Here is a 57,127-nt window from a genome sequence, read left to right on the forward strand (position 1 = left end):
AAAACACTGATTAACAATGAAAAGGCAAGTTCTCTTTAAAATTTCATAAACTGACCCAAAAATTCATAAATTGACCAATATCCTATGGGGTTATATTCTGGGGAAAAGGCATCTTTTCAAATCACTTGGTGAATTGGGAGCTTAAATCAACACACAGAAAGCATATATGTATTAGCACTGAATCAAGATTAGTCAGTGACAAAAATGTATTTCTAATATTCATAACATTTCTAAATGTTTATAACTCAAGTAATTCATTTACAAGTATTTTCCAAAAATTATTTTACATGTAACTTAGGAACTTCTAAATTACATATACTTAGATGTCAAAGTGGAAGAATATCCTTTTAAATAGTATCTTAAAAACAGGATTGATTTTCTAACTTTTTTCAATGTTTTCCTCAACATTTATAACACAATATTATAACACAATATTTATAACACAAAATTAAGCCAAGTCCTTTGCACAGACTTTATGACATGTTGGTACAAATAATAGAAGCTACTATAAATAAATAACAAGCCAAAATATTTAATGTCGAGGAAACAAAATGTTTATTTAAAAAAATGAGATCAATATCATTTTAATGTAGAAGATGCCATCTTTATTTACAAGCTAATAAAAAAATATTAAACTCAACTAGATATAATACATTATCATAAATGCAATAGATTTGAGGCCAACTATAAGTGTAAGACTGGATAGATGGAATAGGGATTACATAATTAGGATGTCAAATACTGTGCATCTTACACATGAATCACATGAAACCTTTTTGTTTCTAAACATGAAAACAGAATAAGTCCACTGTGGTGGGAAAAAAAAAAACAGCACCACAGACAAGTTGTGCTAACTTTCGATAGCTGTTGACTTGTAATTATCAAGACTCACAAAATTTTCATCTTTCTCAAATTTATTTTAACAATAGTCTCACTGCCAAAATGTTGCTTTTCCATTATATTCATAACTGAGGTACTGTAGAATTTTAGAGGTTAAGTGTAAATATATACACACATACATACAACCCTCACATTCTATTAAAACGTTTTCTCAACCATTCTGTTTGTGTATACATGTGTGTATTTCTCCTTCTGTCCCTTTCTCGATGAAATGGCTTTGCAACAGTTCCCTCCTTGTTTGGTTTTGTCTTAGAAGTTTCAGGGACATATGAATTTCTTTCCTATAAATGTGAAAATATTAAAATTGGTTCTCAGTCCTTTGGAACTAATAACTAATTCTTAGTTCATCCCCAAAAACCATATATTCTAAAATGATCTTTTAACTAGTTACTTTCTAACACCTGACAGGAAGCTCACAGCAGCATCTGAGCAATGGTGCTCTCCCGTAGGCTTACAAACCACAGTGAAGCAGGAATGAAAAGGAAACTGACCTGTGGAGTTTTAAACTACCTGGAAACTTTTCATTCTATTTATCAGTCCTTAAAAGGAATTTATATCATAACCATCTCATACAATCCTTCAAATTACACAGTGACCTCATAAAAATTCCAACTTGAGGTTTCAAAAAACAAACAACCTCTTCATACACTTATTCGGTAGTTCTTGAAAATCAAAGGGTTATTTCCTAAGGATTCAGTCATAGCAGATAAAGGATGTTCTCTGAAAAAAATGCCATGGTCATTCCATCCCAGGCTGTGTTTTTAGAAGATAAGAATAACATCGTTCCATGTCACAGCAAAAAGGTTTTCAGGTCTGCTACGATGGACAATTTTTTTGACTAAATAAATACAGTGGCTAAAATTCAGTTTGTAGATCTCATGTCATGCATGGAAGGTATGTGTTTGGCATAGGGGATAAGGAAAAAACAAGTTGTATTTTTTCCTTTTAAGAGGCCTACCCTTTCAAGAGCAAACAATAACATGTAACTTGCTTATTCATTTGTACAATTAAATACTAGCTCTTGCTCAGAGGCAAATGCTATAAAGTATTTTAATATCAGTAACAATATATACTATGAAGTGCACTTCTATTACAAATTAACATGGTGATATACAGATGAACACCACCACCCAAAACAAACCATAAAAGAGCAACAGTTAAAACATTAAATTTATAAATAGCAAAACCACAAAATAAAGTATATATATTTTATAGATTTACCCTTGAACAAATATATAGTGTATCTGGGAAAGACAAAACAAAATGTGTTTTATCACATAACATCTGAATACCAGAAATGAAGATACTGATAATATTCTAAAAGCCTTATAGGCTTTCTCCCACTTAATATTCCCTTAACTGTATATTCTTTAAAACAGTGATATTAGCAAAACTATCACCTCTTTAATGCAATGTTTTGACTTTGCCTAGCAGGTTACAATGACCTGCAAAATATTAAATCAGAGAGGACGCACTCCATGTTTAATCATAGGACAAGAGACCTAACCAATTTATAAACCTGCATGTGAAGAGAGTTTTAGTCAAACATAAACTGACATGAAAACCCAACCAAAACAATCACTGTATCAAAATGTCTTCATCTCTTCTTGCACACCTTTTAGATGACTGGAAATCATTTACTTAGAAAGAAAACTGCCATTTGATTTGAATATACTGTGTTTCATGACACAGTAATAAATCTGAACTTTCACTACCAGAAACATTTATCTTTAAGTGCCAGGACTATCACAAGACAAACTTTATGAACAACTCAAAATGTATAAAACTGTCTTTTGTGGATCCCAGAAAACAAGCATTTGAGCCTTAACATGAATGGGTAAACGCTCCAGTACCGTGCACACAGATCAACATAATTGAGAACAGATGTTTTACACTCATCTGCATTTCTTTTAAAAACCAAAAAAAGTAAAATGTTTAGTAACTTTTGAGAATCTATTTCTAGTGCAGCATTAATTGATAAAGGACTGCTTAAAGAAAACTATTTCGTACTGCATTGAATAAAGCTGAAATGCAAACTCATTACAATAAATGATCATTAATAATTGGTTTAGATTTCAGGATGCACAATCAATTTTTTTGAAGTCTAAAGCCTTTCTTTCAGTTTCAAAAATTAAGTCAAGCCTATATTTCTACAATTCATTGAGTCAAGCTCTGTCTTCTGAAACACCACGGTTAACATTCTAGAATATAAAATATGAATTCACTTACTCTCTGTAAGGGTATTTCTTATAAAATTGCAGTTAGCACTGTCCTCCTTCTAAAGGGAAAACAAACCAAATAAAACAGTAGGGTTTCATTTGGTACTTAACAGCCCAGTAATACCCCTTTGGGAACACATGCTTTGGTGCTTACATGTTCAAGAAAATCAAAATTGCTTTACATGCAATAGCTAATCATGGTCTACCACAGAAAACAGTGTGTTTTATGCATTTAGAATTGTTCACATGAAGCCCTGAGGTACCCGCCTTTCATTTAGGCAACAAACAGCCTCTTCTGATTTTGTAGTCGTTGTCACCATCTTCCCCAGTGCCCCAAATTCAGAACAGTCTGATTAACAATCTTGTCTGGAGATATGGTCAATTTAATAAGATTTTTTATGATACAGAGTGTGCAGATCGTCTAATTTTGAAGCACTGTCATCTAACGGAGTTTCACTTGCAGTGCCCAGGTCTCCATTTTCATGTGTGTCAGTTACTGCCTTCTTATTAAATCCTGAAAGAAAGGAGAAAAAAAAAGCAGATACTTTCTGGTTTAAAAAGTTAGTTTTGGCCAGGTGTGGTGGCTCATGCCTGTAATCCCAGCAATTTGAGAGGCCAAGGTGGGTGGATAACCTGAGGTTAGGGGTTGAGACCAGCCTGGCCAACGTGGTGAAACCCCGTCTCTACTAAAAATACAAAAATTAGCCGGGTATGGTGGCACATGCCTGTAATCCCAGCTATCTGGGAGACTGAGGCGGGAGAATCACTTGAAGCCAGGAAGTGGAGGTTGCAGTGAGCTGAGATCGCACCACTGCACTCCAGCCTGGGCGACAGAGTGAAATTTAAAAAATAAAAATAAAAAAATAATTCATTCTATTTACCAATCCTTAAAAGGAATTTATATCATAACCATTTCATACAATCCTTCAAATTACACAGTGACCTCATAAAAATTCCAACTTGAGGTTTTAAAAAACAAACCACCTCTTCATACAACTATTTGGTAGTTCTTGAAAATCAAAGGGTTATTCCTAAGGATTCAGTCTCAATTAAAAAAAAAAAAAAGTTAGTTGTATAATTTCATTGCATGAAAAACAAAGGAATGCCCACTGTAATTAACAGTAGTAATCTGAGGCAAAAATAATGCCTTATATTAATCAAATCAGCAATTCCTAACAGGAATTCTTCCTTCTTCTCCCTTATGGCAGGTATCAGATACTGTACAGATTTAAAAATACTATATTGGGCTTATCTAAAAATTGTATTAAGTTTCCTAATCAAGTTTTCTTTTCCTTTTTTTCTTTTTTGAGACAGGGTCTCACTCTATTGCCCAGGCTGGATTGCAGAGCTGCCTTGACCTCCTGGGCTCAAGCAATCCTCCCACCTCAGCTTCCTGAGTAGCTGGGGCTACAAGCATGTGCCACCATGTCCAGCTATATTTTAAAAAATGTTTTGAAGAGACAGGGTTCACTATGTTACCTAGGTTGGTAACTCCTGGCCTCAAGCGATCCTCCTGCCTTGGCCTCCCAAAGTACGAGGGTTACAGGCATGAGCCACCATTCCTGGCCCCTATCAAGTTGTCTATAAGACTTAGAAGTAATACATATAATTGTAAAATTCAGTCAATTCTACTTATATAAATATCTACTGAACTGTGAATTATATTGTTATTTTACATTGTTACTTTCATATTACATTAACTTCACTTAATTGAGGCATATACTAGTTAACTGCTTAAAATGTAATTTGTTGGCAAGATGATGTCTAGCTAAGATTTAAAATGAATTCTGATCATCTATAAAATAAATAATAGGCTTATAAATAAATAAGTGTTGACTATATCACCTATTTACTGAGCTATAAAGTATAGACATGTGTGAAACAATAACCAATAGATACAGTTTTTAAGTAAGTCAGTTAAACGTGATACATACACACAAATTTTTAGGTATCTGAGTCACATTTTAAGTTTCTGCAATTTGCATAAGTGACAGAGAAGCCTTTAGCCTCAGTTACAAAAAAAGGAAGAGACAAGCCTTCTAATCCTGACAGAAAACAACAAAAAGGGTAAAACACAATGAAACCATCTGGAGAGCAGCCCAACAGTATAAGTCTTTGACATATTGCCACAATAGTTTTGTTCAAGATGCACAGTGAAAACAGTAACTGCTACTGCTATCTTTGTGCAGACAGTTTACAACACACAACTTTATCAGAAGTGTAACAGTTTATCAGTTCACCATAAAACTCCATGCCAGGAGTTCAACATTTTTGTCTCAGGAGGTCTTTATACTAAGCATTGAGGACTCCAAGAAGCTTCTGTTTATGTGGATTATAGTCACTGATGTTTCCCATATTAGTAAGTAAAACTGAAAAATCTAAAAAAAATTCATGTATTTGTTAAAAATGACAATAATCCAGAATGTTAATATAAATAACCTTTGTCTAATGACAAATAACTCTATGTTCCAAACAAAAAAAAATCTAGTTAGAAGAGTAGCATTATTTTACAATTTTACAAATCTCTTCAATGGCTTTATAGATGACAGCTGTATTCTCATATATCCACTTCCATTCAATCTGTTACAAATATATGAAGAAAATTCAACCTCACACAGATATGTAGTTGCGAAATGGAAGAGTATTTTAATAGCCTTTTCAGATAACTGTCAGTAGTACTCTCTGATATTATACAAAATTTGACAATGTGGAATTTGAAACCTTATCAGTGAACTTTTTACACTGTTATATTAAAATCCATTTGCCTATCTTGCATTCTGAATTGATCTTTTGCCCATGCAGAATTTTATAATATCATTTACTGGTGATCTGAAAATATTGGACCATGAAGTTATGTAGCAATTCCAAAAGTTGACACACTTCACTTTACTGTACCAAAAAAATCACATTCATTAATATCATCATCAATCTCATCCGAAAAGCTCTTAAGTGTTAGGAAGCTGTCAAGCTCATGGTGATCAGTGCATGTTTCACAAAGTTCTAACTTTTACTTGAGAGCTCACATTTTATCATTGGCAATAAATATTATCAGTTGTCTTTCTTGAAATGGACTTTGTTCATTTTTAAGAAAATGGCTTCCAAATAGTCCGAAAAGTCATACTTTTCAAGTGATTCTTCCAAGTAAAAATTGTCTTCCATGAAGAATAATGGCTAGTTCAGTCACTTATGTACTTTCCCTTGAGAACAGCGTCTTTGTTCAGTATGCAGAATAAGTATTTATGCATACTTCCCATCTCATCACAAAGAATATTAAAAAGACATGTACTCAAAGGCCAATATTTAAAAATTAACTGTTATTGCCATTTCATCAAAGGTATTTTTAAGCAAAATTGGTATCTTCTTCTCCTTCTTTTACTATGAATGGATGCCAAGGAAGAAAACAAAGATTACTAGTACAGTTACTAGTATTAGCAACACTGCCTTGATTAGTGCTAAGGCAGTTTTACCCCAATTGCTTTTGCACCAACCCAATACCATCAATGCAAATATCAACACAGCAAAAAAAGACAAATGATGTCTTAGTATTATTACGAAATGCTCTGACCTCATGAACTCTGCTAAAATATCTCAGAGACCCTCAGAGATCCACAGATCACAATTTGAGGACCACTACTCTATGTAAAAGGAAGTGCTAGAGTTTTTCCTTATAATATGTGTAAATGATAGCAAAGGAACTAAACCAAACATCCCCAAGATAATATAAGTTGATTCTAATAGCAATCATAAGACGACAGTATACTTCATACTTATTCATAATTAGCTTAAAATTCATTGTATTATGAGAGATGAATTTGCATCAAGCCAGAGAGACAATGTAGTCTACAAGATAGATCTACTCAAAATAGTATATTGGTATTTGTTTCAGAGTCTAGAAAAAATTTTATTTATTTTTCAAGGATCACTTGCAGTAGAGTAACTGGTAATGTACTTGTCTTAACAGTCCAAGATGAATATAGAAGAACATATGTGGTAAATAAACTGTTCGCATAATGTACAATAAAACAATAAACAAGGGAAAGCGCTTCATTCCTTTGATTTCCTCACAGTTAAAATAGTTTTACTGAAGAAATTCTGAGGCCTTCACATTTTTCAACATTTAAACATTTAATAATAGTTTAATAATAATGAATACGTTAATAATAATTTTTAGAGTGATTTTTACCTTGTAATACTTTGATTTCCCCACTTGTGTCTTTGCAACTAGCACCAGGGTTACCACCTCCTTCTAACTCATCAAGGTACAAACGGTAACGATGTCCACTCTCATCTTCATACTCTACGTTTTCATCATCAGAATCTACTTCAGGAGCCACATAAACTACTTCAAATTCAATCTCTCCTCTCTAAAACAGGAAATGAAAATGAGAAAGTCAAGTTATTGTAATTGTAATTTAAAAAGGATTTCCAAATTCTTTGTGGGAAGGCTTAGTAAGGGTGGAGAGATCTAAGAGATAGCTCATTTCCAGAAAACAAATAATAAAGTTCTAGAATCTAAACAGGTAGTGAGGCCATCATGTCTAGATCAACCTCATGAATCCTCTCTATAGTTCCTTTAAACATTATAGTAGCTCTTTCTACTGACCATAATCTTTTTGCTAATAGATCTAAAATTTGAAAGGATGCTTAATTATTAAATTTATAGAATTTTGGAACAAGTATTCAAAATTATTTGCTATTTTGTACTGTACACAGCAATTCAGCAAATACATCTAAATAGTCAGATATTAAATAAGGATATCATACAAACCTTTCCTTAACTAATTCAAGAAACCCCTACAAAATGATTTTGTACACTGCCATAAGGACATCATACAAACCTTTCCTTAACTAATTCAAGAAACTCCTATAAAATGATTTTTTGTTTCTTATTCAATAGGTCTTGAGTAAGAACTTACACTGAGTACCAGACGCAGACATAGTGTTAATCAAAGTATTCTGTCTCATACTAATAGTAATTACTATATATGTTTACTATAAATTATAGCCTCCAATCCGCAGAATAATCCTATTATAGTGTCTTTTAACGTGAACGAGAAACCTGAATGAGTCCTGGAGAAAGGCGATAACTTTCCCTACATAATGAACAAGAATAAAGAAAAATAAAAGTTTGACTCTGAAGTCCTTGATCTTTATATTATGCTAGATTAACTGTGTAATAGTTGTAGTGCCATTCTTTAACAATGACACATTCAAGTAAAAAGTTACAGATCATGCCAGGCATGGTGACTTACACCTGTAATCCCAGCACTTTGGGAGGCTGAGGCAGGTGGATTGCTTGAGCTCAGGAATTCGAGACCAGCCTGGGCAACATGGCAAAACCCATCTCTACAAAAAAAAAAAAAAAAGAAGAAAAAAAAAAAATTAGCTGGCCATGGTGGTGTGCACCTGTAGTCTTAGCTACTTGGGGGGCTGAGGTTGGAGGATCTGTTTGAGCCTGGGAGATTGAGGCTGCAGTGATCTGTGATTGTGCCACTGCACTCCAGCCTGGGTGACAGAGTGAGACCCTGGCTCCAAAAAAAAACAAGAAAAAAAAATTCCAAGTTATAATTGTCATTTAATAAGAGACTCCAACCACTACATATAAGTGTGGTGTTGGCAACTCTGAAAATTATGGTTTGCCTTTGCGCAAAAGAAAACATGCCATTTTTGATTGCTACTCACTAAGTTAGACTCATTGGTGCTCTTCTTTCCAAGCAGTTTAAGGTTATACATCAGAATTTTAATATGTGCTTAGTTAGCATTTTCTTAAAACTTATGACTGCCCATTGGTAGCTCCTTCACCAGTTATCCCACTCTTTTACTACTGGATGACAGTCAAGATGGGTTGATAAAACACTAACTTAAGAGAATAGCATAGCATTCTTAGATCTCTCTTGTCAGATGCTTTAAAAATGCCATTTTGCAGAAAGAGACAGATGATGCAGTGGTCTTCAGCAAAGTTTTAAATGACAGAATTAGATCTGTGAGTAGCTGTCATGGAGACACAGATTTCAGGCTTAATATGAGAAAAAGCTTTCTAAAAATCAGTACTGTATAACAATGGAACGGACTGGTTGATATCAGCAAGTCTTCCCTTTAATATAATTATTGAAGTAGTGATGTTGCAAAGATTTATGCATCATATAGAATTGAACCAATGAACTATATATTCACTTTCGACTCTGAGATTCAATTCTACAGACGCATACCACACTTGAGATAATCCAAGAAACATCTCAATGTACTACCAATGCCTCTAATTCCCTCAACTCTATTCTTGAAAGAAATAAACAAAATAAAACAACATTTTAAGTACAACTGTATGACAAATATGACTCCTGAATATGAATCTCAATTCTCTAATTTATTTGCTCGGCAACTTTGAGTAAATCCTTTCATCTCTAAGAACTTTAGTTTACTCATTTTAAGAGTTTTGGGCTAGATAGTTTCTATGTGTGATTTCAATTTTAATATTCTATGACTAAAATCAATCTGCTTCTAGCACTGTCTTTTCTGTAATACCTTATATATAGTGTTTTAGGCATTAAGGATGTTGTTTTTTCAGTCTCAGGTCCTGTTCTGAGTACTTTATATGTATTAACATACTTAATCCTCACAGCTTTCTTTTAATCCCTTCCACACAGGTGAGGACACTGAGGGACAGAGGACTTAAGTAACTTGCTCAAAGTTATGAAGTAAACAAAATGGAATGGTCCATTTTCAGTACATTTGACTGAATGTCATCTACAAAAGCATTAAATCAAAGGAAACAAGATCTATGTATAAACACTTTACTACTTTAGAAACTCTGTAGGGAAGTATGCAGTGTTCAATAGATTCATAACCAATTGAAAGATGCAGTTCTAATTAAATGAAGGGAATTTACCTGCTGAGAAAGAATGGTTACAGCTTCTTTATGCTTTGTGTCCCTTAGGTTAACTCCATTGACTGCCAAAATAGCATCCCCAACGTGCAGCCCTCCACATCTATCAGCAGGTTGACCCGGATGGATCTCAGAGATGAGGATTGGAACACCATGTTCTTTCCCACCCTAACAACAACAACAAAGGGCAGTAAATTATTCTTTGTAAAGTACAGTTACCGATTAATCTAGAGATAAAATATTTTCTTAAAAATATCTTTCATTAAGCACCTATGCTGTCTCTATAAATGCTGGGTAAAATTTTATTTGCTACTTAAGTAATGGTAAAAATTATCAAAGAGTATTGAACAGTAAATTGGCTAAATTCTTAAATTTAAAAAAAAAAACTTATGTGTTAGTACTCCATAGCACCATTCCATTTTATCAAGTCTAAATCACTACAAATGACAAGACCAATTATTTTAGGTGCCACAATTTCAGAGAAGTTAAAATATGAAAATATATGCAATGTAGAATTGAAAAAAGTGCAGTATTTGGTACCTATCACTCTCTAGCTTGTATCGTTGTGTGTGTGGGTGTGTGGGGGTGTGTGTGTGTGTGTGTGTCTTATTTGTACTGCTAAAATGTATACTCTTTGAAGGCAGCACATTAAAAAAGGTAAGTATTCAAGAAATACAGATTAGATGAGCTTTTTATTATAAGAAACATTTCTACATCAAGCAATACTAAAAAAACAAATGAACTTGCTCAGTGCCTAAGTATTACCAAATGAAAATTAAAGTCACCTTGTTCATTAAAGCACTGAGACTACAACAAAGTGACTCCTAAAGGCACTGAATTTAAAAAAAGAATATATAATATATGGACCCCAGAGCCAGTGAAATCTGACAGCTAATAAATGAGATAAGAGAAAGATATACATACTTGGAGAGAGAACAATACAATCTGAAGCCATTTAACCTAGACAAAAACAACCATATCTATTCCCAAGGGCTCCGAGAGGCATCACACTATATGGCACAGAACTATTGAGTGAGTCATAATAAAGATGTTAAACTATGCTTACTAAAGGTATACTTAATAGCTGCTAGGAAGATTTATTTCTTAAAAAAATGTTTACACAAAAGCAAACATTTATCCCCATGGGGATACATTTTAGTTATTTAAAAAATATATCCAGAATATTCTGTTCCCCAGTGATGTCCAACAAAGGAATATGATTATACTAGATAACTGTAGAAAAGGAGACCGGAAGCACTACTTCTTACTGTAATTGAAATGCCAAGGCCTTCATGATCTTCCTTAAGGAGGAGAACTTTTCTAATTGGACCAACACCTTGGCTTTTCTTTAGGGAATCTTGATCCTAATTGGGAGGAAAAAAGAAGAAAAATTAGTATCATTTAAATAGCATACCAAATAGAGTAAACTCATACTATATAACTTGCTTTTACAAATCTGTATTAACGTCCTGGAATGGATAAACAGTATATGGTTAAGAAAGTAACATAAAATGGAAAAATGAAAATAGCTATTCTATTGATGCAAAATGTATAGATGACGTTCTCACATTTTTGCCAATAATATTTAAAATATTGATACATTTATTTTTAAATTGTAGGACATTATAAAAGAAATTATTTCCAGGAATTAATTGAGGAACAAATATCCTCAAAAAATAAAAGTGACTGTCTATCTTCACTGGATGTCTTTAAGGTATACATTGATTTTAGCTGAGTCGTAGAGCTGAAAAACAAATTTCCAATTGGACCAAATTACTTATACATTCCTTGGTGCTCTGGAGTCTACCTCTTAAATAAAGGGCCTTGATCCACTAATAATTCTTTCTCTGGTACCCTTACTCTTTCTGTCTCTACTAAGCTGTTTTCCTACTCAGCAGATAATGAATTACAAGCCTTTTCCAGTTTTAAAATACTGATCATGTGCAAACGCAAAACAAAACAAAAAAACCTTTCAAACCTTCACTATCTTCCTTAGCAACTATCATCCTCTCCCTTTCCTTAACCTCCACACGAAGTTCATCCTCATCATATCTACTTCCTTGTCACTCAGATTCAGTCCCCTGAGCTCCATAATTAGAGTTTTGCCCCTACAAGCACAACTGGAATTTTCTTTTCTGTGCTCACTAGTAATCAATATTGTTACACACAATGAACACTTTGTCACTACCCTACTTCAAACTTGCAGAAAGTTGATACTGTTCACCAACCCCTCCTTGAAACCCACTCTTTCCGTTGGTTTTTATTACACTACTTTCCTAGATGTCCTGTATCTGACAGCTCTATGCCAGGCTCCTTCCTTTAGTGATCCTTTTCCTTCTCCCACTCCGTAAGTTTCTATCCTTGGCCTCCTATTCTTTTTACTACCTATATACTTTATATATACATATATACTTGGAACTGACTTAATCAGTTCCAAGATTTCAAGTACAATAGATGGACAGTTTCCCTAACATTTCTTCAAATCAGATTTCTCTCCTGAAATCCAGAGTCATATATCCAATTGGATGTATCTTGGACATCCCATTGTCACCTCAAACACTACTTGTCTAAAACTGATCTCATCATCTTTTCCCCAAATCCTACCTTTTCTTCTATTTCCCTTATCATTGAAGGCCAGATCTCACTCAGTTGCTCAAACTAAAAGTCCAGATTCTTCTTTTTCACTATTTAACCAAAAGCAGTTAGTCACCAATCAAGCCCTTCTGATTATAATCCTATCAAATCTGTCCTTCTTCTCAAATGCCACTTCTCCTGTCCTCATCACTTTCTCCTTGGATGACCATAGTATCTTTCTATGTCCTTGACTCCAACTTGGTCCTCTTCACTATACCAAAATAACTATTAAAAAATGTAAATTTTATGAAGTCTGCCATTTTATTTAAAACTTCCATGATTATCAGGTTAAAGTTAAAATTCCTCTATTTAGTATAAAATAATTTCTATAATCCAGCCACTACCTAAAACCCAATCTCATATTTAGCTAATTTCACAAGCATGCTTTTATCACTCAGATACATCTGATACAAACTACTTTGTCTTCCTCCTAACCGTGTTACTCCATTTGCCAAATCTACTGGACCTAGTAGTTAATGCGGACCACCAGTGTCCTAGAGAAAACAATGGCATAAGTGCTTATCGTTATCCCCACTTCTCTTCCACCAACTCTATGTGCATATCGATTCTTCTTATAAAAATCTTTGCAGAAGCAACAAACTATTTTACTATTTAACGCCATACATTATCTGGTACTAAGCTATGTGAACCCTTGGGAGACACGCTTTCATATATTAAGGTCTATATTATCAAGCAGCTGTTATAATAAAATTCAATAAAGGTTTATCCAGATAGAAGCTTTTATACAATGGTGGCTATAGAAGCAGACAACTGGCTACAGATCTCAAATTCCATCTTAATCCAAGACCAAACAGGTGTAAATGTTAGTTCAGCATCTACATTTGGATTCAGTTACGAAAAGTTCCCTTAAAAAACTACCCCAAAATATTTGCTGAATTATCAAAATGACCACACACTCTAAGCTAAGATTAAAACAAATTTAAGCATGCCCAATCATGATCCAGGAAAAACTGGAAATATGATCCAACATACTAGCAATATGCATTTGCTAACAATGGCTCACTGTCTGCAAAAATATCACTCTCAGAGCATTAGTAAGTCTGTGAAGAACTACTAAAATTTCTATGGGTGTTGAAACATTATCTACTTTGAATAAGTTGAATCCCATTTTTACTTTTTAAATAAAGGTTTCAAACAGTACTAGAATAAAGGAAAGAATGGAAAGCAATTGTGATTAAAGAAAGAAAGAAGAGGCTGAGTGGGAAGCAGCAGCAAAGCAAACATACATGCCCTGGTGGTGCTTGCATTGGTCGTTTCAAGTCATTACGTCCTCTGCAGGCTCTGATCACAGTTTTGTGACGATGCAAATGTATTTCAGCTTCTAACTGGTTCCAAAGCTTATCATGAGCAGGTCCCTTCATATCTCGTCCTAGCAATTGTATTTGTTGGACCCTTCATATTGGGAAAAGAGTACATTGAGTTGATTTTTCATTATGTTCACTATAGTGAGAATTCAGAAAAATTACTGAACATAAGTAGCTTGTGCATGAATCTCAAATTAGTGATAAAACTAATACTCAGGAACTTCTTGATGTCTCTCAGGTATAAAAAATATGAACACTCTGAAAAGAACAGGTATCTTGAAGGGAAAAACCAGTAAAAAAAATTTTTTTTAAAGGAATTAATGTGAACTCTTTTAGTCATATACTTAATTCAAATAAATCTAAAAAACAATTGATGAGATTAATGTCAATCTGTTTTATGTCTTGCAGGCGAAGTCACTGAACTCAGATACCATTAAATGTTAGCTTTTAGATGAGATTAACTGTACAAAAATATTTCTTCTAATTAGAGTTTCTTTTCACAAAATGAATATTTTAAATGTGGTTAAAAGTTACTAGAACCAGCCAGGGCAACAAGGCAAAACCTTAAAAACAATTAACCAGGCCTGGTGGCATGTCTGTGGTCCCAGCTACTTGGGAGGCTGAGGTGGGAAGACCACTTGAGCCTGAAAGGTAGACGATGCAGTGAGCCAGCGTTGCACCACTGCACTCCAACCTGAGTGACAGAGTGAGACCCCATCTTACAAAATTAAAAAAAAAAAAAAAGTTACTAGAAAATGTGTACTTCAAGATGATATAGATTATTTTTTCTTTGTTTCATGTTTTTAATGTGACATTAAAAGAATATGCACAAAATGATTCAGTACTAATAAGTCACCAGAGTTAATAATTTACTTAATAAATACAAGTAGAATTCTGTATATGATTATGATAAAATCACTGTCATTAACTAAATACTAACATGTCTTTTTGAAGGGCAAGAAAGGCTGGGTTTCAGTGATCATAAAAAGAATTCCTTATGGAAGTTCTGCTATGCACGTAAATATCGGTTGTACTGGTCTCAAGGCACAAAATAGTTGGAAAGTGCTGCTCTATAGAGCTGTTAGCATTTCACAGTAAGATACTATCAGTGTTTATGTGTGTAAACTAAACATATTTAGTATGGATAAATAGATCTGCAATACATAATGCTGTCAGTATTAATTTAACAACAGTAAGTTAAAACCAACTGTAAAACGATTCTGAGGGAAAAGATTAATGCTGCATTTACTGTAAGAAAAAAGAGTCAGCCAGGTGCAGTGGCTCATGCTTGTGATCCCAGCACTTTGGGAGGCCAAGACAGACGGATCATGAGGTCAGGACTTTGAGACTAGCCTGGCCAACATGGTGAAACCCCATCTCTACTAAAAATACAAAAATTAGCTGGCTGTGGTGGCAGGCACCTGTAATCCCAGCTGCTCGGGAGGCTGAGGCAGGAGAATCACTTGAACCTAGGAGGCAGAGGTTGCAGTGAGCCGAGATCATGCCACTGCACTCCAGTCTGGGCAACAGAGCAAGACTCCATCTCAAAAAAATAAAAAAAGAAAAAGAAAGAGTCAACCTCATTAAATATCCAGTTTGTCACTTAAGAGTACAATAATACCCATTTTTTACACACCTTCCTGCCAGTTCCTTATCCAAGTACTTGGCAGCTAGTCTCGCCCCATATACTTCAGCCTGGAGAACAGCTATATGTCTACGAAGGGCTTCATTCTCTTTTCTCAACAATTTCACTTCAGCTTCAAGTTGCGCTTCTTTCATTTTTTCTTTTTTGTTTGCCTCAAGCTCTCTTTCCTATGTAATTTTTAAAAGTATATAATTTAATGAAAATAAAAACTCTTTAGCACTAGACCATGTTGTTGAAAATGCACAAAAGCCTACAGTTCAACAATGTATCATCTCTATAAAATGGAACACAAAGATCTGGATCTAGTTCTTTTGAACTAGTACCATAACATCTTGGAACTACTTCTAGATAAAATAATTGCATGCCATGGGTTACCCTGATATGGAGGATAGTAAGAAAAGTAGTCTACTCTAAGCTCATGTTATCACATATTAGTAAAAGTGACCTCAATGGGTAGTTAAATCTGCTATCTACTTCTAAAACTGACTTAGAAAACTAGACTAATATAAAAATAATCATTCTGATGGTTGTTCCCAAACATTTAATTAACTTTAATGCAACAAGTCTATAAAGTCGACTTGTCAGAAATTGCATGCAAAGTTATGCATGTCTGTCTTAAAGTCAGAATCATTCAGTTACACAGATACATTTTAGAGCTAATTTATCTTAGAGGACCACAAGAAACTTATAAGGAATAAACTAGAGGATATACTAGTTTTCTAATAAACATTTTATAGTCATGAAAAACTGCTGGTGATAACTGCATTAAAACATTTACACATTACAAAGTTTCTATAGATTAATCACATCTATGGAGTGGATTACCACTGAACTTTGTTATCCGGTTCATCTATTTGTCTGTATGTTAAGAGTGAATGCAGAACGTTTTTCTGAGGAAAACACGGGCCTCACTTGCCTCCTATGTTCCTCTTGGTAGACAGTCCATATATGTGAACATAAAGGTGTTAGCCAGAGACTTTAACCGCAAGATCTTCACCATCAAATTTTTATCAGAAGTTCATATGTGAGAAATAATAATTCAATTTACCTTAAAAGCATAAAGTATAATCTTTCCTACAGATCAAGGGTTGCAAATGTAAATGCCTTCAGGATCCAAGTGCAGAAACAGGCAGGTACAAGACAAAATAGAGTGCAAAATGGAAGGCACAAAAAATTCTGCCCATAGGCAGGCAAATTCAAACTCAAACACACACACAAAACTATATGGCCAAATAAAACCCTTTCGAGAGTTAAATAAGGGCCCCAACAGACATTTTAAGTGTTATTTGTAGGTCAAAAAAATCACCTAAACACTGAAAACTTGCATTTATCATGAGCAGAACTGCTTTTACAGAATCCACAAATCCTATGAAAACATGGTTACACTTGTTCATGATATGTGGAAGACATTATTCCCTATACCACCATGTCCCTTTTGTGAGGATGTAAATAAAAACCTACCTTAGCACCAGAGAAATTGTTTCTCTTGAGGAAATGATGAATAGTATTGTTTCTATTGTATGCACTGATTATTTTACATAATTATTTCCCTTTTTATTCTGGATATTGAGAAGCTAAGAAACAAATTTAAGCATATTTTCAGCAATTCATGGAATATATTTTGGTACTAATTTAACGTGTCTCCTTTGGTCTACTGTTTTGAACAACATCAAAATAGATATATTTGAATACTAGTCAATAAATACCATAATCCTAAAGAAAAAATTTACATACATATACACAAACACACACACACATACAAGCTAAAACTAACGACAACTACCAAATGCTAGATATATTTGTCACTTCTTTGATTAAAAATATTTGTTATATATATGACAAACATATGAAAGATTAGCGGACTCTTTCAATTTCTGGAAAAAAAAGATTAGAACATAATTTCTAGATACTAGTTTTAAAGGATTTGAAAAACTCAATCTAGAATCCTCCTTTTAACATAATTTTGGAATTATTAAAATCTTTATTTCAGAACCTATGTCCTAAAAGGGCAAGTATCTGTTTCAAAAGAAACCAGTTTGGAGATATGAACAAAAATCTTTCTTATGACATTTTAAAGTTGATGCAACTTTTAAAAAAGCATTCCTAGAAGATCAAGATTTCTTTGGCTTATGGGCTAAATAAACTTTATGTTGACGATTACCTACTTTCAATTACTTTAATGAGTTATTTATACTACATTAATGAAACGTAGGAGACGTACTAAGCTACCACCGACGGGGGTTTTAATGATTTAAATCCCTAATGAATCTGACAAACTCTCAGGCCTCAAATTAACAGAGGTAAGCAAGAATAAGACTAAGAAAACTGAAGTTAACCATTTCTAGATTTCCAGAAAAAAAATTTTTTTGATTCTTAGTTAACCTGTTAGTTACTAGGTAACACCCAAGATGTTCATTTTACATTTAGATACCAAAGATTGGATCTTCAAAAGGGGTAAAGCCATAAGACAAATTGGAACTTGATTAGGTTGGGGTAATGTGAAAAATATTAAAAATGTATTGTTATTTTCAAAAATAACTTCTGCTAAAGCATTTCAAAATTCGATTGTTTCAAAGGCCACATGATTATTCTCAAGACTCTTGAAAAGCCATAACGCATGCAGCAGATGAAGAAGAAACCAACATGCACATTCTTTTCTGGAAATCATTTCAAATAGAAACTTAAGGGGGTTAAAAACTAGGCCTGCTTGATATATCTTCAATACCCTGAAGTGGGAAAACCAATGGCTCTTTGAAGTAGAGGTGTGAGCAAGTTACAAGGCTCAAAAATTGTCAAAAATTGACAGGCTCTGCAAATAATGGCTATAAATCATTAATAAAAGAAAAATGTTTAACAACATGCAGTGAGAAAAGAGCAATGGGCCATCCACTGAACTTTTCAGGTACTGGAACATTTAAAAAATTGCCATCATTAATGCTATTTTCAAATACAATGAGTGACAACATATAATATGCAAATAAAACACTAAGAACACTTCAGCGTGACATATTAAAGCAAAACAGAAACAATATACTTACCAGCTCCTCCACAGAGGGGCCAGACTTCAGATATAAGAAAAAAGTTTTATAATTAGAAGAAGATCAAACAAATGATTTTATTTAGTGGTATAATCATTATAAGGAAAAACCCCACATGTTGAATATCATTTGGGTAAAGTTCATTAGAACAAATATATTTGCAATCTATAAACAACAGTAACTGTAATAGCATTAGATTAAAATTTTTTGTTTTATCAAAATTAGTCAGCATAACTAGTACAGTGTTCTTTTCACCATACTCTTTCAAATTCTAATGTTAAAACTTCACGTAAACTCTTTTCTAGAGAAAATTTAGATTGTTTTTGAATGTTAAAGTCAAATAGCTCAAAGAAGCAGTTATGAGCTTTTATTTCAGTTAAATAAAACCCTTTTAACACAGATTCACAGACTTTGAAAACTTAAGAGTTTAACTTAAAATTATTTTCATGAATTTTAACACATCAGTATTAGGAACTACTTAACCAAATGAAATTAACTGAAAACAAGTAAAGCTTATAAATGTATTACTCTCAGCATATCATCAATATCATCTCATGTCCTGCCTCTGCCAAGCAATAGCTGTCTTATTTATTGCTGTGTTCCATATACGAACAAAATATCTGATATCTCTTACACACTTAAAACATATGTGGTACACAGTGGCAGGAAAAATGCTTACAATATATTAAGAGCAAAAGAAAATAATGTGCTACTGGCTGGTACCCAATTCCATTTTTTATTTCTTCCTTATTAACAGACTCCAGTTTTACTGTAAGTGGCCATATGACCAATAGAAGACTGACATGCAGCTGGGGATGGTCAATGAAATGCTGGCAAAAATTACTGAGAAAGATTTCATAATAAGTTATTTAAAGAAGGCTAACACAACAGAGAAGCATCTTTTTGCCCTTTCCTTAGATTAACCCTTCTTCCTGCCTGAAATGCAGACATGAAGAAATCCTGAGGATGGAAACCATGAGCTAAAAATGGCAGAGCACAGTGATGGAAGGAATCTGGATCTCTAATATTTGTGGAGCTGCCATATCAACTCTACATTTCAGAGAAAAATAAGCACTATTCAAGAATAATCCCAATGTTACTTGGGATTTCTGTTATATGCAGCTGAATTTAATCCAACTGATACAGTAAGGCAAAAAAAAAAAAAAATCTTCTATGTTATAATTACAAATATCTTTTAAACATATTTATACATGTATTTTAAATAGGAAAAATTCTATCAGTTGATTGTTGATATCACTGATTATTTATAGGTGATGAGATTGTAGATTATCATAATGATCATAAACTTTATATTTCTTATATTTTCTAAATTTCCCACAATGAGCACATACATTTGATAATTTAAAAGTCTCATTCAAAACTGTCCTCTCCACCCTGTAAAATACATGCAAGGGCATGTCACTCTCTAAACTACTTACCAATTTTGCCTTAATGGTACCAGAGTCAACACTTTGACCAGTTTTAGCATGAAGCTGAAGCTGAATAGAGTGCAGCTGTAAAAGCTGATCATGTACTTCTTTCTCCAAAACAACTTTCTCTGCTTGGGTTTCTGTCAGTTCAGATTTCAGATCCACCAACTGTGCCTTATAAAGAAAACAGTAAAAGAAATTAAGGATGCTTAATTTTCTTTCTTTTGACTAATAATTGTTATTCAAGAATGACAACAGAGAGACTACCTTTGAAATAAATACATGAACATTAGAATACTATTATCTAAGATACAAGACATCCATCTAAACTGACAGAAAATCAATAAGTCAAGATATTTCAGTAGCAAGAGAAATCTATAAGCTGTATTTTCTAATAATACAGAATGCTACTTCCATTTTACTTTGCTTACTTTACTTTACTTTTACTGTTTCACCTTTATCTTCAAAGCTTATGAAAACACACAACCATGAGGTGGTTCGCCATGTAGTAGAGACAACGTGTGCTGTGGTGGATCACTAACATTAACAGTATTACAGAAGATGCCAGTAAGTGAGTTGTGTTGTCTTCAATCCAACGAATACTAGTCCAAATTATCCCAATCATTATCTAGTAAAGTTATTTTAGGTGCTAAGGTATCAACTTCTGAGACTACAGTAAGCCTGAAGATCAGAGTTAACTGTTAAGTCTTCAGCTTTAGCATAGCAGAGCAACTCATCAGGACCATCTACCCATTCAGTTTGAAGTTTTCATTTTTGCGCAATTGATATATTGTTTTACAGTTGTGCACAGGATGTGTCCCTTGTGTTTTTGGTTTTCCCAGCTAGCTAGCAGATTAAAGATCCAGACATGCCTTTGTTTCCTACTCAACTCAACATAATTTTGCTAAGCATCTAAGGGCCCAGAACTATGCCAGCACAATGAGAAAAAAAATTGTAGATAATATTTTTAAAAATCAGAGATCAGCCAGGCGTGGTGGCTCACGCTTGTAATCCCAGCACTTTGGGAGGCCAAGGCAGGTGGATCACCTGAGGTTGGGAGTTCAAGACCAGCCTGACCAACATGGAGAAACCCCGTCTCTACTAAAAATACAAAATTAGCCGGGGTGGTGGCACATGCCTGTAATCCCAGCTACTCGGGAGGCTGAGGCAGGAGAATCGCTTGAACCCGGGAGGCGGAGGTTGCGGTGAGCCGAGATCGCGCCATTGCATTCCAGCCTGGGCAAAAAGAGCGAAACTCTGTCTCAAAAAAAAAAAAAAAAAAATCAGAGATCATAATTTATGCCCTTGACAAGCTTTCATATCCACTGGGTTGATAAATACACATATGTGGACCAACTAAAAAATGTGGCAAGTTATATATAGAGAGAGAACTGACCCAGTCCCATGGAATTCAAACTGAAGGAAGGATGAAGGATCCAATTCATGGATGAAGGATGGTCAATGCAGAGAATTTTATTGAGTGAATGGAAGTGGCTCTCAGCATGAATTCACATTACCTCATTCTTCTTGGGCACCAGACAAGAATTTGGGACTCACCAAGTGCAGGTACCCAAAAAGGCTATCACACTGGCCCTCTGCCCTTACTGGCAGAGGGCAGTCGCCCCACAAAAGGCAAAAGGCCCAGTGAGCTGATAATACAGTTCTGTCCAGCAGAGCTAAGAGAACCTTGTAACACGCCCTCTGGGGCCTTGGGTCGCAGGCACCCCAACCTGGATGCTGCCACACGGCCTGCATGGAGTTTGTTCCTGCCGGTGCTAAAGCAGCTGGCCAGTTCCTACATCTGCTTGCCTACACACTCCCTCCCATGAGGGGTGGAGTGAAGTGGACCCAAGTGAACCAAGTTTGCTCCTGCCAGTGCCAAAGCTACCAGCCAGTTCTCACACTCGGTCGTTTGTGTGCTCCCTCCTGCCAGGGGTTGAGCGGGGTGGGCTGAGTAAACAGGGCACCCCTGTCGTGAGTACTGTGAAGGGGTCAAGAAAATATCCTGCATCAATATGAACTCCTTTATTGGGTATGAGTTACAAATACCTTCTCCCATCCTGTGGCTTCTTTTCACTTTATAAATGTGTATTTCAATGAACAGAGTGCTTAATTTTAATGCAGCTCATTATGTTAATAGTTTTCTCCCCAACAGTAAATGCTTTTTTGGCACGAGTTCTACCTTATCTGGTATCAAGTTTGCAACTCCTAGTTTCATTTTATTTGCATTTACTCAGTATAATTTTGTCTGATCTCTTATTTTTAACCTTTCATCCTATTTGCCATGTTATGTTTGTATATAACATAACACACATGTAAAGTCTTCATTGCTCTCTTTGGTGGTTTTAGAAATGTACTTTTTAATTAAATCTTCTGGAAGCTCTGTATCTTTGTTCTAATGATTACTGTGACATTATATCCTAATTTCCTCTTTTGACTGTAATTTAAGGTATTATCTTTAAGGTATTATCCCTTCTACGAGCAGTCATGAAATTAGCTAATTAACATCTCACTTCCCTCACTCTTCTCAAACATTTAACAAAATGTTACCCTTCGATTCCCAGCTAATAACTATGAGTGATCATCAAGCTTATTTCACATTTTCAGAATACTCTTCTCCCATTTTGAGAATTGAAAACAAAATCTATATTGCAATGCATATAGCATTCAATATTATTCCATCATCTTTAACTCCAATAGTCTTTGTTCTGCTATCAAATATATTCTATGGTCAGTACCAGACCTTTAACCAAAGCTACTCCAATGATTTCAGCTCACTCCCAGGAATAGATTTATCAGAAAGGTTTCTTTGGATTAGTGGGAAAACAACCACAACCTCAAAGTGTTTTTCCTATTCTCTCATTCCACAACAAGAAGTGACCAAGTGTGGGGGATTTCACCCCACCAACAAACAAGCAATCAATTTTGCAGCAGACATCAGTTGGGTGTCCTCCAATTCAATTTTGACACTATCTACCTGGAGATACTGTCAGATCCCACAGATTGAGGGCTCTGTCCCACAAGACTGCCCCATTCTTTTCAGACACTAGTTGCAAGTTTATGCTTCCAGAAGTCCTGACTGAATGGCTTCAAGTTGGGGTTCCCACATTTCCCTTTTTCGGTTCAATTAGTTTGCTGCAGCAGCTCACAGAACTCATGGCAGCACATTTACCATTTCATTATGAAGGATATTACAAAGGATACTGATAAAGAGATGCACAGAACAAGGACTGGGGTATGGGACATGAAGCCTCCATGCCTTCCCTGGGGGCACCACCCTCCACGAACCTCCATGTGTTCATCTATCCAGAAGCTCTCCTAACCCTGTCCTTTCAGGTTTTTATGGAGGCTTCATTACACAGGTGATTTGGTTTGGATATCTGTCCCCTCCAAATCTCATGTTGAAATGTGATCCCCAATGTTAGAGATGGGGCCTGGTGAGAAGTGACTGGATTCATGGGGTAAATTCCTCATGAATGGTTTAGCACCATCCCCTTGGTAGCAACTGAATTCTCACTCAGTTCATGCAAGATCTGGTTGTTGGAAAGTCTGCAACCTCCCCCACCTCACTCCTGCTTCTTTTCTTGCATGTGATCCATCTGTTCCCCCTTCGCCTTCCACTATGACTGTAGGCTCACTGAGGACCTCACCAGAAGATGCTGGCATCATGCTGCCTATACAGCCTGCAGAACTGAGCCAATTAAAATTTTTATAAATTATCCCCGTTTGATATTTCTTTATAGTGACACAAAAACAAATTAACACAAGAGGCATAACTGGTTAAAACACTGGCTACTGGTGATCAACTTAACTCTAAGCCTTCTTCACTCCCTGGAGGTTGGGCACCAAAATCAAAGTAATTTTTTTATTCAGAGTTTCCTATTAATCCACTTGCCTAAACTTTAATCCTCTATCTGTATTCTTTTCTAAGAATACACAACAACTGCACAATTTTCATTTTAAATATAAGCAGGTTTTTTTTAACTGTCTTATGGATAAATACCCCTATTATTTTACCTTAAGCACCCCTCAAAAGCCTCATGTTTTGAAGGAGGAGCAAACTAAGCCAAGAAATTTGTGAACATCAAGTTGCACAGCAGGCAAATTGGATCCAGCTCACTCATTACTTTTAGCATGCCATAGAGCTCTTTTGATAAAGTTTTAGAAGGTCCAAGTTAACAACCTAAAACATCTTTATTTTACACATGAAGAAACTGAGACCTAAGAGATTATGTGAGATGCCCCAAATTACAAATCGCATGGTATTAAAACTCAGACCTCCTCCTCACATCCATTGTAATTCTCGCAATAAAAAAAAATGGGGAAGATATAGTCCATGAGCTCCAAATCAGAGCACATTCCCCAAATATCAGAACTACACAAAGCTTTAACTAAACAGGGGATTCTGAACCCCATACACACACCCCATACTCCTACACATGCACACAGATAGGCACTGGTACTCGTGAGCATACACAGGCATGAATACACAGACATACCTGCAGGCACGCAAACAGGAACAGATGCAGGTACAGATATGCAAGCAAACAAAGCACACATTCCCCAAGTTGTTTAGGAATTACAAAAAAAATAATTGACTTCACATGGCAATTTAACTATAATGAACTATAGCACAAAAAGCTGCTGATAAAGATGTAAATATTATGTCACATCTACCTATAACTGCTTCTACACCTTTTGTTTTAAAGTATGTATACAAAAAGTAATCACTTCACCTTTTAAATATCTGTATTCTCTTTATGTTTTAAAATGTAATTTAGGATGAAAGTACAGATTGGAATTTAAATCTCTAGCAATTATACCATTTAGTGCCAGTATCCCAAATTTATCATAGACATCTATCTACTTTTCTCATATAGTCAAAAAAAACAAAAATGTAAAAAATAAAAATCACATAGAGATGGCAGGATCACACTATAAAAAATACTAATGTATTAGTTATTGAGTACTATATTAAATTTAATATAGTAAACTGAGCTTCCAATTAATAAGAGAATCTTTACAGATTATATAAATTCCCTTTTCTCATTAAAGGAAGCAAACAATTCCATTTTATCTGGCAAAACTGTCTTTTTTCCTGAAACTAAACTTTTAAAAGAATGCATCACAGAGACTTTTTTTTTGAGACGGAGTCTCACTCTGTCGCCCAGGCTGAAGTGCAGTGGTGTGATCTCGGCTCACTGCAAGCTCCGTCTCCCAGGTTCACGCCATTCTCCTGCCTCAGCCTCTGGACTTAGCTGGGACTACAGGCGCCCGCCACCATGCCCAGCTAATTTTTTGTATTTTTAGTAGAGGCTGGGTTTCACTGTGTTAGCCAGGATGGTCTCGATCTCCTGACCTTGTGATCTGCACGCCTCAGTCTCCCAAAGTGCTAGGAACAGAGATTCTTATATAAAAGATCCTAAGCTACCTGACAGACAACAGAGGCAGAACCATTCTTCATAAGACTTTTCTCTTGTGACAAAACTCAAGAAGAAAATGTAACTAATGAAAGCCATTTTGATCCATTCCTTTTCTTGTATACCTTCAAAATATCATTTAATTTAACTCATTCATTTTATTATAAAAAATCTCCCTCTATTTTTTCTCTCCTCTATGTGCTTGAGGTGCTCAAAATCACAAAAATCTAATGAGTCTTATTCTAAAACACAAGACTATGACCAAACAGGAAATATACTCAAAGGTCAAATTGAAAATCTCTGCCATCCTTCAAGACAGGAAGTAATACTCCTCCTTACTTAAAGTCAGCTCTTGAAGCAGTCATCTGGTCTATGAAAGTTCTGTGAGAAAGCTGTATCTGTTTATATTTTCTATCCAACCATAATGACCACTAATTTCATCTGCCATTAGTTCTCCCCCAAAAAATCACATTCTACGGTCTAGACAAGCAAATGTAATCCTCATAACATACTCTGAGAGATGCACTTTTTATCCAGATATGACAACTGAAGTACAGAGAGGTTAGGTAACTTCACCACGGTCATTAAAAAGCCAGTAAACCAGGTGTACATAACTACTAGAGAAGCTAAGGCAGGAGGATCACTTGAACCCAGAGTTTGAGGCCAGTCTGGGCAACACAGCAAAACCCCCATTTCTTAAAATAACCAACCCTCCCCAAACAATATATATATATAACTACAAATTGTAATGAGCTCTATGAAAGAAACTAAAATAATTAGCAGAGTGGGAGTGTATGACTATTCTTCTGGGAAGAGTTTTGGTTATTACTAAAGCAGCAGGTCCCAAGGTCTATGGGACATTTTCAGGGGATCTGAAAGGTCAAAACTATTTTCATTATAATAAAACATTATCTGTCTTTTTCACTATGTTGACATACTGAAAGTACAAAAGTAATGATGAGTAAAATGTTGGGATTTTAGTACAAGTCAATGCAGTGGCACCAAACTCCATCAGTAGTCATTGTAGTCTTTACTGCTATGCACTTGCAGTTTTTGTTGCTGCTGATGTTTTGTTTTAGTTTATTTATTTATTTTTTTGAGACAAGCTCTCACTGTGTTTTTCACGCTGGGCTGCAATGGCATGATCACAGCTCACTGGGGCCTTAGAACTCCTGAGTAGAAATAATCCTCCCACCTCAGCCTCCTGGGTAACTAGGACTATAGGAGTACATGGTCATTTTTAAATTTTTTTGTAAAGCTAGGTCTCGCTATGTTGCTCAGGCTAGTCTTGAACTCCTAGTCTAAAGCGATGTTCCCACCTTGGCCTCTGTATTAGTCTGCACTGCTATAAAGAAATACCTGGGACTGGGTAATTTATAAATACTATTATTTTAAACAGAAGAGGTTTAAATGGCTCATGGTTCCACAAGTTAGCTGTACAGGAAGCATGGCTGGGGAGGCCTCAGCAAACTTTTTTTTTGAGACATTGTCTTGCTCTGTCACCCAGGCCAGGCTGAAGTGCAGTGGCATGATCTTGGCTCACTGCAACCTCCACTTCCTGGATTCAAGCGATTCTCCTGCCTCAGCCTCCTGAGTAGCTGGGATTACCAGTGCCCTCCACCACGCCCAGCTAATTTTTGTATTTTTAGGAGAGATGGGGTTTCACTGTGTTGGCCAGACTGATTTTGAACTCCTGACCTCAAGTGATCTGCCCACCTCAGCCTCCCAAAGTGCTGGATTACAGGTGTGAGTTATCCTCTATTAAGCCAGGAATTTAAAGGTTTGAAAAAATATAAAACAATGCTGTTCCTCTAAAACATTTTTTGGTTTTAGAAAATATAATTACGTTTTAATTTAAAATCATTTATATTAACATGTAATGAGTTTATTGTAGTTATTTTTAAATGATGTAATAAAGTTTTCTCAGTTTAATTTCTAATACAGTAAATTCTACATTTATACTTTTTTTATATTTTGTGTATTTATATATTTATACATATAACCCACATTTAAAAAAAAAAAGCTCTTTGGGGTTCTTAAAATTTGTAAGAATGCAAAGGGGTCCAGGAACCAAAAAGTTTGAGAACCTTGACTTAGACCTTCTGAAAAAAGGCTCATGTGGCTACACCATATAGAGTAGGGGTAGGCAATCTTTGGCTTCCCTGGGCCACACTGGGCGAATTGTCTTGGGCCACACACAAAATACATTAACACTAATGATAGCTGTGAGTTAAAATTAAAAAGAAGAAAACAAATCATGGAAAAAAAAATCTCATAATGTTTTAAGAAAGTGTACGAATTTGTGTTGGGCTGCATTCAAAGCTGTCCTGGGCCACATGCAGCCCACAGGCTGTGGGTTGGACAAGCTTGATATAAAGTAAGACGAAAGAATGGTAAGATACATCATAGGGGCCGGGCGCGGTGGCTCACACCAGTAATCCCAGCACTTTGGGAGGCGGAGGTGGGCGGATCACAAAGTCAGAAGATCAAGACTATCATGGCTAACATGGCAAAACCCCGTCTCTACTAACAACACAAAAAATTAGCCGGGCGTGGTGGCGGGCGCCTGTAGTCCCAGCTACTCGGGAGACTGAGGCAGGAGAATGGCGCAAACCCGGGAGGCAGAGCTTGCAGTGAGCCGAGATTGCACCACTGCACTCCAGCCTGGGAGACAGAGTGAGACTCCGTCTGAAAAAAAAAAAAACCAGTATATCATAGGAGGGATACCCAAAGGTCAGATCATGCAGAGCCTGTCTGCCAAAATTAAGAGTTTGAATTTTATTCAAAAAGCAACTGATGAATTTATGTTTTTTAATTAATTAATTAATTAATTTTTATTTATTGTTTTGAGATGGAGTTTCGCTCTTGTTGCTCAGGCTGGAGTGCAATGGTGTGATCTCGGCTCACTGCAACCTCCACCTCCCGGGTTCAAGCGATTCTCCTGCCTTGGCCTCCCCAGGAGCTGGGATTACAGGTATGTACCACCATGCCTGGCAAATGTTTTAATTTTAGTAGAGACGGGGTTCCACCATGTGGGTCAGGCTGGTCTCGAACTCTTAACCTCAGGTGATAACGCCCGCCTTGGCCTCCCAAAGTGCTGGGATTACAGGTGTGAGCCACTGCACCCGGCCCTAATGTTTTTTTTTAAAGGCAGTTATGTGTAATATGAGAGACAACATGAATGAACAGAGTTGGGGGATGTGAAATGGAAACCAGTTGATACATGTGACAAGTAATTTGCTGTAAACCTCAAATGAAGATCCAATCAATCAAAAATGGTTCCATTTTCATTTCAAAGCCCTCAGTTGCTCTATGATCAAACTGGAGATGGGGTGGGGAGGAGAATCAACCAACCCAATATTTTAGGAATATCACAAGTACTAAATCCATACTCAATATTCCTATTTAATGTTTAAAGTTATTTTCAATCAGTTTCAATTTTTTCCCAAAATAAGATACCATGAAATATTAACTCACAAATTATATGCTTGTGAATTACATACCAGGGGAATAAATGAACCTGCAGATCAGTCTTTCAGCAATGGGGCAGGCACTGCACACGTGAATATAGAGTCAACAAGACAGATACCTAGCTTCATCCTAGCTCTCATGAAGCTTATATTACAGAATGATTGTGGGTAATCTTTGAAGATTTATAGCAGAACACCAGATGTGTTTCAAAAAATTCATTCATTCAAATAAACACTGAGTACTCACTGTATACCACAATCTAGGGACAAAAAGATGAATAAGACATGAATTCTAGAAGTTCCCTATCTATTAGGAAAAACTAAGAATATATTTCCAGGCTGGGCATGGTGGCTCACACCTATAATCCCAGCACTTTGGGAGCCCAAGGCTGGTGGATTGCTTGAGCTTAGGAGATCGAGACCAGCCTGGGCAACATAGTGAGACCCTGTCTCTACAAAAATTACAAAGAATTAGCTGGGCATGGTGATATATGGCTGTACTCCCAGCTACTCAGGAGGCTGAGGTCAGAAGGTCACTTGAGCCCGGGAGGTCAAGGCTGCAGTAAGCCATGATCGTGTCACTACACTCCAGCCTGGGCAACAGAGTGAGACCCTGTTTCAAAAAAAAAAAAGATAAAATCCAATTGTGATGCAAAGTGTGGTAAGCACTATTCACTATTTGAAAGACATGTGTGATGTACCAATTCAAAAAGAGGTAAAGGGAGGCAGTCAGAAAGAAGTTCTCTGAGCTTGGAATGGAGATCTGCTAATACAGGGAGTGGAAAGGGAAAGGTGAGATATGAAAACACCTGACAGGTGAGATAGGGAGTAACTAGATCAAAATGGCTGGTATTTAACACATCAGTTTCAAATTTCCAATTTTTTTTTTTTTTTGAGACGGAGTCTTACTCTATAGCCCAGGATGGAGTGCAGTGGCGCGATCCCAGCTCACTGCAACCTTCACCTCCCAGGTCCAAGCGATTCTCCTGCCTCAGCCTCTTGAGTAGCTGGGATTACAGGCATGTGCCACCACACCCAGCAAATTTTGTATATTAAGTAGAGATGGGGTTTCACCACGTTAGCCAGGCTGATCTCAAACTCACGACCTCAGGTGATCTGCCCACCTCAGTCTCCCAGAGTGCTGGGATTACAGGCATGAGTCACGGCACCCGGCCCCAAATTTCTAATTTTAAAAAGGGGCCAAATACCAATTCTGTAATCCATGTATAAACCAATCTGATATCTATACCAAAGGAATTACTCAGCAATGTGTTTTGGGAGCACAGAAGCAAAAAATACAAAAAACAAACAAAAAGCTCCTAGAAACCAAAATAGGTTCACAAAAAGATAATGCTACCTTCTAAATCAGCTTCACAAAGCATTTGATGGTTCAAATTATTTCCCCTAAAACATGGTTCTAACCTTCAAACAGCTTACATTCTAGAGGTAGAAAGATGTGGTAACTGCTAATTACAGTACAATGTAACAAATCTAACAGTACAAGTAAGTTTAAGGGCTTAGGGCAGCCTCTGCCTATAAAGAGCAGAGAGGAGTAGAGTAAGGCAAGCCCTCACTGAGATGGTGATGTAAGTGGAGTCTTGAAAGATGAGTGGGTGTTTGATACTGTAGACAAAGGGTACAGAGAATACATTATACACCAAAGCCTATGTGAAAGTACAGGTGCCATAAAAGAGCAAGACCTATTTAGAGAACTGCAAATAGACCAGTTTTATTGAGGCAAAAGCAGCTTAGAAGGGGTGATAAGAGATAAGGAGACACAGACAGGCACACTGATCACTGGGCCAAAGAATTTGAATTTTAGAGAGATACAGAAAGAAGAATGACAGAATCAGATTCGTCCTTTTAAATACAAACTACTAATATGAATCACTCTCGAATGATTAGGCAACAGAAGGATGGTTTGGAGGGAATAATAATTAGGACACTAGGTTAGGAATACGCAAAAAGCGTAAGGGCCTTAATTACACAGAATATCCTAATCTTATCTCATTATCTTTCCCAGACCTGCTCCTCCTTTTCCTGTATTCCTTACTTCAGTAAATAGTAATGTATTAACTTCCTAGGGCTGTTACAAAAAATTAGCACAAGACTGGGTACGGTGGCTCACGCCTGTAATCCTAGCACTTTGGGAGGTCAAGGCAGGAGGATCACTTGAAGTCAGGAGTTCAAGATGAGCCTCGCCAACACGGTGAAACCCTGTCTCTACTAAAAATATAAAAATTGGCCAGGCATGGTGGCTGGTGCCTGTAATCCCAGCTACTTGGGAGGCTGAGGCAGGAGAACTGCATTAACCCAGGAGGCAGAGGTTGCAGTGAGTCAAGACTGTGCCACTGCACTCCAGCCTGGGCAACAGAGTGAGGCTCTGTCCAAAAAAAAAAAAAAATTACCACAAACGTGGTGGCTTAAAACAACAAAAATTTATTCTTTCACATTTCAGGATGCCACAAGTTTGAAAGAAGGTACTGACAGGGCTGGCTCTTTCTGGAGATCCTGTGCCTCTCTCCTAGCTTTTGGTGCTGTTGGCAATCACTGGCATCCCTTGGCTTGTAGATACATCACTCCAATCTCTGCTTCTATCATTACATAGCCTTCTTTCTCTGTTTCTGTGTGTGACCTTTTCTGTCTCCTATCAGCACACTTTCATTGGATTTAGGGCTCCCTCTAATCCACTACAATTTTATCTCCATCTTTACATAATTACACCTGCAAAGACCCTCTTTCTAAATAAGGTCACGTTCTGAGGTTTTGGGTGGATATGAATTTTGGAGGGATACGATTCAACCCACTACAGATCCTGATCAATACATTTCCCAAACAGAAATCTGGTGTTATCCTTAACCCTTTCTCTTATCTTCTGCATCTACATAATTATCAAATCCTGTCAATTCTCCTTCCTTAGTCTTCAATTTATCTCCTTTTCATAAGCCCCGTTACCACTTTTCACTTCAATAACACACTTGTCTATGACAAACTCCTTTGCTATAACATTGAATGAACCTAGTTATTACTCTCAATACTGTGCCTGTACCTAAACCGATATGCATTGCTAAAGAAAGTCACACAACAGTACAGCCCGGTTGCACCATACTTTATGATAACTAATCCCAAGCCGGTCCTCAACAATGCCTGGCAGTCCTGTTTCTCTGGCCAACTGGCTCTCCCACTCTTCCAAAACTATTTCAAACCTCTTCTACTAGCCTCATGCTCTTACTCTCACCTACTTTCAGCAACTGACCTGGGCTCCTATTTTACAGAGAGAGAGAAAAAAAAAAAAGCCATCAAACAAAAACTTCCACAACCTCCTACTGTCCACTCTCATTCTCTCTGCCTTCTAAGTAGCTGTTATTACAAAATCTTACTAATATTAATTACCCCACTCTTTTTCTATATTTCGCTTTTCTCTCAAGTAGATGCTTCTCACAGACTTATGTTTTGTTTTTATTTAAAAACAAAATGAAAACAAAACCTCCCTTGTACCCTACACTCTCACTTCTTGTATCTATTCAGCCACACTCACTCTTTCTGTCTGCTTTTCTCTCCACCTCCTCCATCCCCCATCAGACATAAATACGTGTTTGTGCAGAGACTGATTTCTCTAGCTCCGTAGCCTCAGGCCTCTTACTTAACCCCTGTAAAGTTGGAATAACCATACTAATAAACCTGTCTCACAGGACTGTCGTGAGAATTGGATGAATCAGTCTATGTAAAAGACTCAGAAGAGAGCTTGGCCCATAGTAATTGATCAATAAAGTTGGCAATATTGTTATTGCTAATAATCTAACACATTCATCTATCTATTCAGGCAACCAGCTGCACAAGATTGTCACTTGGATTTCTCCTGAACTCCCTCATCCCTCTATTGCAACCCATCTCTAGGTTTTTTTTTATTTTTACCTCTCCAGTCACTCTTGTTCTGAATACTTTCCCCTACCTCCATTATCTTACTCCACACTATCATAATCTCACATAAACAGAAACCTTCTAAACAATTTTCTGCATTCATTCATGTCATTCTCCCCAACGTTCTCCATACCATAGCCAGAGCAAACTGTTCTAACTTCATATCCAAGGCTACAAACTGGTTTAAAAGCCTTCCCATGATTATGACAAAGCCCCAAATATTTTTGCATGGCCTATAAAGCCATGTAGAAACAGTCCCTCCCTGTCTGCTCAAACTTATTTTGCATCTGGCTTCTTTTGCCCTCTTCTCTTGTAACACATACCAACTGTCTCTCGAATCTTCAAATGAACTATGCGCTTGCCCATCAGTGAAAAGGTGCTTTTCACTTCCCATTCCCTCTACTGCAATGTTGAATGGCATTCCTATTCTTAGCTTAATTCATTCCTATTCACATATAATTCTTTTATGCCTTAGCTCAATAACTTCCTCAGGGAAGCAAGCCTTCACTGACATCCCAAAATAGGGTCTCATTACTCTTATGTACCTTTCACAGTATTCATCAAAGTTGCAATTTCTCATTTACATGATTATTCCCCCAACAAATTCCTCCAACATAATCCAAACTCCATAAAAGTCATGACTGCAATCCTTTTTTGCTCTCCATTGTATCCCAAGTGCCCAATACAGCATCTGGCACATAATTCATGTTCATAAGTGCATACTGCATCAATACTAAACTTCAGCTTCAATGTTGCAAAACAGCCTGTTTAAAAACAGGACAGATTTAAAGCAGCAAAGGGACCAGCATATCACGAGTTCATTATCATTGTGGCTCTAGATCAAAGTTAAAAGTTTCTCTACTGATGGCTATAAATAGTAAATCACTTCAAAGAGCTACTAATGGAGCAATTGCTGAGGGAAAGGAGGATGTGACAGAAGGTGTATTGTGCTGTTACTTTAAAAAAAGGAGTAAAAGGCAGAACACTATTTCAAGGCAGAGGTGGGTTTTTTAAAGTATTGGTTCACAACCTTTGTATTCCAACACGCCTACTACTGCTACTATTACTATTCCTACTGTAAACCTAAAAGGAAAAGGCTGAGGCACAAAACATACTTTAGTTTACCAGAGCCAAAATGAGGACAGCTACCCAACACATATTTCCCAGATGCCTGGGGAGTGCTCTGGCACCTGAGTTACAAGCAGATTTTAAAGGGAAAAAGGAACAAGGCAGACATAAAGTCGCTTGATAAGAATTCTCACTGGTTTACAATCACTGATTAGTGACTGACTATTCATTGTTGCACTATAAGGTATGACTTATGGTGTCCAGCATATGGTATTTTATGGCTACTTGGCGTCAGTTAGTCTAAATCCTACATAGAAGGTGGCTTCAAGAGATAACTACTTAGGTCAAAAGAGAGTGCCATAACTGTGGTTTCATTCCAATGCCTCTCTGGGCCTGACAATGGAAAGGAACTCAGGTTTTTTTTGTTTGTTTTTGTTTTTTGTTTTCTTTCAATAGGTGTCTGGGGAACAGGTGGTGTTTGGTTACATGAATAAGTTATTTAGTGGTGATTTCTGAGATCCTGGTGCATCCATCACCTGAACAGTGTACACTGTATCCAATGTGTAGTCTTTTATCCCTCATCCCCTTCCCACACTTTACTCCAGATCCCCAAAGTCCATTGTATCATTCATACGCCTTTGCATCCTCCTAGCTTAGCTCCCATGAGTGAGAACATACATTTAGTTTTCCATTCCTGAGTAACTTCACTTAGAATAATGGTCTCCAATCAATTCCACCCACGTTTCTGCAAGTGCCACTATTTCATTCCTTTTAATGGCTGAGTAGTATTCCATGGTGTCTGTATATATACATTTTTTAATCCACTCATTGATTGATGGGCATTTGGGCTGGTTCCCTATTTTTGCAATTGGGAGTTGTGCTGGTATAAACATGTGTGTGCAAGTATCTTTTTCGTATAATGACTTCTTTTCCTCTGGGTAAATACCCAGGAGTGGGATTGCTGGATCAAATGGTAGATCTACTTTTAGTTCTTTGAGGAATCTCCACACTGTTTTCCACAGTGGCTGTACTAGTTTACATTCCCACCAACAGTGTAAAAGTGTTCCCTTTTCATCACATCCGTGCCAATATCTATTATTATTATTATTACTTTATTATGGCCATTTTTGTAGGAGTAAGGTGGTATTGCATTGCAGTTTTGATTTGCATTCCCCTGATCATTAGTGATGTTGAGCATTTTTTCATGTTTGCTGGCCATTTGCATATCTTCTTTAGAGAATTATCTATTCATGTCCCTAGCCCTCTTTTTTGATGGGATTGTTTGTTTTTCCTTGAGTTCCTTGTAGATTCTGGATATTAGTCCTTTGTCAGATATACAGATTGTGAAGATTTTCTCCTACTCTGTGGGTTGTCTGTTTACTCTGATTATGTCTTTTTCTGTGCACAAAGTTTTTAGTTTAATTAAGTCCCATCTATTTATCTTTTTGTTGTGTTTGCTTTTGGGTTCTTAGTCATGAAGTCTTTGCCTAAGCCAATATCTAAAAGGGTTTTTCCAATGTTATCTTCTAGAATTTTTATGGTTTCAGGTCTTAGATTTAAGTTTTCGATCCATCTTGAGTTTTTTTTTGTATATGGTGAGAGGAGGATCCAGTTTCATTTTTCTACATGTGGCTTGCCAATTGTTCCAGCACCATTTGTTGAAAAGGGTTCCTTTCCTCACTTTATGTTTTTGTTTGCTTTTGTCAAAGATGAGTTGACTGTAAGTATTTGGCTTTATGTCTGGATTCTCTATTCTGTTTCATTTGTCTATGTGTCTGTCTTTATACCAATATCATGCTGTTTTGGTGACTTTGGCCTTATAGTACAGTTTGAAGTCAGGTAACGTAAGGCCTACAGATTTGTTCTTTTTGCTTAGTCTTGCTTTGGCTATGTGGGCTCTTTTTGGTTCCATACGAATTTTAGGATTTTTTTTCTAGTTCTGTGAAGAATGATAGTGGTATTTTGATGGGAACTGCATTGAATTTGTAGATTGCTTTTGGCAGTATGGTCATTTTCACCATATTGATTCTACCTACTCATGAACATGGGATGTGTTTCCCTTTGTTTGTGTTACCTATGATTTCTTTCAGCAGTGTTTTATAGTTTTCTTGGGTCTTTCACCTTCGTGGTTAAGTATATTCCAAAGTATTTTAATTTTTTTGCAGGTCTTATAAAAGTGGTTGAGTTCTTGATTTTATTCTCAGTTTGGTCACTGTTGGTATATAGCAGAGCTACTGACTTGTGTACGTTAATTTTGTATCGTGAAACTTTGCTAAACTCATTTACCAGTTCTAGGAGCTCTATGGATGAGTCTTTAGGGTTTTCTAGGTATACTATCATGTCATCAGCAAACAGCAACAGTCTGACTTCCTCTTTATCCACTTGGATATCCTTTACTTCTTTCTCTTGTCTGATTGCTCTGGCTAGGACTTCTAGTACTACACTGAATAGAAGTGGTGAAAGTGGGCACATTCTTCAGATAAAAAGTTTCTTTTCTTTTTTGTTTCTTCCACAGTGCTACTACTATTCCAGTCAATGCCTGTAATTCCAGCATAGCCATTATCAAGTGGCTCACCACAGCAAAAATTCACAAGCAGGTGGAAACTATGAGAGATGTGAGCAATTTGAAATGGCCCCATGTCAAAATACACTGATATTCTCTGCTATTCCATTCTTCTCAGATATGACTCTTCCTAAATATTGCTATGGCAAAAAGCAGTCACATGGGTATCATTTATAATTTTAAGATGTAACCTATGTTCTCAAAAAACTAAAAATAGAACATATACACTAGGTATATAAGCCCCCTAAAAAGGAAATCAGTATGTTGAACAATATGTGCACTCCCATATTTATTGTAACACTATTCACAATAGCCAAGATACAGAAGCAACCTGTATTTCCACAACAGATGAACAGATTCAACAAAAAAAAAGTGGGACTGGGCATGGTGGCTGACGCCTGTAATCCCAGCACTTTGGGAGGCCGAGGTGGGTGGATCACGAGGTCAGGAGATGGAGACCATCCTGACTAACACGGTGAAACCGCGTCTCTACTAAAAATACAAAAAATTAGCCAGGTGTGGTGGTGAGCGCCTGTAGTCCCAGTTACTCGGGAGGCTAAGGCAGGAGAATGGTGTGAACCTGGGACGTGAAACTTCCAGTGAGTCAAGATAGTGCCACTGCACTCCAGCCTGGGCGACAGAACGAGACTCTGTCTCAAAATAAATAAATAAATAAATAATTTAAAAATAAAAATAAAGTGGTATATGTACACAAAGGAATACTACTCAGCCATAAAAAAGAATGAAATCCTGCATTCAAGACCACATGGATGAGCATGGAGGACTTTAAGTAAAATAAGCAAGACACAGAAAGATACATAATGTATGTTCTCACTCAAATGTAGAAGTTAAAAAATTGATCCATCATGCATGGTGGCCCACACCTGTAATACCAGACTTTGAGAGGTTGAGGCAGGAGGATCTCTTGAGCCCAGGAGTTCAAGACCAGCCTAAGCAACATGGTAAACCCCATCTCTACAAAAGAAAAAATGGAAAAATTAGCTGAGTATAGTAGCTCATGCCTGTACTCCTAGCTACTTGGGAAGCTGAAGCAGCAGCATCAACGGAGCTGGGAGTTGGAGGCCACAGTGAGCTATGATCGCACCACTGCACTCCAGACTGGGTAACAGGGTGAGGCCCCGTTTCAAGAAAAGAAAAAAAAGTTGATCTCATAGAAGTTAGAGAATAGAACCGTGGTTACTCTAAGTTGGGAAGGGTGAGGCGGGTAGGAATATGTTGGTTAACACAGTGGTCACCAACCTTTTTGGCACCAGGGACTGGTTTTGTGGAAGACAATTTTTCCACAGGACGGCATGGGGATGGTTTCAACAATAGACATTATACTCTCGTAAGAAGCAGGCAACCTAGATACCTCGCATGTGCAGTTCACAACAGGGTTTGTGCTCCTATAAGAATCTATATGAGAATCAGTGCCACCGCTGATTTCACAGGAGCCAGAGCTCAGGCTGTAATGCTTTCTCGCCCACTGCTCACCTCCTGCTGTGCAGCCAGTTCCTAAGAAGCCAGGGACCAGTACTAGTCCACAGCCCAGGGTTGGGGACTCCAAGGTTAACAAAATTAAAGTTAAATAGGAGGAAAAAGTTCTAGCATTCTATAACACTGTAAGATGATTACAGTTAATAGTAGCTTAATGTATATTTTCAAACAGCTAGAAGAGAAGGTTTTGAATTGTTTCTAACATGAATAATGTTTGAGATGATGGACATGCTAATTACCCTAATTTGACCATTATTCATTATGTATATCCAAACACTACACTGTGCCCCCTAAACAGGTATGATTATTATGTCAAATAAAAACAAAAAAGAATAGCCCTAATAGCCTATTCAAGTAAAAAAGTAACCTATGATTTTTTTGCAGCAAAATTTAATATTTTAATAATAAACATAGTGTTTAATGTTAAATACATTACAAATTACCCAAATTGGAGGTGTTTCTTCATTATATAAAAATATTTTATTATAGCAATATGATTTAAGGTATTAACCTCTGAAACCACTGAACGTCACCACATTTGTCATATCGAACCATAAGTGGTCTCAAATATGTCTTAACGTCCATATAATTAAAACAATAGAACTAATTCAATCCTTTCACTAAAAAAGTAAAAAAGGGCAAGAAAATACAGAAATTGTTTCAAGATTTCAAACAATATATGGAGCAACCACTGAAATTCTATAGATGGTACAGCAGCAAGTCTGCTTTGAAAGGCACTGCTGACAATGACCCTCTCTCCACAGCAATACACAATTGATTCCATGAAAACGGCAGAAGCTGCTAAATGTGTACACAGTAATACCAAAGACAAATAAGTCGACTATAACTCAAAACACACAAACAAACAAACAAAAATCATTAGGATTTTCCCCCTCCCCGTTTTCCTAAGATCTTTAAATCAAGTGTTTCAAGCATGTTTAAAAAACATGCTCACATTGTGATATGCTAGCATTTCTTATTTTGAGAAATAATGCAACCTCCTAAATCACAACATAAGAGTCAGAATGTGCGATTTTAATTTCTGAAAAAAGAACATGCCTAATTTATTACAATTCTGAATACTCATCTACAATATTTAAAGACAAAAAAAATGAAGCACAACCTCCTACTCAGAAAATTATCCTTCCTCCCAATTTCTATTTTTATATCTGACATCAAAAAAAAAAAAAAATCCCTGTTTAAAGTTTCCTTAGGTCATTTTAAAAATAAATATTGTTTCATTTAAAAAAAGTTGTTAATGCCCAGTTGATACTGCAGTTGTAAATGATATGAAATTTCTCATGTGATGTTTTAGTCCACTTTCTGTTGCTTATAACAGAATACCAGAAACTAGGTAATTTATAAAGAAAAGGAATTTATTTCTTACAGTTATGGAGACAGAGAAGTCCAAGGTTGAGGGGCCAGATCTCGAGAAGTCGAGAGCCTTCTTGCTGGCAGGGGATCTGTGCAGAGTATGGAGGCAGCATAGGGTGTCACATGGCAAGGGGGCTGAGCATGCTAACATGCTTACTCAGGTCTCTCTTCCTCTTCTTATAAGCCACCACTTTTACACTCCTATGATAACTCATTCATCCATTAATCCAATAACAAATGAATCTATGAGTGGATTAATCCATTCATAAGAACTGAGTACTCATAATCCACTCTCCTGTTAAAGGCCTCATATTGGAGATTCAGTACTGTCACATTGGGGATTAAGTTTCCCATACACGAAATTTGGGGGACACATTCAAATTATATCATGTGGCAAAAGCTACTTTTGATCTTTGTTGTTTAAAGCTAGAGAACTAATGACCAGGCACAGCGGCTCATGTCTGTAATCAAAGCACTTTGGGAGGCCGAGGCAGGAGGGTGATCACTTGAGGCCAGGAATTCAAGACCAACCTGGGCAACAAAGCACTCCATCTCTCTTTTTTTTTAAATACAGTAAGATAAAATAAAATGAAATAAAGTTAAAGTACTATTTCTATAAAACATTAAATGTAATTTCACTATCAGAATGAAATCAGAAAAACAGCTTTCTTGTGAAAATTAATACTAATAAAGAAATCAAGAGATGTTTTCATTTACCTACAGTAAGAAGTGATTACCTTCATATTAGCACTTTCTAATCTTTTCAAAAAGGATAGAAGAAATTAACAGTTCTTGCAGTGGAGAAGAGCCACAATTCTTGGATATGTACATCTATGTTAATCAAGGATTAATTATGCCACATCTATGTTAATCAAGGATTAATTATGCCACTTCATGGCTAATAGGAGAAAAAGAATGCTGACCACTAGGCAAGGAGAGGATGTTTATCTGACATTCATATTGATATAGATACAATAGGCACTCTCAATGACAACGAGTAATGATTTCTTAGGAAAGCTAATGTTCGAAGAGTTTTGCACATCACTGATTATCCCATTTTTATCTATTATACTTTTTGAAAAGAAAGACCCATTCTCTTAAATTGCCTAGTTAGAAAGTACTCTTTATGCAATAATGTTAATCTATCTTGATTTATAAATATTGTAATAATGCCCTTTTTAAATTTTCTGCACAACGTGATAGTTTTTTGTTTTTTTTGAATCACAGCCACTCCACCCTCACCCACACCCAGCATCAGAGATTAAAGCAAATGATGCTTTATACTCTCTCAAAAATAAATCTAGACTTTGGAAAATTACACAGTAATGTACAAGCATATAAAAACTCAATGTCAGAAGTAATTTCAATAATTGCAGGAAGCTCTCTGGAGGTATCTGCCTGTAATTTAAGGACCAACTATGGATGTAAACCGAGACAATGATACTATCGTTATGCACCACGAAATTTTCCTAAGAGCTTTGATCAGATTCCCCTAAATAGTTTATGCATGTCTCTGTATGCAGTAATAGGCGCTGACCTGAAATATTTAAAATGAAAATAATCAGGGCTGTATCTGTCTGAACATATACAAATTCGGTTTATCAATGTGAAAGTAGATCTGCAAAACTCAATTGTCAAAAGGTGGCCTACGGTATTTTCATGACAGAGAATCTTTGTTAGGTTTGTTAATGTAACACGTAAAAGGGGGGCTAGTGTATGTGATTAGTTTCCGCCTCAGAGAGATACTAGGAAGGTGGACGACAGTACCCCGGGGAGACTCACGTGTCGGTCTAGGGCCCTTTTTGTCCCCCACCCTCACCTCACTCCTCTCCTTCGCACACACAGACATGCACTCTCCCATCACATTTGGAAGCCCCGGTGGGCAGTTTTCTAGGGTCGTTTCACTGGAGCGTTAAATGGGATCTGACGCCACCGGGCAGCCCGGGGTTGGATGCCATAGCCGCCAGCGCCCACGGCTCACCTCCAGCTTGTGGTTGATTTGAGACACAGACTGGGCTTTGTGGCAAAGCTGTGCAAAGCAGGAGCTCAGGCTGGTCATCTTCTGTCGCCCCTCATAAGTGATGTCCGCCTGGTCTGGATCGATCTCGCCCAGGAGCAGATCCACATCCACAAAAGCCTTGTCGAACTCCTTCTCCAGCACCTCCAGCCACCGGAACATGGATACTCCGCCGGGGGCCCCGGCGGAGCAGGAGGCGCCCCCTGGGCCCCCTCCGGCTGCTGCTGGGCATGGACCGCCCGCCGACATGGCGCCGTCAAGGGCCTCTCCCGACTGCTGAAGACCCTCGCCGCCCCACCCGCACGAAGGGAACTGCTGGGACTGAGGGGACCCCCCGCGCGCGCGCGCGCACCTTCCGTCACCTCCCTTCACCTCGCGCCGTTAACGCCAGCAACACAGCCACAGAACCGCAGGAATAACGAGGCTGAAGCTGAGGCTGAGGCGGCAGCCGCGGCGACACACGGAAGATTCTGTCTGTCCCACCTCCCAGCTTGCCCCCGCTGCGCATGCGTAGCGAAGAGCTGGGCGGACGCAGCCTGGAGGGACAAAATGGGCGGGGCCAGGATGCGACCTTGGCCTATGAAAGGCCTCAGCTTGGGACCTGCCTGTTAGCCGCCATATTAACAACTGGCAAACTACGGCTTGAATCCCTGAGAAACGGAGCCGCGTGGTTTCTGCATCCTGGTTGGAAAGGCCCGAGGATGAGAAAGGTGTCCACGTCGCAGAAAGGAAGGATTTCCGCCGGTTTGACTTAACAGTTGGCGGGAGCTATTCCAAAGTCCTCCCAGAAAGTTGCTGCGGTGGCGTCTAGGGTCAGGGAGGGGAGAGCAAGGAACGGCGGTGTGAGCATGCGCAATAGCCACGTTTTACCTTTTGGATTCCAGTTCCTGGTTAGGATGGAGTGGGCGTACACCCTGGCTGTTCTTGGTAAACCAACCCCAAATTCCAGGTGTGGACTGCCTAACGCTGCGCATTGAAGCGGCTGACCAGATTTTGCGGAATTAATAGAAAACTTTTTGTATTGTGATTAAGGGTCAGGTAGACCTGGTGAACGTTCAGTTCTTACCCTCTGTCACATACTACCTGTGTCACCTTACATGTCTTAGTTAACCTCGAAACCAAGTTTCCAAATTTTACTTAACTCAGTTGTAAGATAAACTCTTAGCGTCACTTCTTGGCACACGGTATTCCTCTTAATACGCCGTAGGTCACACATTTCAAAAGCAACTACAGTAGTGCTTCACTTAAGATGGGGATATGTTCTTAGGAATGTGTCCTTAGGTTAATCATCCCCTAGGGAACATCCTAGAGTGTATTTAAACACAAACGTAGATAGTATAGCCTACTACACACCCAGGCTGTATGATGTAGCCTATTGCTCTTAGGCTGTAAACCTGTACAGCATGTTGCCATTCTGAATACGGTAGGCAATTACAATACAGTGGTAACTATTTGTGTATTTAAACTTATCTATAAACTTATCTAAACATAGAAAAGGTACAGTAAAAACATGGCATATACTCTTATAGGATCACCATAGTTTATGTGATCCATTCATGGCTAAAGCCTTGTTATTTGGCACATTTGAAAACGTACAGCATTCCCACACGTGACATTTCAGAATATCAAAATTGTGAATTCATATATTTACAAATATATTGAATGCAGAACTCTGTTGCGACACTGAAGACACACAAATGAATGAGACATGACCCTTACTCAAGCTAAGACAGGCTAGTGAGGCTACTAACTCTCAACTATAACTTTAACTTGAATTTTTCAGTGCCTTTAAAAGTATTCAGCAACTCCTCCCTTTACATTCTGCCTACTTCCACTGCAAGGGTAGACAATCCTAGAAAGGGAAAGAGAAACCTATGTGATTAGAGTAGGCTGGTGGAAACTCCTGCATTACCTAGAAACATGTTTAGATGAATGCAGTCTGCTGTAATCTGTTCTTGGGACAGACCCTTCCAGTTAATCACCACCTAAAGCCTGCACTGTGTGCCCTTTGCCGATGCAAGGCCACGGAGGAGCAAAAAATCACAATTTTAGTTTTACAGTCTTTGTACTATAGGGCAGACTGGTTAGCATGAAGCAATAAAGTCCTTTGGCTTGAGCAAACTTAGCTAATCAAAATGGATCATGAGATCCTGACCTTAGACTCAAGTAGGGACCTTCACACAGGTTTTAGTACACAATAAATAATGTAAAACTAAAATTTGCATCTTTCCCCATTCCATTCCAAAATTAGATTTATTTTCATCTACAATATTTGCAAAAACATCATTGCTACAGCTATCAAGCTCCCAGCCACTTTATCTACACATAATACAGTTAGCAATGCATTTTCAGGAACTTGAAGTAAATAATTTAAAATTAGCAGGGCAGGGGGAGAATACATTGAATCACAATTATAATAGCTTTCAATTATTGAGTCCTTACTATGTGTTAGGCATTATGCTATTTTCTTTACTTCTCTGATCCTTACAAAATCCTGTGAGGTAGGTATGACCACGTCTTTTATTGTTGTTGTTGAGACAGGATCTTGCTCCGTCGCCCATGCTGCAGTGCAGTGGCACGATCACAGCTCACTGAAGCCTCACTTTGTTGACCAGGCTGGTCTGGAACTGCTGGACTCAAGCAATCCTCCTACCTAGGCCTCCAAAAGTGTTGGAATTACAGGTGAGAGCCACCACACCCAGTAATCACTTTTTAACAGATAAAGTCACAGACAGTTTAAGCGTCTTGGTAAGGTCACAAAGCTAGAAAGTGACTGAGGTAGTATATCAATCTAGGTGTCTTTTTCTCCTAAGTTGTTCCTCTTAACCATGGAATACAGAAGAATGAAGGAATCTATTTCTTCTTGCATAAGTTAGCAGTATAATAAACTAACAAGTCAGTTCCAAAAGTTCTTTTTAATTTCTTCCTAGTTAGAAACCGTATACAAATCTATTAACATATAAGAAATATTACCAAAAAATTGTAGTAACTCATTTTCTATTACTTGTAACTCTATATGAACTACACTTGAGTATAAATTTCATTTCTTTAAAAAAATCAACTTCCAGCTACATTGTGTGGGTGCAGCTGAGCGACATTTTAAGTGTTTATATGTTTCCAGTGCTCTAATGATTTGTGGGTACCCCCATTTTCAAGATTGCAGAACCCAGCTTGATATCTATTACAACTTTTACAACTTCAACAAGTCATAGACTCATCTATGTCTCAGATGAGTTTCATGTCATGTTGTCCCTTCTCATTACCATAGTATGGAGACATAATCTTTTGCCCACCTTGATTGAGGTTATGCAAATCTGCAAGTCACAGCAGAACATGAATGTGAAAAGGAGGGCTTATCATCAGGGCTTAATGTTCAAGTGCTGCCATCTGTTGTCGGTGTACTCTAGCTACACTTACTGCCTTATCCTTACCTACTCTGGAATTTGAGATTGTATGTAATGTCAATACTTGAGCGATTTGTTTTTCCATAGATATTAAAGTCTTGATACTTCTATTTGCAGTTGGATAGGCAGAAGCTTCCAATCACTGTTTTATGAATCATGCTTATGTGATTTTTAAAAAATATAACTTAAATGTGACACTCTTGTTTTAGGAACTTATCCCTACAGAGTTTTGTCACAAGGCATTACTAAGAATAAATTGGGTGGAGACTAAGGGAATTGGGGAAAGAGAGATGATGCTAAGGATTTGATAGGTACTGGTAATTAACTGTGGGGTCAGTGTATAGTTTAAATATTTATGGAGCATCATTGATTGCAAGGGCACTGTAATAAAAGGGTGTATAAGACCCACCTTGGACTAGAGAGGGAGATTATCACTTACTGAACTTTGCTGTGTTCCAGGCCCTGTACTAAACTTCACGTTTCATTTAGTTTCCAGTAACCCTACCAAGAGAAAGGGTTAAGTATGCGCTGTTGGTGGCTATAACAAGTTGTATGTATGGTGAATGAAGAAAGTAAAAATCCACTAGCATTTTACTTAATCAATGTAGGAAAGTCTTGGAGTGTTGTATTCATACATATTATTTCTATTTATTAAATTTGTTATTTATATTTACTAACAGTTTAGAAATTTTCAGATACATATGCTAAAGAAGTAAGTTTAGGAATCCAAAGGGATTTATTAGCCTTATTCTCCTGATTATTTCTCTTGTATAAACAAAGGGATCTGGGTGTGGTGGTGTGTACCTGTAGTCTTAGCTACTTGAGAGGCTGAGGTGGGAGGATTTCTTGAATCTAAGAGTTTGAGACCCTCCTGGGCAACATAATGAGATCATGTCTCAAAAACAAACAAACAAAAAACAGGACAACTGTTTGCTCTCTTGTTTTTTAAACTTGAGAATTTTGGTGCAGTGATTTAGAATTAGCTGAGATACCTCCTCTTCCAGGAAGCCTTCCTTCTTTCTCCTCATAGGATGCTATGGGCTCCATCCCCAATTAGCTTCCTGAAAATATCTTTTACAGCGTTTATCATATTATATTGGAGCTTGTTAGACCGTGAGTTCCTTGGCAACAATAACTGTATCTTACCTATCTTTGTATCCCAGGTCCTATCGCAGGACCTAGAATGTGGTAGGAATGCTGTAACTATTTGTGGGATAACTTCAATAATTAAGGTATTCGAGCATTCTACCTAGGAAACTCTAACAGTCACTTCACTTTTCAAGACATACTTGTGGCCGGGCGCGGTGGCTCAAGCCTGTAATCCCAGCACTTTGGGAGGCTGAGACGGGCAGATCACGAGGTCAGGAGATCGAGACCACCCTGGCTAACACGGTGAAACCCCGTCTCTACTAAAAAATACAAAAAACTAGCCAGGCGAGGTGGCGGGCGCCTGCAGTCCCAGCTACTCGGGAGGCTGAGGCAGGAGAATGGCGGGAACCCGGGAGGCGGAGCTTGCAGTGAGCCGAGATCCGGCCACAGCACTCCAGCCTGGGCAACAGAGCGAGACTCCGTCTCAAAAAAAAAAAAAAAAAAAAAAGACATACTTGTGATACATGCTAGAGAACATAGCTAAATATTAATCTATTTTTACATTGCCTCAGAGATTAGGATATCTATGAATTACATATTAGTCTTTTGAAACCTAAAGATAAAGTTTTATTTTATAATAATCTGGCTTATTTGACTAATAAATACATTATAATTTAGGCTTCAAGGATTCTTTTGCTTATTCCATTGTCAAAATTTACTAGATATTACATTTTGTATAGTATATTCAACCTAAAACCAAAACATAACAAATTTTTTAAAAAACCTTGTTATTATATTTTTATTTCCTTACACCATCAAAGCTGGACTATAACTGCTTTTCCCCTTTTCCCCGATGTACATTCTTCATCTACCACTTCCCACAGCTCCAGGGTTGCTTCAGCCTTGTCTGAAACCACCATTTATCAACAGTAGTATCAGAGTTTCCTACTCATTTTGTCTTCTTCTTTCATCCACTGTCAAGTCATTGTTTATTTCTCAAGTGTCAGACTTTATGGATCAAATGTAGACTTTCCCTCATCACCCTCTGTTATGTTTTTTATAAATTAGTCTACTAAGGGCCTCCCAAACAGTTGTATTCCAAATACCCTTCAACAATAATTATTTTTCAAATTTTGACTGAAAAGTATAAATTATCTAATTAGAAATTTCAGCCAGGCGCCATGGCTCGTTCCTGTAATCCCAACACTTCGGGAGGTCAAGGCAGGCAGATCACCTGAGGTCAGGAGTTTGAGACCACCCTAGCCAATGTGGTAAAACCCTGTCTCTACTAAAAATACAAAAATGAGCCAGGCGTGGTGGCACGCATCTGTAATCCCAGCTACTCAGGAGGCTGAGGCACGAGAATCGCTTGAACCCGGGAGGCGGAGGTTGCAGGGAGCCGAGATCGCACCACTGCACTCCAGCCTGGGCAATGAGAGTGAAACTACGTCTGAAAAAAAAGAAAGAAAGAAAAAGAAACTAAAAGTCAGAAAAGTGTAGTGAAACTATTACACAAAAAACCCTATCACAACAATTGTTGGAGATAGTATTTGTTTTGTCCCCAGTTGATTGTAACTCACTCAGAATTTGTTTGGCTTTTGTGGCCATGGTGAGCAGAGAGAGTTAGGACGAAAAGACTTCTATAGTGAAAATTTGTCACTACACATGGGATACTCTCCATATTTGAGCTCCGTCCCTCTAGGGAATTTCCCATTTTATGTTACTTGGTGAGAAAGAGAATCCTTCTTCCATAATAAGCTGAAAATGTCAGATAATCACTTTCCTGGCTCTGTGACAGGTATGTGACCTGGACTTAGCTAACTAGAATTATCCACCTGAAATTTTTAACATGGAGATAGTGAGGCAGGATTGGGAGAATTCCTTTTGGTAGGGGTTGGAGAGGGAGGGGAGATAGCAGTCTCAGCAGCAACCATGCTAGTGATGGTGTTGTGCTAGATTCAGGTTTGTGGTAGAGGCTGGTACATTCGTGTTCTGTAGTAGCAGCAGGAATGGTGTCCTCACTCAACTGAGGTGCAGTTTTGTAATTTTGCTTGTGATTTTGACTATGCAGCCTTCCTTTATTCTTGGTCATTTCCAATTCACATTCGCCAGGCATTCTTATACTTCATTGTGCTACCCAATTTTCTTTCAGTAATTCTTTTTCTGCTTTAATTGGCCAGAATTTGTTTCTGTCGCTTGCAATCCATAACTTAAACTGATACACCAACTATCATTTGTTGAGATCCTACTTTTTGCTCATCAACTTGATAAACGTTAGTTTGCTTCATCTATTCCTTTCTGTAAAGTGGAAATTATTTCCCCCATTTTATCTTGTGGAAGAACAAAAATGAGGCTTAGAGTAGTTAAGTAGTAGAAGAATTTAATTTTCTGTGTTACTTTAAACGTATGCTCTTTATGCAACGTGCTTTAGAAGGAGTAAACATATTTTTAAAAAATCATATACACAATTTGTTTAATCTTTAAAATGTCTTTTATCAGAGACAGGGGTTTTCATTTTGTAAAAGTCTTCTGTTTAGCTCCTGGCCAGTTTTATTGCAGGAATAATGAGCTGATGCTTATAATCCCAGATCAGGGAGAATTTGGGTTAGTTCGTTTCCTTTTTGGAATTCAGTTTACTATGCACAGTGGAAAAATGTGGTGTTGATTAGATTATCTCTAAAGTCCCTTCCAGTGTGGACATCCTATGAAAGCAATAAAAATGATCAACACATCAAAAACAAAGGTAAATACTCCTTCCTTCTTTTTTTTTTTTTTTTTTGTTTGAGACTGAGTCTCACTGTGTCACCCAGGCTGGAGTGCAGTGGCACAATCTCGACTCACTGCAACTTCTGCCTTCTGGGTTCAAGCGATTCTCCCTGCCTCAGCCTCCTGAGTAGCTGGGATTACAGGTGTGCGCCACCAGGCTCAGCTAATTGTATTTTTAGCAGAGACAGGGCTTCGCCATGTTGGCCAGACTGGTCAAAATCCTGACTTCAAATCTTGACCTCAGGTGATCTGCCTGCCTCACCCTCCCAAAGTGCTGGGATTACAGGCATGAGTACCTGGCGCGGCCAAATTCTCCTCCTAACTACAACAGAAGTTTCTGCATATTTATTTATCCTGGTATGATATGCCTTGTATGGTAATAAAATACTACATACAAGATATTAGGTAACTTCAGAGTTTAGGCCAATTATTTCTTGCCCTTTGCTTTTAATAAATCAGGGAAGGCCAGTGTCCATCTCATAGAGATACACATTTGTATGTACTGCAGCATTTTTAATGACGGCACTATTGACAGTTTGGACTCCATAATTCTTCATTGTGGGGGCTGTCCTGTGCATCATAGCCCCCAAAATGAAGCAGCATCCCTGGCCATTACCCACTAGAGGCCGGTAACACTGCCCATCTCCCCAGTGTTTTAATGATAATCAAAAATGTTTCCAGCTGAGAACATGGTGGCACCCCTGTAGTTTCAGTTACTCTGAAGGTGTGAAGTTGGGGAGGTGAAGGTTGCAGTGAGACAAGATTACATCACTGCACTGCAGCCTGGACAACACAGAATCTGTCTCAAATAAAACAAAACAAAAAAGTTTCCGGAGAGAGAGGGAAAATAAGGATAAAGAAAGCAAGAAAGGGATATCCCAGCTACTTGGGAGGCTCAAGCATGAGAATGGCTTGAACCCGGGAGGCAGAGGTTACAGTGAGCCAAGATCCTGTCACTCCTTTCGAGCCTGGGCAAATAGAGCGAGACTCCATCTCAAACAAAATAAAAATAAAAATAAAAAATAAAATGAGAGGGAGTATCCAGCCTAGAGAATCTGAACAAATAATCTACTCCAATCCAAATTCAAATACAAAGCATATTTCTTGAGATTGCTATCTTTCTTGTGTTGAAAGGCTAAAGCTAGATTCCGAGCTCTATTTTGAACACAGTTACTAGGCGTGTCACTGAATTGCCATACTTGAGAGACACCCTTGTTCCTTCACTTGGTTTCCCCTTACCCAAAGGAGTCAAGTAATAACAATCATGTAAGGTGTTGTTAAAATCTTTGGAAGAAAGTACTGCATGCTTCACACTTAGCCTCAGGGACCAACAAGCTCCAGAGATAAAAACACCAGAGCTTTATACTTAGGGTCCTTAGTCAATGTGTGAAAACTCCAAAAGTCAGCAGAAAGCGAACTAGAAGCTTAGCAATGGTGGCAGCTCCTGTATTGCTCCTAGCATAACAAAGATGAGACAGGCTTGCCATCTCCAGAAGAGGAACAACAAAACATGTGTGTCCTTCAAGCATGCAGGCTGTACCTTTGTTTTATATTTTCTCTGTAGTCTATAAGTATCAATAGGACTTTGCCTCCTGTCAAAAAAATAAAAATAAAAATAAAAAAATTGACTTTTCAGCTTAACCTAAATAAATAGGTATGTTCTGGGAAAAGACAGATCTTTTATTCTTCAAAACATTCTGAAACTTTTTATGATCAAAGTTATTTACATTTATAATGGTAAAATCAAAAAACAGCTTAAAACTCCAATAGTTAGAAAGTAGTTAAATTATAGACAATACTTTTGATGGACTATTATTTTAGACATTTAAGTTTTTATTGATAGAAACTGAAATAATATGGAAAAATATAATAGTGAAAAGAGGGAAATGTAAAGTTATGTATGAGTATGTTTGTAACCTGAGAAAATAAAACACTTCACAGTGTAAAATATTAGAAATAATGCCAGAATTGCAGTAAAGCTATAGAAATGCCATGGAAAAGAAGAAAAAAAATTATATAGTATAATTTCAAGGCTCAAAGAAAAAGGAATCCTATGGTCAGCAACAAAGGATGAAGAATGGAACTCATCACTGTGCTGTATAATAGAAAAATTTGCTGTTATCAATGGCAGGTGAGAGGACAGGATTTTGCAAGCATTTTTATTTCAAGTAACTGGATATGAATTTACCTTTATAGTAATGCAGAAACATGTGCAACAAGTATTATTCTTTGTCTTTTCAAAGCCTAAACATAGAAAAGAAGAAACTTGAAATGTAATATTTGACTTTGGGATGTGACTCAAGGTGACTATCCTTCCCTCCTTGCTGTTTTTTTTTTTTCCAAATTTTCTTTCATTGAGCATTACTTTGATCGTTAGAAATTCTAAAAATAAAAATAAATTATATTACTCAACAAAAGAAACAACAAAGTGTTCGGAAAGTCAGAATAGTGACGAAAATCTCTTCACCATTCCTTATCTGTGATAGATAAAGAAAACAGAGGAAACTTTTAGCTTCTGTGAAAGGAAAATATCCTGGGCCCCCAAAATCACTAAGCTAAAGGGAAAAGTCAAGCTGAGAACAGCTTAGGGCAAACCTACCTCCCATTCTATTCAAAGTCACCCCTGCTCACTGAGATAAATGCCTATCTGATTGCCTCCTTCGGAGAGGCTAATCAGAAACTCAAAAGAATGCAACCATTTGTCTCTTATCTACCTATGACCTGAGAGCCCCCTCCCCGCTTCAAGTTGTCCCGCTTTTCCAGACTAAACCAATGTTCATCTTACATATGTTGATTGATGGCTCATATCTTCCTAAAATGTATAAAACTAAACTGTGTTCTGACCACCTTGGGCACATGTCATCAGGACCTCCTGAGGCTGTGTCATGGGTGTGTGTCCTCAACCTTGGCAAAATAAGCTTTCTAAATTAACTGAGACCTGTCTCAGAATTTGGGGGTTCACATTTTGGTAACCAAGGAGGGATTCTGGGTGTCGGTGCCCCTCACCTTTGACAAATCTCCTATGGGTGCTTGGTACCAGCTTGAACAATCTTTATGGCTCAAACCAACAGAATAATTTGCTGAGGCCTGGAAGCATCTCCTCCAGAGAATCCCTGATCTCCCAAAATTTGGTTGAGAACTAAAGTTTATTTTGCTGTACAACTTTTTTTTCTTTCTTTCTTTTTTTTTTTTTTTGGAGTTTTACTTGTTTCCAACACAAGGAAGGCAAGTTTTTCTGCTTCCATGACGATGGTAGGCAGTGTTATATATAGTTTTTGTACCACAAAAGAAATAGCACTGGAATATAAAATTTTCTTTTAATTCTCAGCAAGGCAAGGTACTTCTATAGAAGGGTGCACCCTTACAGATGGAGCAATGGTGAGCGCTCACCTGGACAAAGAAGGGGAAGGGGTTCTTATCCCTGACCCACGTGGCCCCTGCTCCTGTGTCGTTCCCCTATTGGGTAGGGTTAGACTGCACAGGCTAAACTAATTCTGATTGGCTGGCTAATTTAAAGAGAATGACAGAGTGAGTGCTTTGGCGGAGTCAGTGCAGAGCTGGTAGCAGGTAATCGGAAGGAGTTAGGGTGGAGCAGGTGATCAGAATGAGTCAAGGTGGAGTACGAAATCGAAAAATGTTGCTTTACGAGGAAGTTAAGTTTAAAAGTAAAAGGCAAAGAATTGAACATACTGACATATTAATTATTTGAAAAGAAATTTAGAACTGGTATCTAACAGCAGGTAACTCCTTTGGGGAGTTTGAGCTTCCTTCCAACAGGGAAGAAGAGGTTTTCTTTTCCTGCTTCTAGGGTGATAGAGAGCAGTCTTCAGCTTGAGATCCACTGCTAGATAAGTAAGTGAATTGTGGTGTTGGCTAAAGTTAGTTAAGGTTAACAACCAGCTGGTCTTAATTCTCCTTACTATTAGAGCGCTCAGTAAATATATAAGTTGTGTGATCATTTCTTTTGCTTAACTTTTTAATTTGTTGCTGTTTGTTTCTGTTTTTGTTGTTTTGATCTTTTTACCACCGGGTTTGATCAGCTCTATCCGACTTGATTAAATCTGAAGGAAGTTCCAAATTATGGGGAATGAGGCCTCTGAAGTGGCTAAATTCCTACCAAAAAAAAAGAAAAAAATGGTGGTGTGGTCGGGGGAAAAAATATGGCCAGCAAAGGGGGGAAAAAAAGGGGAAAGATTTTTCATTTGACTACCAAGGGGCTTTATTTACAAAACAAGGCCACCTTTTTACTAGCCAGACCAAACTGAAAGAGCAATGGCTGTACGTCTGAAATTGCAACAATTTGTCCTGAGGAAAAAGAGAGACCCTCTCATATTGTTTTATATTGTTTTATACTCTACCTGTTTTAAGAAAAAATAAGGAAGAGAAGCCAAAGACAGGCAGCCCGGCGCCAGGCCCAAAACCTAGCCTGGGCCTGCCTGGCCTAAACCTACTAGTTAAAAATCAACTCATAACTTAGAAACTGATGTTATTCATAGATTCCACACATTGTATAGAAGAACACTGTGAAACTCCTTGCCCTGTTCTGTTTCTCTCTATCAGTGCATGAAACCCCTGTCACGTATCCCCTAGATTGCTCTATCGATCACGACCCTTTCATATGAAATCTTTAGTGTTGTGAGCCCTTAAAAGGGACAGAAATTGTGCACTTGGAGAGCTCGGATTTTAAGGCAGTAGCTTGCCGATGCTCCCAGCTGAATGAAGCCCTTCCTTCTACAACTTGGTGTCTGAGAGGTTTTGTCTGTGACTCGTCCTGCTACATTTCTTGGTTCCCTGACTGGGAAGCGAGATAACTGACGGATGGACAGCTGAGGCAGCCCCTTAGGTGGCTTAGGCCTGCCCTGTGGAGCATCCCTGCAGGGGACTCTAGCCAGCCTGAGTGATGCGATCCAAAGAGCTCTCCGGGTAGGCAGTTGTCCCAGTGGAACACCTCATCAGAGCAGTGCATAACAGGCCCCCATGGAGGATTAACACAGTGGCTGAACACCGGGAAGGAACTGGCACTTGGAGTCCGAACATCTGAAACTTGGTAAGACTAGTCTTTGGAACTTGCCCCACTCCATCTGAGTGGAAGCGTGGCCTGATCACCCACGGTGTGCCTGGATTGGCACTTTTGTTATGGTTTTGACTGACTTGATTTGGTAAGACTAGTGTTTGGAACTTGCCCCCCTCCATCTGAGTGGAAGCGTGGCCTGATCACCCACGGTGTGCGTGCTGGATTGGCACTTTTGTTATGGTTTTGACTGACTTGATTTGGTAAGACTAGTGTTTGGAACTTGCCCCCCTCCATCTGAGTGGAAGCGTGGTCTGATCACCCACGGTATGCCTGGATTGGCACTTTTGTTCTGGTTTTGTCTTGACTTGAATTGCTGGATACTTTGGATTTGGTTTTGACTTGGCTTAAATCTCTTGGTACTCAGATTTTGAATTTCGTGGTATTCTGATTTTGGTTTGATATAAACAATAAAAGTGTGTGTGTGCCCTCTTTACCCATTCTTTGTTTTATGGTGAGTGTGTGTGGTGACAGCGTGGTAGTTTGTCTTGAAAAAACATGGGTCAGGCCGGGTGCGGTGGCTCACGCCTGTAATCCCAGCACTGTAATCCCAGCACTTTGGGAGACCAAGGCGGGTGGATTACCTGAGGTCGCGAGTTCAAGACCAGCCTGACCAACATGGAGAAACTCCATCTCTACTAAAAATACAAAATTAGCCAGGCATGGTAGCGCATGCCTGTAATCCCAGCTACTTGGGAGGCTGAGGCAGGAGAATCGCTTGAACCCAGGAGGCTGAGGTTGCGGTGAGCCGAGATTGCGCCATTGCACGCCAGCCTGGGCAACAAGAGCGAAACTCTGTCTCAAAAAAAAAAAGAAAAAAAAGAAAAGAAAAAACATGGATCAGGTGCAAAGTAAGCCCACCCCATTGGGAACTATGTTGAAAAATTTCAAGAAAGGAAAAAAGCGGGGAGGCAGAATTTATATAAGAAGAATGTTATATGGTAAATTCTTGTCCTGAAATAAATTAACTGGTTGTTTAAAAAAAAAAAAGGTTTGTAACAAGTCAAAAAGTTGAGATACGTCAAAAAAATTATCTGTGGAAGTTGTAAAAGAAGAAAAGTTATAAAAAAATTTGTATGCAAAAAATGTTACATAATTTAAAAGTAATAAGGCCTCCTGAGTACTCTTGAAAAAACAGTTTATGTGCAAGGTATAAAAAAGTAAAATATACCTTTAGTAAAAAGATTTTAATGAGGCATAAGAATGTGGATTTTTACCTACATTAAAATGTTGGCCGGGCGCGGTGGCCCAAGCCTGTAATCCCAGCACTTTGGGAGGCCAAGACAGGCGGATCATGAGGTCAGGAGATGGAGACCATCCTGGCCTACATGGTGAACCCCGTCTCTACTAAAAAATACAAAAAAAAACTAGCCGGGTGAGGTAGCGGGTGCCTGTAGTCCCAGCTACTCGGGAGGCTGAGGCAGGAGAATGGCGTAAACCCGGGAGGCGGAGCTTGCAGTGAGCTGCGATCCGGTCACTGCACTGCAGCCTGGGCGACAGAGCGAGACTCCGTCTCAAAAAAAAAAAAATGTTAAAAAATTATTGTTTTAAACGTTGAAGCAAGTTTTAAAACGTTAATTGTAAAAAAATTCTATGTGTGAACATATTAGCTAAAGTTAAAAAGGTATCATCCAGTTTTTCTGTAAACTAGACATTAAAGTAAAAATACAACAGGTTTTCCTTACAGCATCAATCTGCTCTTTAACAAAAATTATAAAAGGTTAAAAAGAGTCTATAAAATCTTACCTGATAGTCAAACATAAAAAATTAAATAAATATGTCTACAAGGATTTATTAAAATTAATAACACACTAATATAAAGGTAAAATTTAGCTTATCTGGTATAAAAATCATACAAGAAGCATTATTAAATAGAAAATGGTATTTAGCTTTTTTTTTGGTCTAAAAACTAATACAAATAGGTGCTAAAGAAAACATTCATTTTACTGGAAGATCATAGAAGTTAAAGACTTAAACTTTGGCAATTAAGACAGCATACCAAGATGCAAATGCCTGGTTGAAATGGATCAAATGTTCCATCTGCAAGTTAAACAAAAGCAATTGTTATGCTTGTGCACATGGCAAGCCAGAGGCACTGATTGTCCCCCTTCCACTAAGGTGGTCCTCCAGTCGACCAGGCATGGACTGCATGGTAGCTCTTTTCCAGGATTCTACAGCCTGGAGTAATAAGTCATGCCAAGCTTTCTGCTATATCCTGAAGTCCCTGCGGGTCAGCCCCCGAGGGCCATCCAGCTTCCATCTCCCAATACCAAGTTCATTTCGTGTCTTTCATGGCAAGGAGGAAACTTAGCATTCCTTGGAGACCTGAAGGGATGCAGCGAGCTTAAGAATTTTTAAGAGCTTATCAATCAGTCAGTCCTTGTTCATCCCCGAGCAGATGTGTGGTGGTATTGTGGTGGACCTTTACTGGGCACTCTGCCAAATAACTAGAGTGGCACTTGTGCTTTAGTCCATTTGGCTAGCCCTTTCACCCTGGCATTTCATCAATCAAAATAATAATAATAAGAAGAAGACATCGTAAAGTGAGAGAAGCCCCTTATAGGTCTTTCAACTCTCACATCTATTTAGGTGCAGTTAGAACCCCACAAGAAATACCAGATCAATTTAAAACTTGAAATCAAATAGTTACAGGATTTAAGTTAATATTTTGGTAAATGACAGTCAAAAAAATATAGATTAGATAAACTACATCTATTACAACCAACAGCAACAAGTTTTTCATGAGTTAAAAAAAAAAAATTCATGTCGGCCCCAGCCCTGAGGCTGCCTGACCTGACAAAACTCTTTACACTCTATATGTCAAAAAAAAAAAAAAAAAAAAGCAGTTGGAGTTTTAACCCAGACTGTAGGCTGTCTCTTATACACATCTAGATGTGTATAAGAGACAGGAGTGGAAGCGTGGTCTGATCACCCACGGTATGCCTGGATTGGCACTTTTGTTCTGGTTTTGTCTTGACTTGAATTGCTGGATACTTTGGATTTGGTTTTGACTTGGCTTAAATCTCTTGGTACTCAGATTTTGAATTTCGTGGTATTCTGATTTTGGTTTGATATAAACAATAAAAGTGTGTGTGTGCCCTCTTTACCCATTCTTTGTTTTATGGTGAGTGTGTGTGGTGACAGCGTGGTAGTTTGTCTTGAAAAAACATGGGTCAGGCCGGGTGCGGTGGCTCACGCCTGTAATCCCAGCACTGTAATCCCAGCACTTTGGGAGACCAAGGCGGGTGGATTACCTGAGGTCGCGAGTTCAAGACCAGCCTGACCAACATGGAGAAACTCCATCTCTACTAAAAATACAAAATTAGCCAGGCATGGTAGCGCATGCCTGTAATCCCAGCTACTTGGGAGGCTGAGGCAGGAGAATCGCTTGAA

General features: G+C 37.8%; 1 protein-coding gene across 4 annotated transcripts; it reads right to left on the bottom strand.

Moving 5' to 3' along the window:
- Window positions 1-531: 531 nt before the first annotated feature.
- On the bottom strand, window positions 532-41,916 carry GOPC (golgi-associated PDZ and coiled-coil motif containing). Of its 4 annotated transcripts, XM_012002347.1 has the most exons (9): window positions 41,369-41,916; window positions 20,084-20,248; window positions 18,645-18,668; window positions 15,598-15,773; window positions 13,884-14,049; window positions 11,271-11,366; window positions 10,006-10,170; window positions 7,303-7,483; window positions 532-3,633 (listed from the first exon to the last, which is right to left on the bottom strand). In XM_012002347.1, exons 1-9 carry the CDS (start codon window positions 41,651-41,653, stop codon window positions 3,503-3,505), a joined length of 1,389 nt encoding a protein of 462 aa, XP_011857737.1. In that variant the 5' UTR covers window positions 41,654-41,916; the 3' UTR covers window positions 532-3,502. The 4 variants fall into 4 exon arrangements, with proteins under 4 accessions (XP_011857737.1, XP_011857738.1, XP_011857739.1 ...); XM_012002348.1 differs by lacking the exon at window positions 18,645-18,668; XM_012002349.1 differs by lacking the exon at window positions 10,006-10,170.
- Between the last annotated feature and the right edge of the window lie 15,211 nt (window positions 41,917-57,127).

The sequence above is a fragment of the Mandrillus leucophaeus genome, unplaced genomic scaffold (genome assembly GCF_000951045.1).
Source record: "Mandrillus leucophaeus isolate KB7577 unplaced genomic scaffold, Mleu.le_1.0 Scaffold683, whole genome shotgun sequence".
Classification (NCBI taxonomy): Eukaryota; Metazoa; Chordata; class Mammalia; order Primates; family Cercopithecidae; genus Mandrillus; species Mandrillus leucophaeus.

What these genes read in the sequence shown, in the direction of transcription:
- GOPC (XM_012002347.1), bottom strand. Translation starts at nt 41,653, where the DNA reads ATGTCGGCGGGCGGTCCATGCCCAGCAGCAGCCGGAGGGGGCCCAGGG. An exon ending in GCCCCTCTGTGGAGGAGCTG is followed by an intron (nt 15,774 to 18,644) that starts GTAAGTATATTG and finishes AAAATTACATAG; the next exon opens with GAAAGAGAGCTTGAGGCAAA. An exon ending in TGCAAGCACCACCAGGGCAT is followed by an intron (nt 11,367 to 13,883) that starts GTATGTTTGCTT and finishes CCTCCCAATTAG; the next exon opens with GATCAAGATTCCCTAAAGAA.